The following is a 72,089-nucleotide window of genomic DNA, read 5'->3' as shown; positions in this document are numbered from 1 at the left end:
CTTTAAACATATATTTGTATGTTAATGGTTGTCAGAATGTGTCACATATCTACAAATGCTCATGCAAACATAAGAAAAAACTACACATAAACAATGTAATCAATATGGGCTCGTTATAAAATTATACCAGATGTGGTAGATTGATAGAAAATACATGATTCTAGACTCCACAACAGGTGCATACTGTATATTTGTTTATTAATAATTATATGCATACTGACAAAACAAAACTCTTGCTTATTGCATATGTAGTAGATAATGTGGATGGATGCTTAAACACCTAAACACACTCTTCATAATGTAATGAGATAGAAAATTGATATGCATTGTAACGTTACATAACCACAATCAAATGTTTTTATGGGGTTGGCAGGGCTTACAACTCAAACAAATGAAGAAAAAAAGACTGGGGGAATGAAAAATGAATATATAATGAACCAATATTTAAGATATAAGATACAGTATATCATATACTATAATACATTCACATATGCATGAAAAAAGACTCTGCCAGACACTAGCAGCTGTGCTCTGTAGCAGTGAGGACAAAACGCTTCAAAGGAGGCAGTGTGACCTTGACTTGTGTTAGGACGGCGTAAAACAGAGGTGTCATGGGGCCCACGCCAACCCATGGTGCTCTGACTATTATTACCATGCTATTAATACACAGGGAGTCATAGTGGAAGCAACCCATGAGATAACAACTCTTGCTACATGTGCACACAGTACATACAGGCATGCACTGCACAAGCTTGGTAAATCAAACAAACATATGGGGCAATTTGAGAATCATCAGAATGTATCAGAAACATGGTGTTGCATGCTACTATACATTTTAGTAAGCAAGCCGCTGTGACTTTACCATGAATAGATGTTCAGGCAGGTCTTACTTAACTACAATCATTTGCTATAGCTGGTCGGCAAGATATGCACGTACAGTGCCTTGCGAAAGTATTCGGCCCCCTTGAACGTTTCGACCTTTTGCCACATTTCAGGCCTCAAACATAAAGATATAAAACTGTAATTTTTTGTGAAGAATCAACAACAAGTGGGTCCCAATTATGAAGTGGAACGAAATTCATTGGCTATTTCAAACTTTTTTAACAAATAAAAAACTGAAAAAGTGGGCGTGCAAAATTATTCAGCCCCTTTACTTTCAGTGCAGCAAACTCTCTCCAGAAGTTCAGTGAGGATCTCTGAATGATCCAATGTTGACCTAAATGACTAATGATGATAAATAGAATCCAGCTGTGTGTAATCAAGTCTCCGTATAAATGCACCTGCTCTGTGATAGTCTCAGAGGTCCGTTTAAAGCGCAGAGAGCATCATGAAGAACAAGGAACACACCAGGCAGGTCCGAGATACTGGTGTGGAGAAGTTTAAAGCCGGATTTGAGCAAAAAGATTTCCCAAGCTTTAAACATCCCAAGGAGCACTGTGCAAGCGATAATATTGAAATGGAAGGAGTATCAGACCACTACAAATCTACGAAGACCCGGCCGTCCCTCTAAACTTTCAGCTCATACAATGAGAAGACTGATCAGAGATGCAGTCAAGAGGCCCATGATCACTCTGGATGAACTGCAGAGATCTACAGCTGAGGTGGGAGACTCTGTCCATAGGACAACAATCAGTCGTATACTGCACAAATCTGGCCTTTATGGAAGAGTGGCAAGAAGAAAGCCATTTCTTAAAGATATCCATAAAAAGTGTCGTTTAAAGTTTGCCAAAAGCCACCTGGGAGACACACCAAACATGTGGAAGAAGGTGCTGTGGTCAGATGAAACCAAAATCGAACTTTTTGGCAACAATGCAAAACGTTATGTTTGGCGTAAAGAAAGCACACAGCTCATCACCCTGAACGCATCCATCCCCACTGTCAAACATGGTGGTGGCAGCATCATGGTTTGGGCCTGCTTTTCTTCAGCAGGGACAGGGAAGATGGTTAAAATTGATGGGAAGATGGATGGAGCCAAATACAGGACCATTCTGGAAGAAAACCTGATGGAGTCTGCAAAAGACCTGAGACTGGGACGGAGATTTGTCTTCCAACAAGACAATGATCCAAAACATAAAGCAAAATCTACAATGGAATGGTTCACAAATAAACATATCCAGGTGTTAGAATGGCCAAGTCAAAGTCCAGACCTGAATCCAATCGAGAATCTGTGGAAAGAACTGAAAACTGCTGTTCACAAACGCTCTCCATCCAACCTCACTGAGCTCGAGCTGTTTTGCAAGGAGGAATGGGCAAAAATGTCAGTCTCGATGTGCAAAACTGATAGAGACATACCCCAAGCGACTTACAGCTGTAATCGCGCGCAAAAGGTGGCGCTACAAAGTATTAACTTAAGGGGGCTGAATAATTTTGCACGCCCAATATTTCAGTTTTTTATTTGTTTAAAAGGTTTGAAATATCCAATGAATTTCGTTCCACTTCATGATTGTGTCCCACTTGTTGTTGATTCTTCACAAAAAATTACAGTTTTATATCTTTATGTTTGAGGCCTGAAATGTGGCAAAAGGTCGAAAAGTTCAAGGGGGCCGAATACTTTCGCAAGGCACTGTATATGCCCAATATTAACCGTACAAATTACAACATTATATTACATTTACTTACAATTTACCTTTTTCTACTCTGATCAATCCAACAAAGGATTTGCTATTTAAATGACTGTAACACAACAGTCACTGTCTCAACATGCGTCATGCACATGCATTTTTTCCACATAACAATATAAACAAATTTAGATAAGGTGCAACATATTAAAAGCATCCCCTAATACGTTACATCCCCATTCAGATTAGCAGTGTAAAGACAAAGGTACAAATAGGTATGGGCCGGTTACCGGTTTCAAGGTATACCAGCGTTTGAAAAAGTCAAGGTTTCAAAACCACTACAATTTTCTGTCATTACATTCCTAAGGTATAAGCTGTTTTTTATGAGTGGCCAAGGACATAAAGTGCAGTTTAGTAATCCGTATCCCTGCCAGTGTGCAGTGTGTTTAAAAATAAAATACATTGTGTTCAATTTTTTTTAAATATATATTTTAAAGCTGTAATTGCAATACCGTGAAACCGTGATATATTTGCTGAAGGTTATCATACCGTCAGAATCGTATACCGGCCCATGCCTAGGTACAAACACACAATCATGCAAACAATATACACAGACACACACACTGCCACTCTCCAACCGATCACATGTATGCCTCCTCCTCATTAGGAGACAACACATTATGTCCATTTTGTTAGTTGACTTTAACACTCTTTGTTGGAGGAATGAGACTGCTGACTTCAGACCTTTTAAAGCATTAAAGATTTAAGAGCCACAGAGGTCAAGCCTGATACAAATACAGTTTATCCCAGCCATTATGTATCCTAAACCTTCAGCTTTGACATTAGCTGGCAGTTTTTGCCTTTGTGTGTGTGTGTGTGTGTGTGTGTGTGTGTGTGTATGTGTGTGTGTCTGTGTCCAAAGTAATTCCACTCAGACTTTGAGCTTCAGAGGCTTCATTAAAGTTTCAAGTGATCTTTTGTTTGCTGCTGATCCTGATGAATATCCTACATTTGAAATTACATGGACCTCTGCAGTCAGTCACCTGGTTTTCGTTCTTCAATTTTATGTCACTGTTATGACTTTACTCCCTGTAATTTATTGATCTCCAAACGTTATTATATACTGATATACAAGACTGCACTGTACAATACTAAGACTTAACCGAATACTGTTTAAACAATATACCATGGTGTTAAACTGTGATGCAAATTAGCAGAAAGCTTCCACTGATGAAGCTGTTTAAATTTGACATAAATAATAAACTAACCAAAAATGGTCTCCTTCAAATGACCGTTCACTTTCCTCATCACAAACTGAGTCAAAATTTCACCACACTTTACTGAATAATATTCATTATCACAAGAATAAATCTGCAGTGTGCCAGATGTTTGCAGCTGAGCACAGATGGTGATTCTGTTAAGTGCGCTCACACAGTGCAAAGGCATCAGGGTTAACTTTTCAGTCTGTGTAAAGATTTACCGCAGGAGGAATTCTTACTTTCAACAAGGCACAAGGTAAAGTAAATACAGTATGGTTGACATTGTACGTTGGACCTTTTGTTATGTCCCTGTGATGTGACGGGGGGTCTCTGGCAGTGTAAGGCCATTGGTTGGTAGAGCTATTTTTGGACCAGTTTTGACCCTATTAAGCAGATTAATGCAGGCTGGGCAGCTCAGTGCTATAAGCCAAGGGATCACTTCTGTCATATCAACAGAGATACTAGCGAGCCATCACAGATAGGCACACACAAAAAAAGTAACATACACATACATACATACACACACAGATGCACACAGATAAAGAACCATAAGGCTGCCCGGATCACATAATTCTACCTCTATCCCCATATTTCTACATCTATAAGCCAGAACATACAGAGCAAAATCTTTTAACACCTTACGATTGAGCTTTATACATAATTTGCAGAATACTGAAATTTCAACAACTTTAACTTAATAAACAATGGATTTGATGAATCTCGATATTGACTTCTACTGATGATTCTTAAGGCTCTTTTTGTAAAATGAAAACTGAGTGAGTGTTTTACAAGCACTTCCCCAGACTTCAACACAATAGGTCAGATACCGGTATGTTCAATGTTTAATTATCTAATGAGTCCTTTACTGTAATTCATATGTGATTTCCAATTCAGATTCTCATCTATCATGACACCTAAAAACTTAGTTTCCTTTACTCATGAATTTCAACACCATCTATATGTATTGTTGCATCAATATTTTAGCTACAGAGTGAGACCTCTTTTCATCTTCTTCTTCTGTACTATCTTTGATTGCACTCGCACATGTGCAGTAGCTCAGATGTAGAGCATGTCAGCTAGCTAACTCTAGAGACAGTAAAAGAAAGCCTGTTTCTCCAACTTTGGTCAGTTACAAGGCAGGATTAGCTGGGAGACTTCTAAATGAGGGCGCACATGTAAGTAGTTCTTTTGTAGATTATGGTGAACTTGTGTGTGTTGTAACAGTGCTTTGCTATTGAGAACGACGTAGCATGCTAGCGTTAGCGTTAGCCGGCTAACGCTAGCATTAGCCGGCTAACGCTAACGCTACGAGCTAACCGTTGTGGTTAGCCAGCTCATTTCGGACTGTGACGTCACAGTCCGAGGCCGATTTTGACCAGCTCACTAGGAGACTGAAAGCAGGACACATTCAGAAACCGTATCTCACTCAAAACAGCATGGATGGATTTTTTTCAAAGTTTGTATGTGTGTGGAAGCACCAGAGACACAAAAGAACACCCCAAATCCCAGAAAAAGTGTTTTTTTCATAATATGGGCACTTTAAGCTGCATTTTTTGGGGGGAGGACTAGTCTATATCCAGGACGTTCCACTTCCGGAATTGCTCTCATTCTGCCGTAAATTCTGCCGTATGTCACTTTTTGCGGATGTCCCTTTACCTTCCGCTTTCTTTGTGTTGTAATTTTAAACTCTGGTCCATTTATGAGGACTATGGTTAACTGCTCCTCAGATCTCTGCAGAGTAAATCCAGACAGCTAGCTAGACTATCTGTCCAATCGGAGTTTTCTGTTGCACGACTAAAAAAACTTTTGAACGTACACACGTTCCACCAAAACGTAGTGGCACCGCGGCTCCGCTCGGCACTTAGCACCGCCCAAAACGATTGTGATTGGTTTAAAGAAATGCCAATAAACGGGAGCCTGTTTTTCTCCCATCCTGGATTACTGTGTGGACCTACGACGGAGCATTAGGGCCACATCAAGGGGAAAAAAATTAAGGAGGAAGATTTATTTATTTATTTAGCATTTCGAGAATAAATTCGAAATGTCGAGAATAAAGTCAACATGACGAGAAAAAAGTTGAAATACTTTTTCGAGAATAAAGTTGAAATACTTTTTCGAGAATAAAGTTGAAATACTTTTTCGAGAATAAAGTCGAAAGGTGAGAATAAAGTCAACATGACGAGAATAAAGTTGAACTACCATTTCGAGAATAATGTCGAAATGTCGAGATTAAAGTTGAAATGACGAGAATAAATTCAACTCCTTTATCACTTAATCACATTAGAGCGACTGTCCGCCACGCCAGCTGTCATGTAGGCAACATCATAGATATGGGTTACATCCTTGGAGTGCCGCGCTCTCCTGAGCCCCACTCCTTCAGGATCAAACAATTTGATCAATTGTCTTATTGTGTCTTGTGATACAACATATGTGTAGGTGTAACCATCGATACCCTTGCATCTGTCCATTACAAGCTATTTCACTTTGCAGGAATACGGCCACCTCTTTCAAGTTTGTGTGGTTTCTCCTTCTGAACAGACGCAATGTTTGGCACAATCTCTTGAAAGTCCTAATACTTATCACCATACTGTGTTTATGCACTTAAAGAGAAAGAATTTCTTTGTTATTAAAACCGATTCTGAAGTATAATTTCATATAGGCCTTCACAATGCATTTTGTAGAAGACTATAGGTAAAGCTATAGTTTGGTTTATTCTCAAAAGTCCAACTTGATGTCGACTTTATTCTCGAAAAGGTATTTTCAACTTTATTCTCGTCATGTTGACTTTATTCTCGAAAAAGTATTTCAACTTTTTTCTTGTCATGTTGACTTTATTCTCGACATTTCAACTTCATTCTCGAAATACAAAATAAATAAAAAATAAAAAAATCTTCCTCCTTAATTTTTTTTCCCTTGATGTGGCCCTAATGCTCCATCGTAGTGGACCAGCAGCGCTCATAGGAGACAAATGCTTTGTTCTCCATTGCCTTTATGAGCCTATAAACATTTTGAGATAGTAATACAGATGGCAATTGAGAATATATTTTTATTATATTGTCTGACGTACAAAGCCATTAACTGTATACAGTAAGCCGACTGCTGTGCAGTTACATTGCTTTTTCTAGATATGGGCAATGAACGCTGCTAGATGGTGTGTTTGGGTAAAAATATATAAACAAATAAATAAAGACATGTCAGCCAAGTCTACTCTTTCTGCTTTGACAGGGCATCCTCAATTACTAGCACAGAGATTGATGTGCCAGCATGGGTCTGTCTGTACTTGAAGATGAAACTGTGAAACACACCCACCACACACGCACAGCAAGAGGATGGATACCCGACCCGAGCCCGACGGGACCCGACGGGACCCGACGGCCCGAGTTCGGACAGATATTTAGAAATGATGTTAAGGTTCGGGTCGGGCTCGGTCACATCAGCGCAATAAGACATTGAACATTTTAAATTTAAAACAGCTTATTATGTAGGTAGCCGTGTGCGCTGATGCGCTCATCTGTTGACATTTCCGAATGCCTTCCTATAGTTTCTTAATAAAAGCGGGCTTTTCACACAAACAAACGTACATGTTTCATTAGTATGAGAAAAAAAAGAGATTTTAACTGTGTCGGACTCGGGTCAGGTTCGGTTATTGCTCTGTCAGACGCGGGCCGGGTTCGGACAGAAAAATGCGGCCCGATGCACAGCAGCCAAGCCACAAGCATGGCTGTACAAAAACAACACATGCTACAACCCTTTCTTCATGATATAGACAGGATCAGATTAATAGCACATCAGGTCATACACAGAGATAAAAAGTAGGATCTCATAGTTTTCAAAGCCTTTAAGTTTGTTTTTTTTCATTAGTGATCTGCCTATTGAGATCCTCTCTGCATTTTGAGGATTTTGTCTTTGAGATGAAATAACATGTTGCAATGAACATTTTTGTGCCAGAGGAAACACATCATCCATTGTTGTATTTTGTCTATCGCCCAGGAAGCAAAACACAATTGTAAAACTCTAAACCGATGTGAGTCAGTCCTCTATGTCTCTGTTCCACCGGCAATTTTGTGCTATACTGTATCTTCACCTACCTTCCTCACAAATGTATTGTCAAATGTTCTCAAATGTCTCTTCATGTTACTGAACATCTTCATTGAACTCTTCATGACTTTTGCCTATCATCATGTAGTAAAAGGTTATTTGTTCATGAAGCCAAAAGGTTAAATATTGTCATTTCGTTTTACCTCAAAAGCAATGAAACACACACACGCTCTTATTACTCCCAACGTGTACCCACCCCACCCTGACCCCACCCACCTCATTCACAGAAATAATATGTTTGTTTTTTTAGAAGCCTTTTTTGTGCCAGATCCATTCTGGGAAAATATGGCCATCTGGTCTGACTCTCTCTTTCATATCACTAATGTTAGGTGGCATACAAACAAATAACACATGTGCACCACACGCACGCACGCACACACACACACACACACACACACACACACACACACACACACACACACACACACACACACACACACACACACACACACACACACACACAGCATATTTAGTGTATCTCCAAATGTGCTTATAGAATAACCATATTACACATACTGTACCACTTTTGATCCTTTTTTTCTCTCAGTTTACTAACTTGGACAGTGTAGACAGACTCATACTGTAGCAACTAGTCAACTGATGCATGTTTACCAGCTTATGAGAATGTAACCACTGATGGTCAATTATGGCTTTTCGGTTGGTGATCATCACAAGGTAATAAATTACCTCCATTAGCAAAAAATAGACCAAACATTTGTATGCACACTTACTGACACTTTCCACCACAACACCAAGAAAAACATATATTTCTTATTCCTTAAACCATTTACTCCACCTAGTGTGTTACACAGGTGTTAATGGACCACAACATTTTGTGTGTGTGTGTGTGTGTGTGTGTGTGTGTGTGTGTGTTGTGTGTGTGTGTGTGTGTGTGTGTGCCATGACAAGTGGGTGGAGGATGGAGGGTCAGTGGAGTTTTGAGGGGTTCTGGAGAAAATGAGGGAGTGAATGAGATGCTCAGTTCAGAAAGTTTGCTTACAGTTGAATCACAGTTTGAACTTTAATCAAAGAGGGGATGCGTGGAGATGGCTGCATGTAAACCTACGGAGGTACATAAAAGATAAACTCTTACGTCAAACTGCTGTTGAATTATTTCACAGAGGGATATCTTTATTTCAGTGTTTTTGACATACACGGGAGAAACAGCACATTGACCAAAGAGCAGTAACTACCCTCTGCACGTCATCTCCTCAGGACAGTAAAAAGGGCTCTTCACCGGAGGGTTACTATTTCATATGTATTTATTATAAATATATAATTAAAGTTAGCTTCCTTTAAAAAAAAAAAAGTCTTACATTTTTGTGACAGCTGTATCAACCACTTTGCAGATGAAGATTTCACATGAAACCCACATGATGCACTCATTAAACACCATAGTAGCTGTTTAAAGTCATAACAAGAGGCCTGTTTCCAGTGTAAGGAAAACCAAGCCGATGTGCTGGCTTTCTTCAGTCCTGAACATCTTAAAAAACAATTTAGATGGAAAAGACAAAAACTATTGCAACATCACAGAAAATTATGCTGTAAAAGAGTCCTAATGTGACCTCAGTGCAAGTATAAACTCCTAAATGCAAGCTGTGATTTTGGGAATGATGGACATAAGAACTGAGAATAAGACAGTTGTCCAAATATAGCCTAGGGAAGAATTAGCCTTGATATAAAGATTAAGCCATTGCCATTTCCCTCTATTCTGTTTGCATAAATGTTTTTCTACAATTTCTTCAGAAACGAAGCTAAAAGTATTAAGCTGTTTTCTGTTGTTCCGGCGGCAGACAGCAGCACCGCTCATGCAGCGCGATTGTGCAACAGCTGGTTGAATAAAAATAAAAAAACGCTCCATCACACAGTAACCTGTAGCACTTGTTGTAACAGGCTGTACAGGAGAAAGAAGCGGCCTACCTTCAGATCGATCCGACAAACTTCCGGGCGTAATTGGTGAAAGTTTGGCGCTCCGGGCAGTGCCGGACTCATGGTTAGCGCGCACTGGATCGACTGACCACAACGCGCGTCCTGTCAGCCCCGGGCTGACCGCACCGACAGCAGGCACGTCGGAGGTGCCCCGGCCAATCACCCTCGGGCCAGATGCGAGAGTGATATAACAACATGATTACGTTTAATTTGGCCAATTCCCCGGTTGCAAAATCCCTGTTTTTCTTCGTACTTCAACTAAAGCTGTGCTGCAGAGAGAGAGAGCGAGAGAGAGAGAGAGAGAGAGAGAGAGAGAGAGAGAGAGAGAGAGAGATTAAAAGGATCGTTTCCTAACCTCTGCTGGACGGCCCCTTAATTATGCTCTCTTGACCACCATCAGCCATGATAACTTTCTCTTCTCATTTCTAATCAGAATGCTGAAGCAAGGAGTATTCGATTCTTTTGTCACAACAAAATGGCTTTAAATTATAGGTTCACAATTTTCTCCACATGTGCAGCTATATGCCTCAAGACCTGTAAACAGATGTGTGGAGTTCCCCTTTGAAAGACTGTATACCCACTTGATTTGACAGCTGAACTGTACAGAACGGGGATTGTGGATTTTGTCCCCCATCACTAAGATTGAAATTGCTTTAAGAAGAGATATTTTCAGAGCCAGTAAGTCCGGGATTGTTTCGTTGCCACCAGAAATTCTGCCGGATGCATGTCTTTTCAGCCGATGTCCGTTTCCTTCCGCTTTCTTTGTGTTGGAATTTTAAACTACGGTCGATTTATGAGGACTATGGTTAACTGCTCCTCAGATCTCTGCAGGGTAAACTGAGACAGCGAGCTAGACTATCTGTCCAATCTGAGTTTTCTGTTGCACGACTAAAACAACTTTTGAACATGTTCAACCAAAAAAAGTTCCTTCCCGAGGCTATTTTGCAGCTGCGGAGCTTAGCGATTGTGATTTAAAGAAATGCCAATAAACAAGAGCAAGTGTTTCTTCCATCCCGAAATGCTGTGTGGACTAGCCAGACCCTCCTCCAGAGCGCTGTAGAGGAAGGTCTGGCAAAGCGAGACTAGAAGCATAAATCACGCTTAAGCATGATTTGGCTTGGTAGCGTTGCATTTCCCCCAACTCATTTCCTGGTTCTCCTTCTCCATAAACAACATGAAATCAAGGAAAGGGTTAACTTTTCCTGCTAAAGATCCCCCCCCCCCCGTGGTCAGAAAGCACAGAGGAGACACTTTGTTTCTCTCACTTTGCCTCTAGAGTCGGTATTTGCTCCGAAGCTAATCACCGTCACTCTTTCACTCTTTCTACCACACTCTCCCCACACACACACACATGCCGGCCCTGCTGAGATCGACGCACACACCAATGATCAAGTAGGCTATAAACTTCAGGCCACTTACGTAGGCTACGGCGAAAGTTCTCCGTGGAGCCTCTGCAGGACCCTAAATCACGCTTAAGGTGAACCTAATGCTTTCTAGTCCTGCATTCCATATAGGCATTTTACTTTTTTCAATTCCACCTGCACCACTTTACCTATTGCATACCAATTAGTAAGTACCTACATTGCATTTCATATGAGCTATGCAGGTCAAAAGGATAAACTCCCCATGGTTGAATAAGAGTAATTCACTACATTGCTGTCAGATTAATCTCCCAACATACTGTTTAAATGGATGCGTATGGCACAGATGCTTCCACTGGCTGATCCCTGGACCTGCCTGCAGCCTCAGGCTGGGGAGAAGATGCCACTAGCTGGCTTCTGTCTGACTGAGCATGGGTCATACAGAGTCACATGTGGAGTAAGGCACAGTATGGATAGGCTTCCCTCTGCAGGCTTCTGGTGGCACTGCACTAAGTTTTTGGTTAGATTGGATTTATTTGCATTCATTTGTAAATTTGACCCATCAGTTTTAAACGTGCACTATTCCCAATAAAACTCTCTTCTCATCTAATTTTGTTCAGTGCCCAGATACACTACCGGTCAAAAGTTTTAGAACACCCCAATTGTTTTAGTTTTTTATTTAAATTTTAGCAGTTCAAGTCCAATGAATAGCTTGAGGTACAAAGATAAGTGGTGAACTGCCTGAGGTTAAAAAAAAGGTTACCCAAAACTAAAAAATAATGTACATTTCAGAATTTTACAAAAAGGCCTTTTTCAGGGAACAAGAAATGGGTTAACAACGTAAAGCTGTTCTGCAGCAATGGAGGTTGATCAAGCTTTGAGAGTTGGTGCTACCAATTCCCACAAGTGTTCCAACTTGTCTGGATTACTTACCACCCCCTCTGTTTGTATAAAAGTATTGTTGGAACACACTGTGGTACCATACCCTCGTGAGCATTATTTGAACAGTATTGTACTGCAGAAAGTAGTGTGTTGCCATAAAAATGGCGGGAAAAAGGCAATTAACAATGGAAGAGAGACAGACCATCATAACATTTAAGAATGTTGGTCTTTCCTACAGAGAAATTGCGAAGAAAGTCAAGGTGTCAGTGAGTACAGTATTCTTCACCATCAAAAGGCACTTAGAAACTGGGGGAAACTCTGACAGGACGAGGTCTGGCAGACAGCTTGCGTGATAGGCGGCTCACAGGACAACAGCTTCAAGCACAGCTTAATAGTGGTCGTAATAAGCAAGTCTCAGTTTCAACTGTAAAGAGAAGACTTCAAGCTGCAGGTTTGATAGGTCGAGTAGCAGCAAGAAAGCCATTACGTCAGAATAAGAAAAAGAGGCTTGCCTGGGCCAAGAAGCACTGCCAATGGACTACTGAAGACTGGAAGAAGGTGCTATGGACTGATGAATCAAAATTTGAAATCTTTGGTTCATCATGCAGGATTTTTGTACGCCGTCGAGTAGGCGAAAGGTTCCTCAGTGTGTGACATCAACTGTCAAACATGGAGGAGGAAGCGTGATGGTCTGGGGCTGTTTTGCTGGATCCAGGGTCGGTGATTTGTACAGAGTGAAAGGCACCCTGAACCAAAACGGCTACCACAGCATTGCAGCGCCATGCAGTACCCTCTGGTATGTGCCTAGTTGGTCAGGGGTTCATCCTACAGCAAGATAATGACCCAAAACATAAGTCCAAGCTATGCCAGAACTACCTTAGGAAAAAAGAACAGGATTGTGAGCTTAAAAACATGGAGTGGCCAGCACAGTCACCAGACTTAAACCCCACTGAGCTGGTTTGGGATGAACTGGACAGAAAAGTGAAAGCAAAGCAACCTACAAGTGCCACACATTTATGGGAACTTCTGCAACAGAGTTGGGAAGAACTTTCTGAAGAATATTTGATTTCCATTGTAGAAAGAATGCCACAAGTGTGTTTAGCTGTTATATCTGCCAAAGGGGGCTACTTTGATGAGTCAAAAATTTAGAATACATTTTTGTTTATAAATTGATTCCATGATTTATTTTTTAACTTAAATTGTTCATTTGTTCTATTCTTTCATTTCAGATTACAATAAGACATTGAACTGCATGAATTTCAATAAAAACGTGGAAAAATTGGGGTGTTCTAAAACTTTTGACCGGTAGTGTATATCCCACATCTTGCAATTTACAAATGTTTTCTTGATTTTTCAAGTCCCCTATTTATTGATCAGACATACTCCATGACATTAGCTTTGCAGACTACATAGTCACACAAGTCAGGATAATTCTGCCTGTTTATATGCGTTTCGACCAGCTTAATCCATATTCATGAGTAGCACTGTCTTCTTTCATGGTGTGTCCCAAAAGGCCTGATCTTTTGCTCTTCTCTCACTCACGTGTGCGTGTGTGTGTGTGTCCAGCGGGCCAGTGTGACCACATCTGCAAATCTGTGTTTTACAGTGTTCTTACAGGTAGAAAATAATAAAACACACCTGGAAAGAAAGATAGACAATACAAAAAGGGACCAAAGAGCGAGGGAGAAACAGACAAGCAAAATGGAGACCAGGAGGAATTGTAGAGTAGAATGTGGTTTTTGAGTTCATGAATTATTTATGCAGGTGAAATTTTAAGCCCCCCATATCATGTCTGTGAACAATGAGTGGGTGGAGTTGCAGAGAGAAGAGGAAGAGGGTTTCATTTGTTTCCTCACTGTGGTGTCTATTATTGCACTTATCTTACACACACACAGACACACACAGACACACAGAAAAAAAAACACACACACACACATATACACACTATAAATGACTGAAACTATGGTCTTTTTCTACAAAAATGAAAATAAAAAGAAAATAGGTGTCATTCCTTTCTTTACTTATTTCAATCCTAATTTCTTTATTTTTGAAACCAAAAATGATGGAATGATAAATATATTTTCTTTTCTTTTTTTATTTGTTTATGCAATGTATACAACAATAGAAGTAGAGGATGGTTTGGGTTGATTTACAGTATTAAAGATGTTAAACATGCTGCACAGCTCACCAGTAATGCACACAGTGAGAATAAGTTATACACAGACATGTGCATTCCTGCTCATGGACACTAGGGGGAAGATGGGAGAACACTTGGAGAGTAAATGAAGGAGTATGTTTATTTGTGAGTTACTAGGTGAAATCACGTGGTCCATAAAGACAAAAGTGTATAAAAGCAGGCAATTATGAAGGAGGCATGGAATCCCCTCCATCCTCTGTCCACTCAGCAATAGAAATCCACATGTAGCTGACTGATGAGGGAATCTGTTTGTTGAATTGTCTCAAAACTACAGTTAAGTTATAAACAATCCTGATGTATGTGTCCTTACTGTGATGCAAGTTCACCTCTCAGGTCATTCATGAAAGCAGCGGGTTTAGCAGCAGTGCTGTTTGACAGTCTAGAGACACAGTGAGTTTTGAAAATTATTCATTTCGCTCACTGTAGGTAAAAGAGAGGATTTGTTTTATATAATTGTCTCAAGTGTAACTAGTCAAGTGTCTCTGCAGACAAATCTGGTTGTCTCTTATTATGCAGCACTGTTTATGCTAAAATAGGAGCATATATTCCTTTAATCCTTCATTTTATCATTCCTAATTCTTTTTCTTTTAAGGTCACTCTTGTGCTTGGTAGGCTATATGCTGAATAGCTTGATGTGCCTCTGAGCACGGTATTCTCTGCCTTTTGTTTGTTTTCCTTCCACATGCTTAATTTAGTTGCCGACTGAGATAAAGACAGATGGAATACAATGAAGGGAACAGCATGATGAAAAATGTAAATAGCAGTAGATTTCCTTTCTGTATATATGGAATGCATATGTCATATATGGATGTATTCATGAGTTGCTGTCCTTATCAACTGGACTGACTGCAAATTAACTGCAGAAACAAGATTAAATAAAGGATTTAAATGATTTACATTTACTGTTGAATTGTCTTGAAAATCCTTGCTCTATTTTATTTAATGTAAGTATAGTTTAAGTATACATCTTCAAATATGAGAATGTCACCTTGTTAAACACAGCTCTTAAACACAACTCACAGCTATTCCATACCATGAATAAATCTAAGTCTTCAAGATAATATTGAAGACTCTTGCTGTGCTGTGCTGTATTTGGCTGTATGTAAAGGTACAGAATGTAGGCCAAACTCGTTAACCAATTCAGCTCATTACACATTGACAGGCTGAAGCCCCCCAGTGGTGTCCTTTTCTCATACATTCACCTAAAGTCTAACCCCGCTCTCACTCCACCATCCATCATCCCTACATCTGATTTTTTTGTTTTAGTTTTACATTGAAGTTAGCTTTCTTTAAAAAAAATATACATCTTTTTTAAATTTCCCTTTTTTCCTTAGTGTTCAACAAAAACTAAATGATCCAACAAAATGACTATGAACTATGCCATACACACAGTCCTCTTGCTGTTTAACTATCCAAAGCAAGGAGGATATAATTCATATGAACAGAAAGGAAACCTGCTGTAATAGAGGAGTTATAAGGGGCTTCTACCACTGGGACAGAAGTGATGAAAAAAGGGCTTCCCGGCACTCTCTCTCTCTCACACACACACACACACACACACACACACACACACACACACACACACACACACACACACACACACACACACACGTTTCCCCTATGGAACCTGGTGTGCTATAAAGAAAGCTCAGGTTGACAGGCCATTAACTAGACTGTATATTAGGTTATAAATCAGCTCATACTGCAACAATCATATGTTCATAGCATGTAAGGCAATCACTTGGTCAATTGGGTATTGCCTCTTTCAACATACAAACACAAGTGTACTTGTGTCCATCAAAATGACAGGCCACAGGCGAGAAACTGGTCAGGAAACGTATTGGTAATATTTTAATTTTATTATTTTCTCCTGGACACTTTAAATCATTAAATAAACATTGCCTACAATATAAAAGCGCAAGTCAGGACAAAAGCAGGGAACAACATTACGTACATTGTAAGATGGGATAACCGACCGATGTGTGATATAGTTGGAATATTGGCTGTCTGGCTGGCTTAAAGAGAACTTAAACCAGGCTTCTGTTTAATACATAGCTAATCAAACAGTACCATATTGACCATTGGATCAATACCCATCTGTTATCTGGCTATTGTCCTTAGCCGACATACCGGAAGCAACTGAGGTGGCCTAGAGGGAGCATTATACTCCTGCTAATATATGTCTGAGAGGATAATCAGAACACCGACTGTGCATTACTTTGGTGCTTAGCACTGGTGGAGAGGCACAGATGGAGAGAAATGAACACAAGAGAAAATGTGTGGTAAATGAAATATGAGAGGGGCAAATAACGTGGAGGGCAAACCAGATCAAACTCAAGCAGCAGCAATAGGAGTGGAAGGAAAAGACAACGAGAGGGGAGACAAACCTTTCCAGCTGCGAGGCAAAGTGTTAGACTCTACGAAATGCCACTGATATAGACAATGTTTGTACTTGTCCCACTCTACGTTGAACCAGGAGTCAAGGGCGTTTTTTTCCCCCTTCCTGGTTCTATAAATAGACCACTTTGCTTTCTCAGTAAAACACAGGGAGCATAAGATTCACTTAAGGAGAGAAGCGGGACACAATACTATTGAGGAGTTCAGGGTTGATTCAAATATTCCTTCTGTAATGGACATGAGAGCAGCAGCTCCAGTGATGCTTTCGTCAATTTATATGGTATATATGGAACTTTTTGGTTTTCTTTCTCAAGGCTTTATTTTGCTATAAGAGCAGCAACGAAGAATTGGATATGTTACAAACTGTATGCTTCAGTGACTTTGCTATGTTTTCACACAGGACCTACAGTAAGTTGTTGGATTTGAGGTAAACATTCACCAATTAAGAGTTTGAGTAATCATTTTCTCCTCGATTCTGTGCATTCTGGACATACAAAGTATATTGCTATGGTGAAAACCATAATAGATAAAATCATAATATATCATTATGAGAAAAACCTTTCTGAATCCACTATAAGAATTGCAAATCTATTTGTCTTTTTGCCTAATCTTCACAAAAGGTCCTTTACATCAAATGAAAAAGACAACAGTAGCTTGACGTTATCATAAACATGTTGTTTTTGATACTATCATGAAGACCATTATTATAGGTTTATCATTTACAATTATTTTGAATGACGAAAGTATCTATCAATATTCTCTTTGAATCAGTTTATATTCACTGGAAGTCCTTGTCAAGGGCATGGCAAGTGTTCAGATCCATATTTCCTTTGTATGTAATGGACAATTTACTTGACTTTTTCCTTAAAATGGTAGAAAAAACTGACTTTTTACAGATGGCTGAATAGAGACCACAAAAGCTAAAGAAAGCTAGTGAAGAAGCTGAGGGTTAAATTCCATACACATTCAGTATTTATGACGGGAAGGTCAGGGAAATAGAGTTACAGTAGAGGAGGTGGTTGTTTGGGGGTAAATATGTTTTAACAGTACAGTTTACAGTACAGACAGAATCTGTTTTACCAAGGCCTGCATGTGCATTTTAGTCAAACCTCAGCCCCTGCACAGTATGAGGCTCAAAGGTGAGCCAACAATAACATTCAAATAGAAAAACATAGTGAAAAAAACAAACAACAGTTATTTATACAGTGTCTGATGACACAAATAAGTTAAAGTTCTCATAGAAATGCTATTTCCTTTTTGATTTCTTAATATACTTCCATTCTTAGTCCCTGAAACATATCAAACCTAAGAGATAATTTACCTACTATACAACTTTAGTTTCTTGGATTAATTCAGCAAGCATACACTTTGATTCCCTGCTACAGGAATCTTTACATGGCAGAAGCTTGTTTTGAAGCTGAAGCTTTAGGCATTTTAAGACATCATTGAAAGCAGCTGTAACTCCTAAATACATTGTTTACATGGCTACTGTACGTGTGTTCACCACCAGCGGTGGATTTAATTCCATTCACTTTGTGGCCTTGAAGTTTGATAGAACCACAGGAGTCCGTCCTGGCAGCAGACGTGGCCATCACAGGCAGTGTGTGTACACCATCTGTATGTGTTCAATTGTCCGGCATGTGTGTATGTGTGTCAAGTGTCCTCCTTCCTGTAGAGGACAGCAAGGATGTGTTTTCCTTGGTTCCGATGATCCTGATGTGTCTGTTTCTCCAAGAGTGTTTTTGTCTTGACAGAGTGTCACTTCAGTAGTGTGCTTGGTAACAAGAGTGGAAACGACAGAAGTCCAGACGAAGCTTTCATGCCACATAAATTCACATACGGTAGGTGTTCCGGTAAACAAGAACAGTTGAGAAAAATACAGTTTAAACAGCAAAAGAGGGTGTGGGCAGTGTTTATCTTACTTCCATTATTGTATTTTCCTTCCCAACCTTTCCTCTCTTTCCTTCTATTTCCTTTAACCCCCAGTAATTGGCTGATACTGCAGCTTATCTCATAAGTCAACACATGCTCACAGATCTCATCTCTACAGTAATGAGTGTGGCAGGACATTCCTTTCGGTTGTCTTTGTTTATTAACTATATGCATGTGCTGAACATATACACAGGCTGTAAACACTGTGCTATGATGGAATAGAATATACAGAGCACCATAGTAGCCTGGAGTCAAGAAGAGCAGTGTTTTAGATAACTGCTACCACATTGTCTCTGAGCTTCACACTCAGCTTGTGTGCATCTAAAAGCTCTATTTGTCACAATCTCTTTGTCTCTCTGTCTGTTTCTCTCTCATTTACACACACACACACACACACACCACACACACACACACACAACACTACACACTGAGTGTGATGGACCTATATATCAGAGATAAGCCCACTCAGACAGTCCCCGGGAGCATTATGATAAACTTGGCTGGGCAGAAAAACTCTGAGCGACTGACTGTCTGTGCATCTACTGGGCTGGCAGCATATAGTAGCTGTTGTTGTGCTTTCACTATGAGACACGGTTCTGGGTTGTGTCTGCAACTGACGATAAAGAAGAAGCAAGCGGGACATTAGTTAATGTCGGAACTGTTTTTGTTGAAATTGTTTTTTAGCTATCCCTATTCTGAATTCAGTGTGGATTTGGACTCTCCTCTCAAACCTTCCCTGCGTCCTCTCATGAATAAACCTGCTGTTACTTTTTTACTTACATTTGTGGACACACAGCACTCTCTGGGTAAATACTTCACATGGATTTGCGACTCAACAATATTTCAGTTAGTAATGGCAAGAAGACGCAAATGCAAAGCATGACACATACTTCTAAGGCAAGACAATTGTCTTTCATACAGTATATTGCACATAGCGGCAGTAGAGATATAGGAATATATTGATGTCAATTTGCTTTTTAAGTATTATTCATACTAATTCATGCTACAATGAATACTATAAAGGACATGCAGCACTACAATAGCAGAATAGCATCTGTTTAATAAAAAGCTTATGAAGGACACATATGTCCTGCATTATGTGGGCAAAATGAGCCAATGGAATGATTGTTTAAACTGTATGAGAGAAAAACAAATACTGAGAACCAAATGAATCTCTTTTATAACCCAAGATACGTTACAGGTGGCAGCACATTTGTCTTGGGTGATCTAATAATTGTGCTAGTAACACTTTTAACTTGTTCCAGAGGCAAGCAAAGTTTACTAATTTTGATCAGTTGTTAAATGTGGGAGATATATGGGAAAGAGGGCATGACAGACTGAAATGATTTATCTTTTGATTAGGTAAGATCAATTAGGTAATCAATAAATACATTGTACCTGTATTGCAAATACGCTTCTGAATAAGCAAGCTTACAGTAGACTTACAGTAAACACTGAGACTGCCTCTTGCCACTCATCCAGCAAGGCTGAATAATACAAAGCAGGCAGTGCTAGCATGACAAAAGATGGACCTTGAAGGTGTCATAGATTCATTTTACTTGATCACTGAGCTCTTTCTTTGATTGTGGGCCTTTAGAGAAAACTGCCATTTAAAGTTAATACCATAAAAAGCCTTATACATAAAACTAGTTAACTCTGCTGCCATTAACTTGGTTGCAATTAGCTTCTGACAAAAACAACAAACTAAAATCTCACCCTAGTTTGCTCCTTAATCTCATTTGATTGGAATGCTATGAAGTCAAGAATCAATTTATAACACTTCTTACTGTACGTCTGTTACAGTAGACCAGGGCAGCTGAAGAGACACTTAAAGGTAAAGTCAAGAGGATGGAAAAATAGGCACTCACTCAGAACGCTGCAGAGAAAATATTCACTATCTTTCTACATCACGTATCTTAACCATAAAAAATGTAGGTGAGAGGCACACATTCATCATATTACTAAAAAAGCATACATTACAACACATCAATAAATAAACATTCACTCTGTTTAGCGAGACATTTCTTCTGTCCACCTGCTAGCCTGCATTGGCTAAAAACAAAAAGTCTTGGCGATGGTGTACATACTGTAAATCCACTTGAGCTTCATTGAAGAAAAATGGCAGGAAAAAGAGGTGTGCTATGTGGTCCAGAATTACAGCACTGTCATCTACTGTATTTGTTGGTCTCTACCGAAGCCACTAGCTAGAACTAGAGAATATCTAGTGAGGATCCGGGGAGGAATGCAAGTGCACTCAGGCTTTTGTCTCTGACAGGGAAAGCAACAAATGACCATTTGGCCAGAGAGCATATTGTATCACTCTCTCTCGCTCTTAGTTGTGCACTTCAGTTTTCCCCTGACAGAACAACTGTGGTCTTGGTGATTTCTTTTTTCTCTGAGTCAGGACCTTGGCAGTTAGAGCAGCAGATTAAAGTTGCTCATGATGCTGATAGTATGACCTGTTTTTAATCACAATAAGTTAAGTTACATTTAATAATAAATGTTAGGCTGATCTAAATTGTTATCGTGCATCTTCTCCCAGCGGCAGTTTGAGCAAGAAGGTAGAAACTAGTGGTCCCTTTATGCTGTTAATATTAGTTATTACTGGTTAGGCTACTATTTGGCTACTGTTGCGAGCAGGATGACTACAGTCACATAGATGAGACCAAAAAAAATAAAAAATAAAAAAAATAAAAACTCATGCAGACACCAATGTCCTAAATAAGACGGGTGGCAATTCTATGATATGCGCTGATAGCTTCATAGGATGTGCTTGAACATGAGGTCCTCTCAACTGATCTTTTCTCCAAGGTAATTCCACTCATCTGCTCTGGACTCTCATACTGGGTGCCATACGTTGGTCAATACATGGAGTCACACCTTCATCCTGCCGTTACAGACCCCGGCTGAAGTTAACCATCTACAGTAGCTTACATTATACATCTGTACGCATCTTTGTGATGTTAACATAGTTAGTGTTGGTCAGGGTGCAGTTTCCTGTTTTCATGCCCTCTGGTCTGAAGTCCTCAGTGCTGTGGTTCACAGCCTCCTGGATCTCCACATAGTCAGATTTACTGAGAGTGGACCCACTGCCGCTCCGACCGCTCTTCTTCAGATCGTCAGCTGAGCTCACTTTAGGCACACTTGGGACATTCAGATACTGTGCCTGTTCCTCGCCCTCCGTCTCTCGGTGGTAGAAGTAGTTGAAGTTTGACACAATGACAGGCACAGGCAGGGCAATAGTCAGCACACCGGCAATGGCGCAGAGAGACCCCACAATCTTTCCTCCAATGGTTGTTGGGACCATGTCTCCATAGCCCACGGTGGTCATGGAAACCACGGCCCACCAAAAGGCCTCCGGGATGCTGCTGAACTGGGACTGTGGCTCGTCTGCTTCTGCAAAGTAGACAGCACTGGAGAAGAGGATCACCCCGATAAACAGGAAGAAGATGAGGAGGCCCAGCTCACGCATACTAGCCTTCAGAGTCTGGCCCAAGATCTGGAGCCCCTTGGAGTGACGTGAGAGTTTAAAGATACGAAACACCCTGACTAGACGAATAACACGGAGAATAGCCAAAGACATAGCCTGCTGGCCTGCCTGGCCGTCCTCTGGCCTCTCTGCTAGCTCTGTTCCCAGGGTGATGAAGTAGGGGATGATTGCCACAATATCAATGATGTTCATGATGTTGCCAAAAAATCCTGCTTTACTGGGACAGGCAAAGAACCTAACTAGGAACTCAAAAGAAAACCAGATGATACAGAGGGTCTCCACAATGAAGAAAGGGTCTTTAAAATACGCCGAGCTGTCATAGGTAGAGGTGGCGTTGGACATTGACTGGAATGGAAAATTGTACATCTCCTCATCATCATTTCGGAAAACTGGCAACGTCTCCAGACAGAAGCTGACAATAGAGATAAGAATCACCATGACAGAGATGATGGCGATGATGCGCGCAGGACCTGAGCTTTCTGGATACTCAAACAGCAACCATACTTGTCTCTGAAACTCATTCTCTGGCAGAGGCCGCTCCTCTTCCTTTATGAAACCTTCATCCTCCCTAAAGATTTCCATAGCCTCTTCACCCAATTCATAAAACCGGATCTCCTCAGAAAAAATGTCCAGGGTCACATTAACAGGCCGGCGCAGCCTCCCTCCTGATTGGTAATAATACAGAATAGCATCAAAACTTGGTCGATTTCGATCAAAAAAGTACTCATTCCGGAGAGGATCAAAATACCTCATCCTTTTCTTGGGATCCCCCAGCAGCGTCTCTGGAAACTGGGAGAGGGTCTTGAGCTGTGTCTCAAAGCGCAAGCCTGATATGTTGATAACGACCCTCTCGCAGCACTCATGGTCCAGCTCTGGGTCGTACTGGTCCTGAGGCTGACCCGGATGTGCTGCGGCTTCATCCGCAGGGTCGCTGGTAGCAACCGTCATGCTGGAGGAAGATGGGACCTGCAGGTTTCAGACAGGGTGGGGCCACGATGGGCCACAAGGAGATAAAGGCTCCACACACTTGTGGGTTCAGGCAGATCTGCCTGCGAAGAGCTACAGGACAGAACAGAAAGCAGAGAAAGACTGCAATATTAATATGATAACCATGTGTTTCGAATGCAATGCAGTGAGAAAACTCGTGCTTTTCAATCGATTTATTAATTTAGATTTGGAGCATGCATTTTCCAAAACTTGTATCCACTGGTATATATTTCTGAACCATTCATTTCTAAATTGTAACATCTTTCCCCAACTAAAATATGAATTCCCAGAAATGCTATGTTATTTCAAGGCCTTCCTACAAACTGAAAATAACAAGCAGGGGGTGGGGGCAGAACCATTTTAGCACATTGGCTCCATCGTGTCTATGTGTATTAGGTTATGACTTCTCCCTCATATGAGTACACTGCAGGATCAATATGCCAGCCAGTAATACTGTATCAGCTCTCACAGGGTGCAATTACAACCAACAAATCTGATTATATGTTGAGTGCTCCATACAATCTCTGAGATGAATTTCCTCTCTCTGTATGTGTAAGGTGACCAACATTCCCTCCCAAAGCTGAGAAAAACTCAAGTCTCTGATCAAAGTAATAGTTTATCAGTAAAATGTATTTAAGCATATTTGTCATAGCCAATAGTTGACATAGCCCACTGCATTACTGCAGAGCTGTTTAAACAGTTTACAATGTTACTAACTGCAAAGGCCACTGCATAAAAGTCATGTATGTATGTAGCCTACAGTAGGCCTATTAGATACTGACCACACTATCTTAATTCAAAGACACAACCACAGATGTGTAATTTGGTAGTTAAAGCAACAACGTCTGAATAAAAATCAAAACGTCCTACCTATGTGCACTAGTGCTTGTAAGGCTTGTATACAGTGTGTCCTCTGGTGGTAATGCGTAACGGGCCCAGCGTGTTCAGTCAAAAGTCAGCTCCCACGGTCAAAGCAGCTCCTCTCTGCCAGCCATATATCACCCAAAGCTCCGGCTCTTCAGCGGCGCGGGAGTGGAGGTGTATGTGAGAGAGGGGACAAGGCGTGAGAATGCAGGAGTTACCTCCCTCGCCTTAGTGACCAGCAGGTACATGCTTTGATGCAACTACAGTAGGCTACAGGTTGAATATGGTGGTTGTGGTGGGTGGGGGGCTTTGTTGTGGTGAGAATAAAGTGAGCACATCTTAAAATGGTTGGCATCAGCAAAATATGACACCCCCACTTCATAACAATACGCCGCCGCTTGCAACAGCAGCAAAGGTAATCCTCTAGGCCGATATTTGCAGAGACTTGGGGAAGGGAGGTTTGCGGGAGGCGCTGCTGTCGGTGTTTCTACTCGGTGGCACCCCTGCTTTGGCAGATTTCATCTTAAGCGATATCACCTGTTTGAGCTCCAAACAGGTCCTTACTACGCATTAAGGTTTTTGCATAGCCTATCTGTTCTCGTAAACATGTTATTCTATTAATTTATCTCCGCGTAAACCCCACCATCTTTTTTCTGATTGGGGATACCCATTATGAATACACCAATGATGCACATTATAACCATTTTTTTTCAGAGATTTGAGACAAAGGCAAAGCAGCCAAGTTCATGCACTGGGATGTTTAAACATGAAATGACAGTGTTGCAGTTGATTGGCAAGCGCGTGTTAGTTTGGATTGGCAGGTGCCAGACATGCTCAAAACATTTGCAGCCCTTCTGTGTGGATCATGGACAGCCAAAAGAGCCCATGCACTAAACAATACAGCATAGCGTTATCCGTCGGACTACAGCATCAATTTAGAATATGGCATGCCGGAATTCACCCTGGTTCTTGGTGCGCAGACGCATGTATTTTGTATCCAGTTTGTCTCCTCTTAAAAGGTGTCTTGGAGTCGTGAGTCCATTCCTTCATATCTTTACTTAATCCCTTTTTTGACTTATCTGTCCAGCGAAGGTGTCATCTTATCACGACAAACTGTTTTTGAGCTGACGGCTCTTCCCACGTCTCTCATATTTCACCATAATTCACCATAGTTGAGATGCGTGGGCTGCAGTCTGGCATCGCAGCGCATACTAAGCTCCTTGTGCGCCTCGCCCCATCCCTCTGCGCTCCCCCTTCCCGACAATCCCGCTCCCTCACTGCTCCACATTAAAGGAGAAGCATCGCCCACCACAGGGAAACGGTTTTCACCAAAAACATGCGCGTCTCAGGAGAGAACAAAGCATAAAGCAACATGTAAAGGTAGAAACTGACAATAAGATGAGGTTCTAGATTATGCTGAAATGTTTTTGACATCGCTTACTTCGTGTCTCTGATGTATCTACAACTTACTTGACAACATAACATGCCCACATAGCAAATCTGATCTGGCACAAAGATAGAAAGAAAATGAAAAGAAAGAATGCAAACAAAAATGTTTTCTTTAATGACTGTCAGAAAAAACAATTTTCTTTAATTTTTTTAATTGTTTAAATTGTTTATTTAGATAGGGACAGTTAGGGCTGGGTGATATAGAGAAAATCAAATATCACGATATTCTTGACCAAATACCTCCATGTCGATATTGCGAAGATATTGTATGGTTGACTATTGGTGCTTTAACAAAATGTTATTTACACAATGAGATTTTTGATAAATAATCACCAGAAATTATGTAATGACTTAGTGGGTAAAGGCAAATAATAGAACAGTTACAACAGTCTGGTAAGTTCAGAAAATGACATCACTTTACAGTAATACAGCCTTTAAAACCAGGAAAAGACAACACTTACCATATTACGATATTACAATATCCAAAATTTAAGACGATATCTAGTCTCATATCACGATATCGATATAACATTCATATATTGCCCAGCCCTAGGGACAGTGCATATTAATGGACATCAGTACAAGTACACAGTGTAAATATGCTAAGAGTTAGCACCATAGCTAATTTTCATCAATTGTCCCTAGGCAGATACATAAAAAGAAAAACATAAAAACAGTAACAAGCATGCAATACCCTCATAGTTTGAGAGGCAAGACAAACGCTAACAACAACAGTCAAGTCAAAATACAACAGAACATGTGATTGTCACTCATAGTGAAATGTGTGAGGCAGTTAAAAGTGAGTGCAGCTTTGGTTTTCTAAAAGCCAGATTTTTTTTTTATTTATGTATGTGGGACAGTCCCTTATTGTTGGGGGGCAGGCTATTCCAATATTTATTTTCCTTTACTGACAAAACACTTTGTCCAAATGTAGTGCGCCTAAAAGGTATTGCACAGTCCACTTTGGTGGAGGCCCTTGTACTACCACCACTCTCAATTCTTTGAAATAAGTCATTCAGTCGGGGAGGGGCACGATGATGCATAGCCTTATATACAAAACAGGCATACTTCAAATTTTTACAATTCTCAAAACTCAATAGTTTGTGTTTTTCCAGTATGCTACAGTGATGAAATGATAACGCTTTTTAATCCAAGATTTTAATGGCTCTCTTGAAGAGTACTTCAATAGGCTTAAGCATTGTCATGTTAGTTAGTGACCAATTTTTAAAACAGTACTCAATGTGTGAGAATATCATTATGTATAGATACATTCTGGCAGCACTTAGACTGAGAAATGGCCTGATTTGTTTGCAATTCTGTAGATTAACCTTGTTTGCCACCCTTTTTACATGACTTTTGAAGGTGAAGTTAACAGTCCAATGTCACCCCCAGATATTTAACCCTTGTGTGGTCCTTCGGGTCCCAGTGACCCGAAGGACCACACAAGGATTATGTACTTCCCTTTACTTTGTTGAGAATTGCTCTCTAAACCCTGTTTCTTGTAAAGTAAGTAAGTAAAGTTTATTTCTAGAACACATTTAAACACAATTTAAGCTGACCAAAATGCTGTACAAACAAGAACTAAGATGCTGTATTAACCCTTGTTTTGAGAGCAATTCTCAACAAAGTAAACGGAAGTACATAATCCTTGTGTTGTCCTTTGGGTCACTGGGACCCGAAGGACAAGCCAAGGGTTAAATTCCTTTACAATTTTTAACTCCTCTCCTCTATAGTAGCAATAATGAGCCAACAGCTGCAGTACCTGTCCATGTCTGTGATTATTGTTTGAACAGAACTAAAAACTGTGTGAACTATTCTAGCAACCTAAATGAGTAATTGTATCATCATTTTCCTATAGCTTACTGCTCAGTTTGACTGGGTGCCCAGGTTTGAATGGCTGCTGGCACTCACCCTATGCCGGATAATCTATATGTGTGCATGTTCGTCTGTGTGCTTTGTTACATTGGTTTGCAGGAAAACACAGTATGCTCAAACATTATGATGGCATAACCCACAAGTTGAACTCTCTGATTAAAATGTTTGTGCTAGCTATGAGGTCCTTAATCAGAATGCAGGAGGCAGGCTCCTGTACAGTTTGTTGTGTCACTGATTATGCTCTGATCATTTACAGATCTGCAGACTGTATGATCAGTCCACTAATTACTGAAGGCACACACTCACTCATACAGAGGGCCGATGCTCTTGATGCAATCACAAAGTAGATGAAATTCAAGTCCAACAATTATACAGTCAAAAAACTAGTCTCGTAAAAGTTTTCCTGCAGAGAGTAAGAATCACACGCACATGAAAGAAAAAGAGACTCCACCGCGCCCTAAAGGAATTCCACATGGTTCCCCCCATGTGTTTTTCTTGCTCTGCCGTTCTCTATTGCCCAAGGACAGGTTGAACATAATATGCAATCCTTCTCCAATCAAATTTTCAATATACTGATTAAGATGATGACATGGTACCACAAAGACTGCGGCAGTAGCCCACTCTGCAAAGAGGATGCTGATTAATGGCAGGGAACTCTAAAAACCTCATTGTCTGTAAATGTAAATGAAGAGGATCCAATTCTAAATGGAGGGAAGCTAAGAGCCCAATTGCCAATATCCAATGCTGGGTGTCAGTAGTGTAATGATTCATTATCCACCACCACATTCACAGCAATCATCTATAACAAAGTTAAACTAGCGGGATGGGGAAGAGGGCACATAGAGTATGGAATTGAGTTTGTTGGGGTTGGGCGAAATGTGAGTCATATCCTCTGATGACTGTAATTTTTCATTTCATTCTTGCAACTACTTTAAATTTGCAATTGGCATACACTAGTTCACTTCACATTTCAGGTTAGAATTCAGTGTTCATAATCCTAACCACAATCCTTTCCTTAATCTCAACATACTTGTTTTAGTAACCATACCGTACCATAAATTAATGATACCTTAACCATATTATAATTGACCCACAATTTAGCTTGAACCATATCTTTAGCTGCCACCCAGATGTTAGGGGGAAAAAAAGACAACAAAACAATAAAAAAACGGGCATTGAATGTTTTTCAGATACTACAGAGAAAATATATGTTAAACATTTAAAAGAAATGTTAGTCCAGGGAAAGTTGTTATTAGTCAGAACATAATAAAAACCCACACCTCACACAATAAAGATGACTGCCACAATTTGCGTAAAAATGTTGGACTACTCCTTCTCTGAGTTTTAACTCAATCAAATCTAAACAACTGAACATTAAACACATATATTTAGATTAAGTGTGACTTACGCTTTCTGATGGTATGGTTATACTAAATAAATCTATTTAGAAATCATAGAAAAAGAAACTCCTTACAACTCCAGAACCTGCCTGAGAATCATTACATTTTCTTCAGTATAAAAATAATCCAGTGATAGTTTACTGTACGGCCATGGGTAAACTGCAAACGAGAATGGCTAACAGCTAAAGTGGCATACTTTTAATGCTTGCAATTTGCCAAAATGTAAACAAGAAAAGGGTAAGAAAAATGGGGCTCAGGTTGTAGCCCACAGCATAACTAACGGAATCCATAACAATATGCTTCCTGTTTACCAAATAAAAGTAACACAAAAATAATAAAAGGAGTGACAGATTCCATTCATATATATCTTAAGTATAAATGGGGTTGTTTGGGGTCCTTAGTATTAGACTTTGAAAAAGTTTAGTATTAGTGAAAATTCTAAGTTTTTATATTACTGGCTAACAGTTAAACCAGAGTTTTTCCAACCATTTTAGATCTTTAATTCTGTCTCCAGTTCCCTCTCACCTTCAGGTTGTGCCAAGTCTCAGCAGAATGGGACCATTGATTCTGTTTTGTGTTCAGCTGAGCAGACCAGATGGAACCTTGTGGAGAAACTTAAGAATGCTTTCCAAATGACCCCCCATTTTATTTGGCAATTTGTGATTGTTTCCTCTCGTGCCAGCTGGTGCACCATAGTGGCTGGACAGGGGCCCTGGCTGAGGTGGAGCCCCAAAATGTCTATACAGAAAGTGAATGAAATAATGACGGTTAGGACAACAGGAAAGTGTGTGCACAGAACCCATTATTCCCATGATATAAGCACATTCAATTAATTTACTCAGAAAATAAATGAGTTTTTGATCCGTTATACATTCAGCCGTTTCCATGCAATCCCACACAAATAGCGTTGAGCTATATTGCGAGATGATCAGCATATTTGTGTGTCATTGTGTGATTCAGCAGACCTGCACACCTAAAATCTCCACCCTTTTCTATGCAGCAGAACATGTGGAAGTGAGAGAGAGAGAGACAGAGGAAGGTGTTCTAACTTATGACAGCAGACTGCAGGGGAGGAGCTCTGTCCTGGATGTCCTCTGCTGGTGCTGCAGCAGGTGATCACTCACTTACAATGCAATGCGGTTGAAAAAAAAAAAAAAATCAAACATCGTATGTATCGTAAGATTCTTTCCCTAGAATTGATATTTTTTTACCAATGATTCACCTGAATATGGTTTGTTATAAAGTAACGCTGACGGTGACTACATCATATCCATTTCCAGCAAAACACAGCAGAAAATGCGGAAAATACATATTATGTACTTCTTTACAAATGACTCAATCAGACTGACTGACTGACTGACATCTGATGTGGCTTATTTTCTGAAAACAATTGCCTATGGTCCCCCAGTGGCTTGAAATGGCGATAGGTGTAAACCGAGCCCTGGGTATCCTGTTTTGCCTTTGAGAAAATGAAAGCCCAGATGGGCCGATCTGGAATCTTGCTCCTTATGAGGTCATAAGGAGCAAGGTTACCTCCCCTTTCTCTGCTTTGCCCGCCCAGAGAATTTGGCCCACCCATGAGAGAGAGACATCATGGCTTTCAAATGAGCAAAGTGGCAGTTGGTCAAGGCCACACCCCCACCCTCCACCTTGCCCCCCCTTCTCCTCCTCAATAGCTACAGACACAGAAATGGCACATCCTAAGGAAAGCTCATTGTGGGACTGGCTCTAGTGGCTGTAATTCTGCACCAAGGCTGAATTTCAGGAAAGAGACTTCAGATACAGTATTAGGGGACCACTAAGGTCTATATAAAAGCATCCAAAGTGCACCATGTCATGGAACCTTTAATTATTGCATGTAGGCATCAACATAACACTCCCCAACAGGCATTCTCCTCTATGACTGGGGTCTCCCTCTATTTAGAGATTGACATTGGAAGTTCTCTACCTGCCAGTTTAGAGCAGCCAGGCTGATGATGATCGCTGCTTTCATGGTGAGGCATGTCCTCACCTTTGGAGTTGAGTACTCAACTATTGATTCTGGATGCGGTTTCACTTTCTGTTGTTCTCAAAGCCTTTGAAAACAAAGAAAGATCAATGAGCTGGGCTGGGGGCTGTTGCACAAAAGTAGAATGAAGAAATCCAGGATAACTGAAAACGCGCAGCTCATCGTGGCTTAATCGGTTATTGCACGTTTGCCGAGCCAGGATGAGAAGGTGATACTACGTCAAGCCAGGTGTACATAGTTGGGATAAGTGCACGTTCACGGCTTTCTTAAATAGACCACGGTATCGATCACAGATTTACTGATGCTAAAATGGAGAATACGCATTGTGTATTCTTTACACAGAGTGAGCAGCAGCTTCATATGGAATTATGATAACGTGAAACACATTTGTAAAAAAGAAACACGGCCGCTGTAATGAAACAGTGAGAGAAAGCGAGGCAGACTATCACGGACCGACTGAATCCGTAAGTAGCCCTAAAAATATACATTTACTGAGCACTGCTCTGAATTGAAACTGCCATACCATTCAAGAAGTTAGGCTAGTTATTTGCACAAATGAGTAGTTGGACTCTGCCTTAAAAGTGAGCAGAAGACTAATGTTACGCAGGAAATGTACCATGAAGATTACAACCACTAATCTACAATGCTGTGAAGCGTACATATCCCTCTCTCTCACTCTGTCTCTCTCTCGTATGGGCTAAAATATAAATTACCTAAGGAATATATTTACTCCCACTGCTTGCTTTTCAGGCAAAGCATACAACAGGTTTTTTTGTGGAAATTACTAGCCTAACTCCTTAAATGGTTTCATTTAAGAGCAGTAGTTCGTAAATGTATATTTTTAGATATATCATTCAGTCGGTCAGCTTCTGCCACGTTTTTCTCACTTTTTTTGTTTTTGTCTTTTACAGAGGCAGGATACAATGGCGGACCCAAATGCACGACTCAGGAATTAAGGATAAAGGTAATTGGTTTATTGCTCCAAGAACAATGCAGGCAACGGTACAGGTCCAACAGGCAGGAAAACATGGTCGATAATACAGGTAAAAGGTCTGGATACACGGGGAAACTAAATAAGGGAACGCTGGAAAGTGAGTCAAAATGGAGCTACAACAATCTGGCAGGGAACAAGTGAACACAGGTGAGTATATATACACGGGGGAGGGGAAGACAACTAGACACAGGTGAATAACATTAGGGCGGTGACAGGTAATCAAAAACGGCGGGAAACAAACAAAGGCAGGAAGACAAGTGAAGTGAATGAAAGCAAACAGTGGATTACAAAATAAAACAGGAAGTCCATGAAAACAAACAGAAAACACAATAAGAGCAGAGGCAGACGTGACAGTACCTCCCCCTCTAGGGCCGAACACCGGACGGCCCATGCACGTCAGGATGCAGTCTGTAAAAGTCCTGGATGGGACCAGGGTCCAAAAATATTGCTGGCCGACACCCAAGACCTCTCTTCCGGACCATACCCCTCCCAGTCCACCAGAAACTGACGACCGCGGCCCCTCTTCCTGACTGCCAACAGCTTGTGGACGGTATAAATAGGGCCCCCGTCAATAAGACGAGGAGGAGGAGGAGGCGGCGTGACCGGAACCAGTGCACTCTCCCAGACTGGTTTAACCCTGCTCACATGGAATGTGGGGTGTACTCTTATAGCACTGGGCAGCTTCAACTGGACAGCCACAGGATTACTCACCTTAGAAACAGGAAACGATCCCACGAACCGAGGGGCCAACTTCCGGCTCTTGGTACGCAGAGGAAGATCCTTCATAGCCAGCCACACCCTCTGGCCCACCTGGTAATGGGTGACGATCAGCTTGTCTCTTGTAGCGGTCCCTGTTGCTCAGTAGAACCTGTCGAGTCCTAGTCCAGGTCGAGAGAGAGAGAGAGAGAAAAAAAAAAAGAAAAGAGAGAGAGAGAGAGCGGAAAACAGCGGCGGTTGGTAACCGTAGGTGCACTGAAAGGGCGACAAGCCGGTGGACGAGCAGGGCAGGGTGTTGTGGGTATTCCACCCACAGAAGCATCTTAGACCAAGATGCAGGACTCCGAGAAACCAGGCAGCAAAGGCCCTTCTCTATCTCTTGGTTGAGCCGCTCAGTCTGTCCATTGGATTCCGGATGATAACCCAAAGATAAGCTGGCCGTGGCCCCAATCAATGTGCAGAAGGCCTTCCAGAACTGGGAGATGAATTGAGTACCACGATCAGAAACCACATCAGTAGGCAAGCCATGGATCCTGAACACATGGGCGAGCAGAACCTCCGCCGTTTCTTTTACGGTAGGCAACTTGGGCAGGGGAATGAAATGTACCATTTTGGAAATCCTGTCCACAGCTGTGAGTACCGCAGTATTACCATCAGAAGGAGGCAATCCGGTAACAAAGTCAATAGAAATGTCCGAACAAGGCCTGGTGAGAGTCCGACCAAGGACTGGTGAGAGTTCAGTCTTCTAGCAGAACGCAGGTATTCCAGATTCTTCTGATCCGTCCAGATGAAAAATGGCTGTTCCGCCCCCTCCAGCCAATGCCGCCACTCCTCCAAAGCTACTTTGACTGCCAACAACTCACTGTTGCCAACATCATAGTTTCTCTCAGCTCCAGACAGCTTACGGGACAAGAAAGCACAAGGAAGGAGTCTCTCATCTTGCGAGGAACGTTGAGACAGGACGGCTCCAACACCCACATCAGACATGTCCACCTCCACCACATACTGGCGTTGTAGATCAGGCAGCACCAACACAGGTGCGGTGGATAAGCTTTGTTTCAAGCGGGAGAACGACCGCTCGGCTGCAGGAGACCACTGGAACGGCGTCTTGATTGAAGTGAGGTCGTGAAGAGGAGCTGCCACCGTACTGAAATTCCTGATGAATTTCCGGTAGAAATTAGCAAAGCCCAGAAACCTCTGGACTTGTTTGCGGTTAGTGGGTGCAGGCCAGTCAGCAACCGCTCTCTTACTTTTTCCGGATCCATCTGCATCACTCCTTCCGACACCACAAAGCCCAGAAAGGACACAGTGGAAAAACACATGAGAAACGCCTTGGTCGGATGAAAGCTCAGATGAAGGATATCAATCCCAAGTAAACAAACACAAAGATATTCAACGTCTCTGAGAATGTCATTAACTAATGCTTGAAAAACAGCTGGAGCGTTAGTAAGTCCAAAGGCATTACAAGATACTCGTAATGACCTGTGGGGGTGTTAAAGGCCGTCTTCCACTCGTCTCCACTCCTCATTCTCACCAAGTGGTAGGCGTTACGAAGATCCAACTTGGTGAAGATTGTGGCCCCCTGCAGCAGTTCAAAGGCGGTGGAAATCAAAGGTAAAGGATAACGGTTCTTTACCGTAATATCATTGAGCCCCCTGTGATCAATACAGGGCTGTAAAGACTTGTCTTTCTTTCCCACGAAGAAGAAACCGGCACCCGCCGGGGACGAGGAAGAACGAATAATCCCCGTGGCTAATGATGCCTCAACATAATCCTTCATAGCCACCATCTCAGGAGGAGACAGAGAAAACAGTCGCCCCTTAGGCGGTGACGTACCAGGCAACAAGTCTATGGCACAGTCATAAGGTCTATGGGGGGGGCAACGATGTAGCCTTTGTCTTGTTAAAAACTTCCTTTAAGTCCAGATAATCCTCGGGTACACCCGAAAGATCAGGAAAGTCAACAGAATCCCTCTCCTGCTGAACGCTAGGGATAACAATGTCATTTCCACCCACCTCAATCTTAGCCGGAAAACAGGTCTGCTCACAATCTCCTCCCCAGCTGAGTATCTTGCCCGAAACCCAGTCCATGTGAGGGTTGTGTAATGTAAGCCACAGAAACCCAAGAACAACCGGGTGCACAGGGGAACTGAACAAATGGAAGGTCAGCCTCTCCGTGTGACCATCTGGAAAAGTCACTGACACAGGAGAGGTACGATGAGTAACTCGCCAGAGTTTTCCATTCAATCCTGTAGCGTCTAAAGGCTTGGGAAGGCAAACAGAGTTCAGCAACAAATCCCTGGCAAGATCCACATCCATAAGACTAATGTCCGCACCAGAATCCACCAAAACAGTCTGAATCCGAGAAACCGATCCATTAACCAGGGTAACCTCCTGCTTGGGTCGAGAGGGACAAACAGGAACATGAGTACGGCTCACCAGCGCCCTCTCTCCTACTGGTGAGCCCCTTCTTTTGCTGGACAGGAAGCAATGAAATGACCCAGCTGAGCACAATAGATGCAGCGGCCCTCTATCCTGCGACGGTGACGCTCCTCCGGCGACAGACGAGTCCGTCCCAGTTGCATCGGCTCATCAGAAGGCGAACCCACAGGACTGCGAGGATCAGATGCCGTAGTTTGAGCACGATGAAACTCTCTTGATGACTCAAATCTCCTCAGCTGTCCAGTAGAGGAACTGCTCTGCAGCTCTGACGTCCCAGGTTGAGTACGCTGGAAGACTCTAGACGACTCTGGCACCCTCGGCTGGTAGGTAGAGAAACTTCTCCCCTGTAGTCTCTCCCTCTCTCTTTCCAAGAGACGTTTATCGATCTTCGCAGTCAGTGCCACCAGCGAATCCAGATCGGTTGGCAAGTCCAAAGAAATCAGTTGATCCTTCATGACAGGTGACAGTCCATGTAAAAAAGCATCAGACAGAGCGGAAGAGTTCCAGCCGCTCTCTGCTGCTAGAATACGGAACTCAATAGCATAGCCTGAAACTCTTCTCTTCCCTTGCTGCAGACCCACCAAGGCTCGAGCAGCTTCCCTCCCGGGAGCAACATTTTGAAAAATCTGAGTGAAAGTCTGAGTGAAACATACGTAGGAATACACATACCACAGATCCTTGGCTCCATTCCACAGCAGCCCAGGATTCATCTCTTCCGGAGAGATGGGAGATAACAAAAGCCACCTTGGCCCGGTCCGTGGGATATGCGGCCGCTTGTAATTCGAAATGCAACTCACATTGCGTCAGGAATGCCCGGCAATCCCCCGACTCTCCTGAAAACCTCTCCGGTCTGGCGAGATGTGGGAACGGTGAAGAAGGGACTCTCTCCCTGACAGAATCACCTCCTGAAACTGTGGGGCTGGAGACGGCTGTGGAACTGCTCCCGGTGCTGGGTACAGCAGTTGAATCCCTCGCTGTCAACCGCTGAACATGGGTGACCAGCTGGCTGATTTGCTCACCCAGTCCGACCACCTGTCTCTTCTGTCGACTAGCCATAGCCAGAAGCTCATTCCGCAGAACGGCAATCTGTTCCTCCTGCTGATGCAGATGCTGACCCTGCGCTCGCAGGGCTGCTCTCACCACCTTGGAGTCGGCTGAGTCCATCTTGGCCAGATTGTACTGTCATGATACAATGGCGGACCCAAATGCATGACTCAGGAATCAAGGATAAAGGTAATTGGTTTATTGCAATAGATACATTTGGTACAGGTCCAACAGGCAGGAAAACTTGGTCGATAATACAGGCAAAAGGTCTGGATACACGGGGAAACTAAACAAGGGAACGCTGGAAAGTGAGTCAACATGGAGCTACAACAATCTGGCAGGGAGCAAGTGAACACAGGTGAGTATATATACACGGGGGAGGGGAAGACAACTAGACACAGGTGAATAACATTAGGGGGGAGACAGGTAATCAAAAACGGCGGGAAACAAACAAAGGCAGGAAGACAAGTGAAGTGAATGAAAGCAAACAGTGGATTACAAAATAAAACAGGAAGTCCATGAAAACAAACAGAAAACACAATAAGAGCGGAGGCAGACGTGTTTCCTTTATTTATTGTATGCTTTGCTTCCCAGTAGGCATATAGCCTATGGACATAGAAAATAAAGACTATGAAGAAATTGGACTCTAAAATCTAGACACTATAAAGATAATTAAGTGATGCATTTAATGCACACTTTAAACATGACTGTAACACAGTGTATTCATCAGTTATTTCCCCCCAGCAAAATATAAGGTCAAAAGCCATTGAGGTGTCCTCTCCCTGTTCTTTCATGAATGTACAGTAGCCTCAACTATATAGTTAGTGGTCCAGTGAACTAAGACTATAATTAGGGAAGATTGTACAATTATAAAAACCTATAAAAATTGTTCAATCCTCCCAAATTACAGTCCCAGTTCACTGGAGAGAACACAAATTGTGCTAAGAATGCCAAATACAGTGCACATGGAAGAACATACATGGTCCTTTGTTAAACAATACTAAAAGAAATAAATCAACTAAAATAGTGTATAAAGGTCTATTTGTCCCTGACCAGTCTGCCGTTGTTATAACCACTGACACATGTATAGCACTTTATATATTATCCTTCATCACTGACTTCATTATTCACATTTGCAACTCAAACAAACAAAAAAACAAAGCTTATCGGCCTTTTCTAATTATCTCAAGAACTGCCGTAATATATTCATCAAACTTCTAACAACAATATGAACAGCAGTTTTCATACAGCAATATAACAGTAACAATGACTGTCAAATGAATAATTATAAAAAATAATGGTCACAACTTTATATAACAGTGCTTTACTGAACAGCAATATGCACCTGTTGTATTTTAATGCAGGCTGATAATAATAATAATAATAAGGTAAAAGCACTGCTGAGTGGACAGAATTAGGATTACTTAATCCTGTCTGTTAGCCTGGTCAGGAGCAGGCTAGCTGCACAGAATACATCTCCATGGTAAGTTAGGTGCCTCTGCTTTTGTGCAACCAAGTCAAGGCTAAATTCATCCAGGATAACTGGAATATTCCGGCTTAATCACTTATCTTGGTTTTGTGCAATAGCCCCCCTGGTCTGGAGGTGTGGCTTAGCTAAGAGAGTAAACCTGGGAGTATATTCATGATTTCTGCATGATTTCTGCACGAGCAGCTGAATATGTGTGCCATACACAGAGATCTCTTTTACAATGAGGCTTGGCAGAAATGTTCATTGAATGTGCAGTGACAGTATGGAATTTTCCCCCAACAAATGTTTTCTTCCCACACTGCAAGAAGCAGTTAAGTGCTGCCTGTCTTGTCAGTTAAATCAAATCAACAGTTAATGTATAAGAGCCACAGTCAGTTACTTTTCTGTCTGTAGTGTGTGTGTGTGTGTGCCTTTCATACGTGACAGTAACTTGTGCTTACACTGTGTTAGATCCAGCATACATCCCTCAAGAAAGGCAGCACTTGACCCCAGAGCAATGATGGTGAAGGGACCAGAGGGTACACGGGAGGAAAAGGTTGGAATGATGTCAGGAGGAAGAGAACATATTTGTCACCAAGTAGAAGATTGGTAGAAGAGCAAGTAAGGAGATGAACATAGTCAGCAGGAAATTAATTTAGGAGTATGCAGAAAATGAAAATGAAGGGTAGGGACAGAATAGAGGTGGAGAGGATAGCCGATAAAGGTCACAGTGACAGAGTGATGAGTCATCCAGTAGAGCACAGCAGCATATCTCTCTCTTTCTCGGTTTCACACTATCACCCTATTCGCCATCTGTCTGTTTTGACAGCAAAAACTGAGATGACTGGCAGCAGATTACCCCTACCAACAGCTAGAGAACAAATCAAATGTGTCTTAACATCTGGGTATGAATATGATAATGCTTTGAATGTTTTTGTATGTGTACATAATCACACTCATGTGTTTTAGTGGGTACATGCGCATGTCTGAGATTGTTTTGTTTTGTGTGTTTGCATAACATAATTGTGTCAGAATAGGGTGTCCCACCTTGTCTTGTGCACTTGTGGCTGGAAACGGAACCTGATCAGCCAATCAGCATCCAGTAATAATCAGACTTTTTTGTGGAAGCACTAGCAACAGCATCATCACCCTTAGCAACCATCCTTCCCATCTGCCAATGGCATGGCTCTGATACTGAACATGGAAATATCACACTAAAAGTCACTAAGACAAATGCACTGTAAGTGACAGGTGGAAGTTTAATATTATGTATTTTATGTCATGTTTTGTACGTTAGAATATTTTATAATCATTAGTGTGCTTATTTCAAAAGGTCTTGTTTAAATATAGGTAATAGATTTAGGTCAAATCAGCTTTAACTTAGAATCAGAAGATTGTCTCAGAGGGCTTTACAACCTGAGCAACATAAGACACCTCTATTATTACACCCTTGGTTTGGATAAGTAAAAACTATCAGTGCATATACCTTTAAAGCAGCTATAATCTATATATATTTAATTTTTTGGGATGTTCCGCCCTTTAATTGATAGGACAGCTAGGTGAGAGAGGGGGAAGACATGCAGGAAATAGTCACAGGTCGGATTTGAACCCTGGACCTCTGCATCGAGGTATAAACCTCTCAGTATATATGCGCCTGCTCTACCCACTGAGCCAACTTGGCCACTGTATTCAATATTTTAACAATAAAAATACATGAAATAATGTATAAAAAATGTGACGATGTGAAAGTCGTCCCTCATACAGTGTGGTCATGAACTTACAGATAATTATCACCCGAATATGCAGCTTCAATTGGCTTTACGGTTTTGGTTCACACTCGTCGCGTTGTTTTTGACTCGGCTCGGCTCAGCACTAATGGCAGACAGTCACAATTAGCAAACAGCTGGTGAACAAAGTGGAGAATTTAGCAGCTAAAGAGCCTGATATTTTTCTAAGCAGTTGGTAGAGACCAAAAACAGACATAAAAGAGAGTGAATATTGCCGTGCATGAGACAAACACTTCAAATAATAAAATTGTTGCTCCTTCCTGGATGTGTAGATTGCTATGGACGAAGTACAAACTGTGATACACTGGTAAGAGCAAATTAAATTTAACCATGTATTCAGGTAATGTAAATAGTTCACGTATTGTATTGTGTGAACAGTTAACGTAATTTAATATTGTATGTGACGTTTGACGTTTGTAGCAGGGTGCAAAACAAGTTCCTTCCCGAGACCATTTTACAGAGCCACCGTCGCTGCGTAAAAAGCTTAGCGCCGTCCAAGACAATTGTGATTGGTTTAAAGAAATACAAACAACCCAGAGCGTTTTTTTCTCCTATCCCAGAATGTATGTGGGATGTAGCCAGACCTTACTTCACAGGGCTGTGGAGATAGGTCTGACAATGCGAGACTTTGAGGTTTAACGTCATTCCATCTTTCTAAAGATGTTGGAATATCCTTTAATCATAGCAGTTGTTGGCATTCAGCCCTGTAATCCTGTAAATTGTTTGTGTGTGCATACAGTCTGATGTTGACTCATGAATGGGTTATGTTGGCATTGTTTTAACTGTCCAAATGGAGTCCCTGCACGTTTTGACCCAATCTGCCTGTGCGGCAAAACAATGATCCTCTGCCAGAGACTCACACTCATATACAGTACCTCAAAACACACACACAGATCCAGGAAATGACACTGCAGCACGGTGGCCCAATGGTTAGCCCTGTGGCCTCACAGCAAGGAGGTACTGGGTTTGAACCCTGGTCATCCTGGGCCTTTCTGTGTGGAGTTTGCATGTTCCCCTCCCTCTCTACCAAGCTGATGTGTGGTGAGTGTCTGGCGTCGTAAGGCTGCCGTGCATCACCCAGGTGGGTGCTACACATTGGTGGTGTTAGAGAGTAGTCCTCCCCCCTTAAGCGCTTTGAGTGTCTATTATAAAGCGCTATATAAATATGGTAATTAATTATTAATTATTACTCTGCCAACTCTCACCCTTCTCAGAACCCATGTCCACATAAACGCAGATGATACTATTACAAACAGCTTAAGAGGATCCCTTCGATGCACCTACTGGGAGCTGAATCTGTTCTATATGGCCTTTCTCTTCATCTTACCAACAACCCTCCCTTGTTGCTATGGAGATTTCCTAGTGTAGCGCCATGGCTGGTGGTGAGCTTTGATGACATCATAGGTATTTCTATGATCTCAAAGGCAGATGTATCTTTCACTAACATTTAAGAAAGCCAGAGAAAGAAAATGAACCAGAAATACAAAGACTTTAAAGGGGATAATAATTGTCAATCATTGTGCTGTACTAATAAACATTGGGAGTATTTAGTCTAGAACTATCACATTTCCAAAATGCAAAGGTAAAAGAAAGGAAAGTGGATACACAATAGCCTCGAGAGATGGCTTGAGGCTATTGAGTTATTTGCGAGCTGGTGGGCTCACAGGAGCAATAAAGCACACTTGCTCATACACAGGATGACAGCATGATGGCTGTAAACCTCTGTTAGAATGTTAATATTTACCTCCTGTGGCACAGAGATTATATGAAGTTTTCCACTGGACTCATACACAGTTCAGTTCTCATTAAGGTTAAGCTGTGCAGTTCAGGGAGCAGCCAAATGTGTGGAAATAAATGTTCTCTTAAAATTGGGAATCACCATCTCTTTTCCAAGCCACATATAAATCCCTGGTGATGTTGAAGTTCTTAAATCTGTCAGACAGAATAGTGTCTTATCCTTCTATTGCATTGATGTTTACAAATAGACACAGTATACTCACATAAAGGATTGGCCCAGTCACCCTGTTACAGAGGGGTTGCCTGTTCTGTCTGTTCGGCACAGCCACATGGAGGCTTCTGTTGTACAAGTCTGTTTTTCTGTAACCAGCCGTCTAAAGGGCTGCGAGCCAAACACTGTTGTTCACTACCTAAAGACTGTCACTAGGGTTGGCTCTGCATAGGAATAAATATTAAACAGTGCCATTTCTTGTGTGTCAACAGCATATTTTTGGATTTTAATGCCCCCATTAATTAATGAAATTAGAGCAGCACTGAATGATTACACCATCAAAAATGTCACTTTTTTTTATCATTCACAGAATCACATTTTTATGTTAACTAATGAAATACAAATTGAATAGGTTGCTAATACTAAACAACACAATATCAGAGTGAATGATAGAAATTGATTAACTGTACAGAAACATCCACACAGTTGTTTCAAATGTCTCTATTCATGACAATCAAAACATACTGTACGCACACATAATAGGTAATAAGGTCTATAATTAGACTGAGATATTGTCTGACATAAATGAGTACCATTCTCTCAGTAATTGAGTGAAAACAGACTGCTGCTCCTCTCAAATAAAGACAGTACAACTCATAATCTCTTTATATGGGTCATGTTTAAGACAGCACAGAATAACACAACACAAATACTGGCATACACAGCCTTCCCCTGACATTATTCTGCCCCATCCCAAAAAACACCAGTGCACTCTGGGATAAAAGAGAGCCAGGCACCATTTACACTGTGTGTGCGTGTCTGTGTTTGTGTTTGTTTGTGTGTATTGTTCTCCATTTGTTGGTCAGGGGAAAGGCTGCAACCAGCACACGTACGTAGGTGTGTGTTTCACATATTAGCAATACAGAGCACACAGAGCTAACCAAAGGCATATGGCTAACAGTCTTTGATTTGTATCACAGTTTCATATCAGCAAATCAGGGTTGGCCTCAGTTTTTGCCACTTTTGACTTTAGGTAAAAGCTGTTTGTTAGTTATTATCCACAATTAATATAATTTCCCAGCAATATGGATACAGAATGTAGAAATCTGTGTAAAGTCCAGGAATTAAATGTGCTTTGCAAAATTGCTGGCTGTTTCCTGAATCTGTCCTTTTGAAGTTGAAAGCAGTATGGAGAAATGTCCATAACAGTTCCAGCTGAATTCTGCTACTGCCAGAATCACTTTATCCTGTAATGGTTCCACTCACAATGTGTTAACTCCAGAAGAGAAGCAGTCATAAAGGCAACTGCAACTACAAAACTGTACTTGGAAAATGTTATACATCTGTTTGTTGTCATTCTTGCGATTGCATTTTGTTGCATTTTGGATTGAGTGGTGTTCCACTGGAGGGGGAGAACTGGTACTTTAGGCACATAGTCCAGGTTTAAGGACACCAGTCAGCAGGAGGAGGGTAAGGAAGAAAAAAATGATCCAGTGGGAGTTCTGTCTCAATTCTTAACTTTGGCCAATCTGACCTAATGGAAAGACCAGAGTTCTTCCGCCCCTGAAAAGAAAAAAGGGTCACTGTGGGTTAATTGGTAATCTATACAGCTCTAAAATAAAAAAAACTTTCCAAGTCATTATCAGTGAATGTTAGTTGAAGTTCACAAATGTCATATTTACTCTTCTTATCAAATGGAGTCTGTTTACCTATGGGAGGCAGTATAATTGGGGTCGTCAGGAGGTCTGTGCAGACAAATTGAACAACTTTCACCTGAGAGAGAGAGAGAGAGAGAGAGAGAGAGAGAGAGAGAGAGAGAGAGAGAAGGAAAAGCAAAATTGTTTAGCCACACAGCGTAGCCCCATCACACAGCTCGGTGGTCTTAATCAAAACGAAAGGCTGCTCCTCTTCTCCCTGCTGTCTCATTACCACTCGTGCAAAACTCAAACTGTAAACACTGTCAGTTGAGAAGAAGAGGATATGAGGAGGAGAGGAGATGAAGAGGAGAGGAGAATGCAACTTTGTGATAAGAGACAGTCCTGTAACAAAAAGGGAAACATTTATCTGAAACTGTCCCCACCAAATTTCTCATTAATCCATCTTTGAATGAAGCCGATATAACTGTTCATTACTGCAATTTAACCTGTATAGCACAGCAGCATCAACTAAATGTCTAAATTGTAGTAAACTTAAATAAAGAGGAGTGGGGGTAAGGACAGGTAATTAGTGTCTGTGACAGAAACACCCGAGCGAGCTGCGGAGATGCACATTAGCAGAGTTGGACAGAATAAGAATTGAAAAGGCGAGCGTGCACGGTACAGTACTTTATTATGTCCGTGTTTTTTTCTCTAACAATCCATCCTGCCCGTGAGAATAGATTCCAGACTGACCAATCCAGTTAAAAAATAAATATTACTGATCAATAGAGCAGTGTTTCTCCTTACTGGAGCTTTTATGTAAACTGAGAAACGAGCCGGCCATTTAAGTGATGACCAATATGGAGGTCTTCACTGAAAATATATGAAGTCAAGGTCAGGGCTCAAAACGGAAAGGAATAATGACTGAAGAGGTCACTCATTCTGTGGGACCTCCTACTTTGCATTTAGGGTAAGCCAGCTGACGAGACTGCCCTAATTATCACTCAACCATGACTGGAGAGGTATACATAGTATTAGTACAACCACACACAAGCACACATTAAAGTGCACACACAGTCACACTAAATATATGCAGAACATGGCTGCTTGATATATTCCCCATCCTGCCTTCTTAAAATTTTATTTCCCTCTCACCCTAGTCTCCGTTTGAGTTAGAGTAATCACAGACAGGGAGGACAGTGGACATAAATCTAGACATAAATCTGCACGGGTAGCAGTGCAGCACTTTTGAAGACAAGAATGTGGTACAGAAAATAAAAGGCAAGGTATGGGCTAATACCGTAGCCACAGTTATTTCCAATAAGCCTTAAAATCCAAATTCACACATTGAGTCTGCAATATAAACCAATTGTTATAAGAATGAAAGTAATAATTTGCTGTAATAGCCCCCCCCCCCTGCACAGGAAAACAATCTCCCAACAGCACAGAATGTATTTAACAATACTGGTGTCAAACCAGCAGCTCTCTTTGCTCTTTGCAGTCTGGTATCTCATGGCTGTTTGGCCTCTGTGTCTCTTTGCTATCAATGGCAAAATAAGACACAAAGCAGGTGAGCCACCTGTTCTGTTAGCAGGACATATTGGCCACCAGGGGACAGCAGTGAGACAGGCTGGGTGGGTATGCTGTTTTGTGCCCATTTCATAGACAAAGTCAGCTGAAGGTTAAAGACAACCTGGACTGCAGGAGCATCACCCCTACTTGACTAAATAGGAAAACCTTCACACTCAGGCTGAAGGTCTAAATGACCTGCAACTTGTGAGACATCAGTATATTGTTAGGCATTAATAAGACCTATGCCTTATTATACCTCTCACTTACATTATGTTGTGTTATTAACAATAAAACTCTGTAAGAATGGTAAGGAACAGTTTACCATTGTCTAGATTGAACTGAACTGTCTATAAAACACAAACAGTAAAAAACAAACACATTGGTTTCATGGCTAGAGGTAAAGGGATAGTTCAGAAAGAGACAGGGGCATGACAGTCCTCAGAACTTACCAGTTTTACCAGTGGGAGAACAGCAGCCTCTGCTGAGGGCACGCAGTAGCGCACTCTGGACAGCCAGACACCATGATGTGCTCCCAGGCCATTCATAATTCCTCACGCGCTGCCTCTCCTTCCGCATCCCTCATCTGGGCACTTCTCTGAGCTGTACCTGGTTAATTTTTTTTTGGAGGCAGTCCATGGTGGCAATTTGTAAACAGACCTTCTTACTCTAATTTGTTTTTGTGTCAATGCTAAAGTCACTAAGTGAGCTTGATGATTGGCGATAGTGGCGCTGCCATGTTTTGTTTGGGCTTGTATTTTAGTCGCGCAAAGCGTGATGACAAAATAGTCTTAGAGACTTCCAATTCATCTGGGGGGTTACTGTGGAAACAAGGATGCCATGGCAACGGTGACTGGGGTTACCGAAGAAACGACCGTCGCCATGGCGACTGGCTATATTTGAGGCATCCAAAGAGAAGCACGTTCCATATTTGATCGCTTTATGTTTGCGTGTTTCTCCGCTTAAACGTGTGTCTTGCACCGATAATGAGACACTGACAGTCGGCGGTCCCCTGGGTTTATATGGTGACGTTTACGCATTAAATAGCCTACTGGGACAATTCACATTAAGGAATTAGGGGATTATTTTAAAGACCGCAGCATTTGGACTAGACTTTAACGCACAATAAAGGCAAATCACAGAACGGTCTAATTGAGATAATATATGCAGAACAGTGTTTTTCAGACATTACATGTGTTTAAACACACACATTTAAATGACTCTGAATAGTATAGGCTACATAGGCTATGACCGACGAATCACGACTCATAACGCATGTTAATACAATGTGAGTGCTTCATCAAGTAGCATACAGTTGTACTTTCACAGTTATAAAGCTTATAATACTACCTGTTGTGATAATATTTTGACTATTGCACAATGCACAATAGATCAATTCCCTTACTCAGAGAAGAATAGTAATCCTAATAGCTACTTTAAGAGCTCTTTGTCTCCAAGCGCGAAAGGAAAACATAGAGAATTATGAATTCAGATCACCCAAATGAAAAATCCGGATTCTTTGAATGGAGCACAAAGCAGCGTCTCTGAACAGACAGGGCTTGCTTTCTTTCTTCATCTGATTTGCTTCCACACGCTGCAGCGCAACGACAGAAGCAGCTGTGTTTACACACCGCCCCTTTCTGTGCTCAGGGCCATGATTCCAAAATTGGCTACACGTCAGTGAAAATCTTTTTGTTTATATTCACGCAATTCTGCGAGTTGTTTTGCGTGGTGGTGGGGAAGTTGGGCTGCTGTTTGAAAGCGCTGTTGATCCCGTGCTCCTCTATCACCATATACTCGCTCTTGCTGATTGAGGAAGAGGAGCGAGTGTTCCTCAGCTCCTCTGTGTCTGCTAGAGGCTGACAGCTGCCCACGTGCAGGTACTGTGCCTGCTCCTCGCCCTCCGTCTCTCTGTGATAGAAGTAGTTGAAATTGGAGACGATGACAGGCACAGGCAGGGCAATGGTCAGCACACCAGCGATGGCGCACAAAGACCCCACAATCTTTCCACCTATTGTCACTGGGTGCATGTCCCCATAGCCCACGGTGGTCATGGTGACAACAGCCCACCAGAATGCGTCCGGGATGCTGGTGAAACCCGAATCTGGATCATCTGCCTCAGCAAAGTAGACAGCACTGGAGAAAAGTATGACACCGATGAACAAAAAGAAGATAAGCAGGCCCAGCTCACGCATACTGGCCTTCAGAGTCTGTCCTAAAATCTGAAGCCCTTTGGAGTGACGCGAGAGTTTGAAGATACGAAATACCCGAACAAGCCTAATTACGCGCAGAATGGCTAATGACATGGCCTGCTGTCCGTTTCCCTGCCTCTCTGCCAGCTCTGTGCCCAAGGTGATGAAATAGGGAATGATGGCCACGATGTCAATAATGTTCATAATGTTTTTGGAGAACGTGGCTTTACTCGGGCATGCAAAGAAGCGCACCAGCAGCTCGAAGGAGAACCAAACGATGCACAACGTCTCCACAACAAAGAACGGGTCAGAGAAGGGGCTGGTGAAATACGGGAGCGTGCCATTAATCACAGGTTCAATTGTGATCGGATCCCTGTTGTCGTCCCTGAACTCCGGCAATGTCTCTAAGCAGAAGATGACAATGGAGATGAGAATGACCAGGACAGATACTATCGCTATGCCCCGTGCGGGACCCGAGCTCTCTGGGTATTCAAAAAGCAGCCACACCTGTCTTTGAAATTCATTCTCTGGCAACGGCCGCTCTTCCTCCTTTATGAAGCCCTCATCCTCCCTGAACTTCTCCATAGCATCCTCACCCAGCTCATAGAATCGGATCTCCTCAGAGAAAATGTCAATGGGCACATTTACGGGTCGTCTGATGCGCCCGCCAGACTGGTAGTAATACAGAATAGCATCAAAGCTGGGTCGGTTTCGATCGAAAAAGTACTCGTTCCTGAGAGGATCAAAGTACCTCATCCTCTTCTTGGGGTCCCCCAGGAGCGTCTCTGGAAACTGGGATAGAGTTTTGAGCTGGGTCTCGAAGCGTAACCCTGAAATGTTGATGACGACCCTCTCGCAGCATTCTTGGTCCGGTTCATATCGGTCCAGGGAGTGGTGGCCCGGGAGAGCCGCCGACTCCTCCAGCATGTTGTCACACGCCACAACCGTCATCACGTCGGCTTCTGTCTCGGTGTATCCGTGGTTCACCAGGTTGTCGCTCCGGGTTTTGGTTGCGCTCGGCGGGGGTGATTGCAGGAGGCTGAGGTGGTCGTCCATGCGCGGTTGAAGAGGCATTCAGGGGCGGCCACCTCGCCCCCTCCGCGAACCCCGGTCAACCACAGCCGCCACCACAGCCTCTTCTCCTCCTCCGTCTCTGTCTCTGTCTCTCTCTCTCTCCCTCTCCCTCTCCCTCTCTCTCTCTCTCTTCCTGAGCTTCACTACTGTTGCTGTTCCCGCCCACGAGGAAAGATCTGGGTTTATAAGCAAGACATCCACCCGCCCACAGCAGGGACGACAGGGAAAGGTACCCAGACCCTGTCCTCCGCCAATCGCAGGACGCAGATATAAACGGGAAGCAACAGACGGGCGTCATTCAACACTATCTTTTGGGCGTGCCCTCCTCCCTCTGTCCCTCTCTCCGTCTTGTAGACACGCGTGCAAACACACAGTCTCCTTTTCAAACAAGGTCAATGCCCACAGATAGGACATTTTCAAATAGGCTACTGATATAATTAAAGCCTATTTTTTTTTTCGGGACATTCTCAAAAAAAAAAAAGAATTACCCTTTGTTAAATCTTCATCCAAGAAACGGGTGTGCCATGGTAAAATGCATCTAGAAACTGATTAATGTACTTAATTCTGCAGTTTTTAAAAACAAGTGCTATGATCTCAAATAATAATGAACATGACATCATGGGACCCACACAATCCTACCACACCTACACTAGCCCCATTTAATATTTAAGGGCTAATATGGTGAATGTCAAAAGGGCAAATACAGTACACAACATCACCGGTCCTGTGACAGATGTGATCAGACATAATCACACAGGAGAGAGAGAGAGTAATCCTTGCCTCTCAAATCTGAAACCTGACAGATTTTTACTCCCCTGGATTATCAGATGCACTGTGCCATTTAGCCTTTACAACTATTGTTTTGAGCCCTAAAAGTGAAAAGTGTCCCTAGATTTTATCATTATAATACATAAAATAGAAAATAGAAGACATGTATTTATAAAAAAATAGTGTAATGACTCCTCACCAGCAGATATTGTAGGTTGGCAAAGTATCAATTAATAAACTGACCACAACATATTTTCTTATCCATTAGTTATTGCTCCAGTTGTCTCCTTCAGTTGTTCCATACAAGTTTGCTTAGCAACATTTTCTTTTTTAGTTGCAGGGACTTTCTGCCCCTGGGGGTTGCTGTCCGAGGTGCTGAATGAGAGTTACCAGGGACCAAAAGTTTTTCTCTTTACAAAAAATATTTCTCACCTGCAGGCATGATTAAGTCAACCAAAGTGGAAGGAGCCATTGCATGCCAGTATCTAAAGAAGCTTGATGACAAAGACAAAAGGTCAGAGAAGTCTGGTATAGCCACTGGCTGCCATCTGTAATCTGGAGCTAGGCTGATCATAACACTGTGGTCATGAATTCATTGCAAAAAAATTAATTGTGGTTTCCATTTTTATTTACCTTTGGACCAGAGTATTCTAGTTTTTCACTACAGCTAAATAGTGCTCAGGTTGGTCGTTTTGGTTATTTATTATGCTTTTTTTCATGCTGAATGACTTATTTTCAAGAAACTTATGAGCACATCTCTGGAAAACACAAGATCTAAAGTGGTGCTTTTGCATAATTATTTTTTGGGAGACTGAGTGTTCAGATTTGTCGATTAAATCAACTAATTAGTCGACAATATCATGTGAGTGTTAGACGATTAACAATTTCTTTAATTAAGGGCAGCCCTAGAAAAAACTCCGACTGTTTTATCGGCGCCGCTTTTTTAAGGATTAACTCAATTATTAACACAGCGACCACTAACAGTGATGTCAAGTCCAGCTGGGGAGCTTTGTTGCATGTCCTTAATCAGGTCTCCAGTGTTTTGGGTTACTAAATCTGCTCAAACCAAGTAATTTGCCCATGGACTAAACAGTTCCATGTCTTTTGTAGAATGGGATCACACTTCACCTCAAATGTTCATTTTCCTCATTGGAACAATGATGATGAAATGATAATTACTGTAAATATGTAGCCTGTTCCTTTATGTACAGATGTCACCACATGTGAACTTAATAACATTCATGGACAGTGTGTGGAGAGTATTTTCCCACACACACAGGGAGGACATTTTGCTGGTCCTCTCTTCTACAAAGAGCTGCTCTGGGTGTGGGGATACATGTAGTCAGTGGAAGGTCTTCATACATTTTACTGCCATTGCCAACACTTGTATGCTCCACTGTGTGTGGGTAGTGGTGGGTATGTGAGCTGAGAATAAAAATGAGAGAGAGAAAAGCATGAAAGTTGACTGGCTTCAAAGCTGACTATGCTCAACAAAGAAAAGAAAAAAAATATTAAGTGTCATTTTTTTTTTAGTCTGCTCTTCTGATGCCTTTAATAGAAGGAGTCACATTCACATTCACACATTTTACCTTCATTCTTTATACACTAAAGAAGTGCATGCTCAGACAACATATCAACAAGTGGAGGGAGCACAATATCAAAGGGATGAGGAAGGGAAGCCTTGAACTAATTGTGAGGGATGACTGTGTGCTGCTCATGAACATCTGCTTCCTCCAGATTAAATTAAATGAGCATCATATGACTGGACTAATCTGAGAAGTCTCCCATCAACATGGGCAATGTGAGCAACACCCAACCTGACACATGCAGCCACATCCTCACACACACCCACAAACTTGTTATACTTGTAAAAATATTGCATCTATTTACATGTATTCCCTGCAGGCATACCCTGACTTAAATCAGCTATTGTTACTAGTTACTATTCAGTAATTTAAGAATTTTCAAAGAAAACAAATTATCAGTTGATGCAATGTTAGATTAAACTACAGAATGGTATAACGTTGGTAAAGTAGCTCCAACTTGACCTGACATGTTTATGCTGCAATAATAACAACACTTTAGTATAATATAAATGATAATATAACTGACAAGGGCCATTCTGCTGCATACTAAATTATTTTACTTTTGATACTTACAGTACAATTAGTTAATTATAACAAATTGCCACCAATTTTATACTTAGTATAAAATTGGCGGCTGTGGCTCAGTGGTAGAGCGGTTGCCTGCCAATTGGAAGGTTGGTGGTTCGATCGCTGGCCCTGCAATCCCATGCAGAAGTGTCCTTGGGCAAGACACTGAACCCCGAGTTGCCCCCGATGCTGCACATCGGAGTATAAATGTGTGAGTGTTTATCTGATGAGCAGGTGGCACCTTGTACGGCAGCCTCGGCCACAGCGTGTGAATGGTGAATGGTTCTTGTACTATGTTAAAGCGCTTTGAGTAGTCGTTAAGACTAGAAAAGCGCTATATAAATGCAGTCTGTTTACTTACGTAAGATTCTGATTGCTGGAAAATGTTATATTGTGGTTTTATAACTTTTACTTAAGTAAATGATTTGAATACTTCTTCCGCCACTGTAAACCACCTCCCTTTTGAAGACTTTTCTGTAACTTTTACATTGACTTTGGTTCCATAAATGCATTGAAATTGAACTAAGGTTTGTTTATCCCAGTACTGGATGTACTATTCTATGGTTGTCATAAAAATAAAAATAATAATTTAACATAAGAAATACAGGAGAGATAAATTAAAATTGTAGTAATAATAAAAAGGTTGCAGTTTCAGATCCGTGCTCTGACAATTCTATAACTATATGCAGAATGACAATGGTTGGTAAGGTCTGTGACTTTGACTGAGTACAGTTTAGTGTAGAGCCTGTTTTCCTATTGAGGCCACATTGAAGCTGTCTTGTATTAAAAGGGCCAGTCGGTCCACAGGGAAAGAGCTCAGGGACAGCCAAAGGGCCTTTTAATGTGGTTTCCACTCTCTGTGTTAAATATAGGACCACCCCAACTCCCTTATTAACTTACAAAATTAGGCTACCTTGCACATTGCACTTGAATGCCTCAAACTGGAATGTGGCTGACTGAAAGGCATTGAAACAGGCCCAAAGAGCATGTGAGGGGGGAAAGGGGGTAATTTTGCAGGAAGAACAGCTCAGCTGGCTGAGGTCATGGACATCTGGTTGCACTTGAGAAAATGGGCTGGTTTGGATCTTCTGCAAGGGATGCACAGCAGCCTCCATTCACACAGTTCCTGGAAAAGGGTGAAGTTGAAGTGTTTAAGAGAAAATCAAGGATGGGGATTATATATCTGGCAAACCTGTCCCAGTGTCTACCGGTCAGCATTTATGTGTGGTTGTAAACTCTGACCTCACAAGTAGACTGCATCATGTTTATCATGTGCATTAGTTTCTCTCAAAAAGTGTTTGCTTTTAGGCCATCGCCACAGGAAATATTAACATTTGCCTCATTATAACCCTCCACACTACACTATAGCTGTAATGGAAAATTTATTTAGCTTGTCGTTTGTCTGATTTGTTTCCCTTGTATCTAATGAGGCTATGCTACTGCCCATCCGGGCGAGCCAATGTTTCATCAATTTCTTTCCTCTTCGGGTGTTTGTGGGAATTTCTTTTTGTCTTCACAATGGGTTGGTGCCATGCCAATTTCCTTGTGCAACAATTGCTGAACAAAGCTGGCTCTAATACCAAAAAACAGCCACAGTCTACAGACATGCTAGAGGCTCTGCAAGGCTATACTTGGATACATACTTTGAGCTAAATGCTCACACATTTTGACCATGTTCACAATCTTAGTTAAGCATGTTAGCATTCTAAGCGTTGGTAATTAGCGACAGTAAAAACGTTGTGCCAATCCATCCTGTATGTTGAAATATTTTACAAGATATGTAAAAACTCTGATGTGCTGGTGGCGCTAGAGGAAAAATTACTGGATCACTAAAGTCAGTAGAATTCAGCCATGAGTGTACAATATTTCATGGCAATTAATCAAACAGTAGTTGAGATTTTCAGTTTGGACCAGAGCGATGAACCGTCTAACAGACCGACATTAGCATGGCTAAAAAAGTAATACTATCATTTCAGATGTTTTGCATTATACTGTAGCTACAAAGATAAAGCAAAAAGGATCAACTGATAATGACATGTCTGAGCATGCGTGAATCTAAAAGATGGGCTTTATTGTATGATGGGAAAACTCTGTGGAGGTTGTGATGGGATGGTGCAGAGACATCCCGGATGTCTGTGTGATTCAGGAAATAAATGTCACTTGATCACATCTCCCTTGAGCTGTGGAGAAATTTTAAGTGCTTCTCTGGTTATCTATCCCCGTGAGAGGCCTTAGGGAATGGCTGGCGAATTTCACAGAGAGAGAGAGAGAGAGAGAGCGACACAGACAGACAGACGGACACAATTCTTTTTATTCACAAGGGAACAGCAATAGTATAATTTATATGACTGAGTCATGCCATGCTGGATTTACATAGAAAATCTACATTTGTAAAGTATACCGTTTACATTTCCCTGCAGTAGTTTTTTTTTCAATGAAAAAAGATAATTTACGTTTAAAAAGTATTTGCACATCACTATTGGTTTTGCTACTTAACTGGCCTAGCTAATGCAATACCGTGCTATTGTTAGATTCAATGACAACCATGAGTCTTTATTATCCCCCAGACAACTCATTCAAATCCCCTCGTAATTTATATGATGAATTTGATCCAGATTCTAATCTGTCCACTATTACAAGCAGTGTCTTCCTGTTAGTCAGCCAGTGACATGCCCTCAGCGATCCCACATCCTCTGCCTATCCACTCACAGACACTAAAAGCACACAGGGGTGCTCTAATCTGAATATTCACAAATGAAGAGGATGTCCATATGGACAAAGCACTTGTGTGTGTGGACTTATTAATTAACTGTTCATATTAGCATAACTATAGATATCAGGGCCAGAGTGCAGCTGCACAGGACAGACACACAGAGGAGGCAGACAGGAGGAGAAGCAGAGAGGGAGAGAGGACAGGCCCATCTGTAGAACAAAGCCTGACTGTTCAGGAGCCGCATCAGGTCCTGCTGTAACCCCAGCAACGGAAAGAGGGATGAGGGGAGAAAGGGTGAGGGGAGAGGGAGCACGACCGAAGCTCGGATGGCTGTGGCACTATGTTGTTGTTTGAGCCTGATGATCATCTCTGCACGCTGAGTGGAGACAAAGAGAGAAACAAATAGCGGGCGTACAGGTAAAGGATGCATGTCGACGTCATCACGTGGAATTTACACACTACAGAATACTTTTTCACTTTCTTGAAACTTTGCCACTTAAAAGCATCTGTTTTTTTAGGTTGTATTGGATCCAGGACAGGTTTCTGGAGAGTTCCAGCATGACTGGAGTGTCACATGTGAAGATGTAGGAGCAGGCGATACATTATACATACAGTCCCACCAGAGCATGTCAGCTGCAGCAGCAAGTTAGGGGGGCTTCCCTGCTTCACACACCATCACTTCCATTTAGATACAGAATGAGGACAGAAATGGAAAATGAAATCCTTCAAATTCGCAGGATGCAAGGCTGAAGTTCATTGAAATGAGAACTCTGTGTTTTCCATATTGAAGCTCTGGAGACTATGCAGGACTTTGATGAATTATAAAGCCTTGTAATTATCTATTAATTAACAGTGTTTGTCTCTGTGTTCTGCCCTACTTAAGACTCAAATCTTTCTCAGACTGGAGAGTAAAAATGAAAGAGTTACAACCATGAGAACAGCTAAATAATTGCATTACACGGCAGATACTTCATAATGTCAGTCTATAAAATACAAACCAGAGTGCATATTGTTTCCTTTGGTGGCAGATTTGTTAGTAAAGAGCTAAGGAAGCCATGTTGGTGGGAGTCTCAGGATTGAAAAAGCATGTGAGAGCCCCAATCACACTTTAATTTCTCACATCATCTTCTCTCCCTCCATGTCTCTCACCTTCACTCATTCCTTTCCACACCTTATAATCTTTTTCTCATCTGCCTAACTTTTTTAACATTTTGGCCATCTCATTGGAGGCATCTCCTTTTTTTTCTTCTTCTCCCTGATGATGTCTGCATCCCTTTATTTTTATTTCCTTACTTTCATGAGAAGGGTAGAAATGCACAATATTTCCCCTGTATATTAGGCTTTGTAATACAAACTATATTACTTAACTGCAGTATGTCACTATTTGTCACTGATTTAAAAAAAGTAGGCACGTTTAAAACCAAGACAGAACGGTTTCTTGGGAAAATATATTAAAATGTATTGACTTCATGTTATGCTATATCTTTTTACTTGTTTTGATATTGCCAAATTAGCTCAGTTACTATTATTTAAAAAAAAATTAGAATAGGTTGGTTGTTGCTTGATTATATATTTTGAGGGACATCTTTATACGGACGGTATCTGGCCCATCTGTTTTTACAGTTTCCCTTTTTGACATATTCTTCTCTGCACTGGCTTTCCACTAAGGCTCTGCTCAGGAAAGCCACCGTGTCCCCAGTTGGTGGTTGGTGGTTGATGGTTGTTGGTACACACAGCGTAATATGCTCTAGTGCATTCACAGAGGCCGTCTGTCCTCCACATTACACAGTACATTTTTTCACTCTATTATTTCAGACACAAATTAATAAAAAAAAAATGTCTTGGCATATATGATATGGTACACATATGATTATGATGTTACAATAAAATATAACAAGAATATACATTCATTATATAGTAAAGCAGCTAATAAATAAACAGCTGTTTTTTTATGACCAAATAACAGATTGGGTTTAAAACAGAGGCAAGCAGCCTCCAGTAATGGAGATACTGCACATTCACCATTCAGTTTTTCAAAATGAATAGTGTGAAGCTGAAACAGAGTGAAACATAACAACTGTTTCCTAAACATCAGTGAGTCTGCACTCCACTGAAAGCTAGATTTACCACCGCAAACAGCAAGGTCCACAGTTTCATCAATTTATATTGAATGACCACCTTTACTGCCACATGAAACCATGAAGTTGCACAGTGCAGCTTAAACAATACTTGTTGAATACAGCGTTAGACAAAGACGTGTGCTGCATGTAACAACGTGCTAGTGCTATACTGCTTCTCTACTCCGACAGACCCTCATGTATAATCTCTAGCTTTTGTTCCCTTTCTGGAGATAGCAATAAGTTAAAAAATTGCAGATCCAAAAATGTTTGTGCATACACGCTCAAGAAAGCAGTTTAGTCAAGATGCATAAACAAGAGTTAGACAAGATATCTAGTTAGCAGATGTAAGCCTGCACAGCAGTGCCTGAGGCTAAATGCTAACATTTGTCCATATACTTCCATATCCTTGCATGTAAGTACCACATTTCATGTTAATCCATCAAACAGTTGTGCCATTTCACTCAAAACCACAAATGTGAACCTCGTGGGGGTGTGAAAAGTCAGGGCATCACCAAAGTCAGTATAGGCTTCATCCTCTGGGGACCATGAATGTATGAATGAATGAATCCGTTTGGTAAATACAGTATTGAAATATTTCACGGACAAGAGAAGATTTTGATCTGCTGGATTTATCCTATGGGAACCATGAAGATACAATGCATTCAACAGCTGTTGAGACATTTAAGTCTGGACTTAAGTGGTGGACCGACAGATGACTGGCAGACAGACATTGCCTTCCATAAAAAAATAAAAATCTGACAAAAATCTGCTACTTCCAATGCAACAACTGTCAGACTAATCGGTGGACCTCGTCTTTTCCCACTTAGCCTTTTTTGTGCATTGATGGCATCAGTAGGTGGAAGGGTTACCTAATGCAATATGAATATAAGCAAGCTTCAGGAAAGGATGGCATCAACGGTAGGGCACCTACCCGCCCCATTTCCATATTCCCCCTCTGTGGCTTTATCCCGCTGTGATTTTACAGATAGATGAAAATGGAAAAGGAAGGTGTTGGAGCCCCGTGTGTGTGTGTGTGTGTGTGTGTGTGTGTGTGTGTGTGTGTGTGTGTGTGTGTGTGTGTGTGTGTGTGTGTGTGTGTGTGTGTGTGTGTGTGTGTGTGTGTTTGAGTGATGTTACCATGGGAGGACCCATGCCTTTTCAAAGCCTGCCTGGTTTTAGCAGAGACAAAAAGTCATTAATAGAACTAAGCTCACGAACACACACACACGCACGCTGGAGCTCCTTGGTGGCCTTTCTGGCCTCCACGTACACTCTCTCTCAGGCTGTATATCATGGTTAAGTGGGCCAGCCTGTCTTTGCCAACAGCAACTGTACGAACCTGCACTTTTCTCCTCTAGTTTATTTTTCTTTTGCTTCCTTCACCTCCGATCACACTCTTCACCTCTCAACATCATGGTATATTAATCATGTGTCTATTTTTACATTCACCATCTACTCCTGAATTATGAGACCTCTGCAGTACATCTTGAGTCCATGCACGTTAATGTGTGTAGAGGAAATCTAAGTAATCCATGAAGTAATTTGTTAATCCCCTTGAGCAAAAGGCCACACAGACAACATTATTGTGTAGATTCAGCAGTCTTGTTTAATGACAGTTTACTTTCATTAACATATTACAACACACAGTTCTCTCCCCCATAAATCACTGTGATCTAAACCGCAAAAACCCACTCTTATTATCATGTTCATGCAAATGATGGTTTAACTTAAAATGTTCATCACATTCCCTTTAATGATTGACACAATCAAGGTTAAGTTTGAATGATGAGGGTTTAGAAAAGGAAAGTATTGGCACAGGCTAACGATGAGTCACTACATTTGCATGTAATTTTTCTTACTATGACAAAACAGAATAATGGTAATATTTACTAAAGCTTCTTCGATATTCACTGTATCTTAGTGTACCCAGAAATCTGGCCTCATTACATTTCAAGATTTGGGGCTTTTTATGGCCACAAAATAAGTAATCGTAGAGAAAATAGAAACTTTGATTTGATTTTTAATGTCTACACATGCCAAAGTGATTCAAAATGTACACACAATCTCAATGTGTTAATCTGGTTATGCATACTCGATGACAACTGAAATGTAATTAGAATACTGAAGCAACATTAACATGACATTTGCTAGAATTTACAATTTTCATAAGCCAAGCGGCCTGCTTAGTCTGCACTTTTTCCATATTCGTTTATGATTTTTTTTCCACATTTCTTGCTGCATAATAATCATATTTGTTTGTTAAAGTTTTGAACCTCAGCTCTCTCAGTATTTTGCAGTTGTTACCCTGCACACCCTTTGAGGATTCCCTCATGCTGCCAGGCACTTTCTGGGAGGAAAGTTTCCTGTTTTCTAAAATAACGAAATAACATTACAGGATTCAGGAAGGTGATTTTTCCAGCTCGTTAAGTGGCTTACTGTTTGACTCAGTATCACTATTACAGGTCAGACGTCACACAAATCTAGTCTACTGCTTCCCTGCAGAAACATCTAGCTGAACTCACACAAGGACCACTGTGTTCCACATTACGCATTTGTTCTCATGGCCGATGTGTAGGTAGAAGCTTGAAGTCGTCATGTTCATAATTTGGATATTACTAGTCCATATCAAGAGTATTTTCAATACCACCAATAGGGCAGGATGTAGCAAATAGAATATTGCATGGGGCCAACTTAAGAAAACACATGAACTCAGTTCAGGTATCACATTGCTACATACCCTACAGCTTTGATTGCAAATGATTGTTAATCCTTTTGTTTAGTACTGGACTTCTGGTTCACAATAACAATACAATACCATCGTATAACAAGAAATTGTCTTTATAAATAAATAAAAAATGGTTAGAAATAGTGAAAGGTGGTACTGCTGTATGTCTTTGACCAGTGAGTGCCTTTCAACGACTGTGTATTAACACGCATGTCAGGATTGACAGGAGCCACTCCAAATACCAGCTTTTCTCCTGAGCTGTCAATACAATGTGAAGATCCCCCCAACACACACACACACACAACTCATTTATCAGACTGATCTTCATTCCATCTGTCTTCATCCCCCCCCCCACATCACTGGCCTCTCTGAAAGGTGTTGCCTTGATAAATTATTCAGTTTTGGCATTTAGAAATCTCTGCCCTAGTGATCAGAGAACACACATATAAATGTGTGCGTCATATACACCTCAGCATGTGTTACATCCTCTTCCCACTGCTACATGCTATATAATATAAAATACACTTTTTCACTGACACAGACTTTGTGACAGTGTTGTGGTTTTTCTAAATGAGAGGCATGTTGTTTCTTTCAAAACAGATTTGAAACAGTGATTTACAAACTGAGAGACTACAAATTTACAATTGAGGTCAAATTGATAACAGCTGAATAATTACAAACAGAGGATAACAAAACATCAACGATCACACACAAATACGTTTAGTAGAGAAATAAATGAAGCATTAGCATTTAGATCTACATTTGTATGTACAGTAAAACACTTCATAAAAAAAACAGCTTGCCCAGCAGCCTGATCAGTGGTCCTGAAAGCAGTGACAACATTGTAATTGATAGGACACAATAATAGCTGAGTGCTCCTGCCAAACATCAAACAACTAAATGCCAGTAAGGAACAGAAAGTCTTTTATAGAAACAGTGCTGAAAAAGTAACAAAAGAGGCACATCTACGGGGCGACCTCTAGCTCACCCGGTAGAGTGTGTGCCCCATGTAGGCCAAGTCCTTGGCAGCGGCCTCGGGTTAGAACCCGACCCATGGCCCTTTGCTGCATGTCATCCCCCCTTATCTCTCCCCTTTCCTGTCTTCAAGCTGTCCTGTCAATAAAGGCCATAAAAGCCCAATAAAAAATCTTTAGAAAAAGAAGCAGATCTATTAGGCTATCACAGCCATTTTCCAAAGCGATTCCTTCTGTATGCAGTGGAAATAAGAGGAGAGGAAGGCCTGGCACTAATTACAGTAAAACGGGAATATTGGAGGAAATCATATTTCCAAATGGATTGTTTAAAAGGGGAAATTTTGACAGTAAATCCCACCTCACATAGTTGTCATGCAACTTGAGACTAAACTAATCTCTTATTCCGCGGAACGTCTCTCTAGCTTGTTCACTAGGCTATATAACTTAATCAACAGAAAGCCTAATAACTGTAAAATCATTCACTGCTTTGTTAGTTTTTCTTAAAAATAAAAAAAAAAATAAAGACAGACATGTTTTTAATTCTCTTGTCAATGTTTTTTTAAACTCTTTGTCATTTGGTACATTTTGAGCCTGTGATTCTATGCTCTTAATTAAACACACACAAGCTTTCTGTTCCTTGTTGAGAGAGAGGATAATGTGATGAAAGAACTAAGATAATTTCTTACAGCTTCCAATAAAAGGCTGACAGATATGATTATACCAAGCTTGACACACACATTTACACATGCACACATACATAAACACACACATGATTAGTGTTAGCTCTTGCAGTTTCATGATTTATCTATCTATATGAAAAGATTAAAAAATCTCCCAGGATAGACCCATGCTGCACTAATGACAAGACTGTTTTTATGAGCCCAGTTACTTGAATCATTCAGAGACCTGGTCAATTCTATAAAATAGAAAACACTTTCAAAACAGTCTAAAGAACTTACTGTAAGATAATTAGTCCAGCATACCATTTTAGTGGCATCATTCAGAGATGACAGAGTCAGTACATCAGTACTTATAACTCACCTCTGGTGAACTAAAGGCTGATTTCCTGAGACCCAATGCTATTTCTATTCAGAGAAAAAAGGAGGAGACAAGAGAAGAGAAGACAGAGAAAAGAAGAAAAGAGAAGAGGTAAAAATTAAAGTACAGAGGGTATTTTTGTTCCGTCTTCCCCTTCAGATCAGGGCACAGGGCTAATAGCACTGAGACTGCAGAAGGCCTGAGCAACTGGAGGAATCAGAGCAAAAACAAATTGCACAAAGACCCACGGAGACACACACAGACATACATGGAGAGACACATACCCACTCACCACAGACCTCCCCAGCTACCCACATTGACAGATGACTTCCTTGGGCATCTAGGGAGTGCGAGACAGTGTGAATTGAATTTAAAAAATAAATAAATAAAAAAAAAGAACTATTCACACACACTAATGCAGAGCACACTCACCCACACAGCCCATAAACAGAATGACATTGGCACAGTTAAGTCCCAATTACATTGCAGCTATGGTGCCCTCAATCTCTATAAGACCGAGTGTCATTTTGTCCTCCATTATGCCTCTCCATACTTCCCCCATTTCTCACCCTTTGTCTCCCCCATCTTTCAATTCACTCACAACTCATCCACTCTCCTCCCATTTCAGGCTTATCCTGGATGTATCTTGTGTGTGCTCTTTTGGATGTGTGTGATTTTTGTGCATCCATACATATTCATATGGGTGTATGTCCTGACGGAAGTCATTTGTAATATTTAAAATAAGCAATCTGGGGCGCAGGGGAACAGAAGCTGCAGAAACCATGATTGTTCTCAGGGAAGTAATTTCAGACGCATGAGGCGGAACAGAGGCCTCAGAGTTGTAACTGTTACTGTCATATCTCTGCCTGACCTCATTTACATAATCACACTGTGGCTAAAGGGCTCCATCGGTTAGCACGTGGGTTACATTGAGGGGGTACACCTGGGAGAAAGAAGCCCAACAGGTTTAAAGTGCCTGAGCTGAATCCTTTTTTTGTTAAATCTTTTAGGCTAGTGTGATATTGTATTCTGCACCCAGTGTAATTTCTTTATTTGCTTTTAAAAAAGTTTTGGTTGACTGTAAAAAAAAATGTATCTACAGCTATTCATTTTTAAACCTGCATTTTCATTTTTTTTGGCACTTAGGGACAGTGGAAACAAGCAAAACACAGCACTGCCATATCACCTTTTAAGTTGATATGGCAAACGTGTTAGCAAACATTTGCCTATTTACATCCAGCAGACTTTGAACATGAGCATTCATTTAGAGTTGTGTTTCTAACAATCTGGCCAACATTCACTCAACTTTTAGCTCTGTTTTGGTCTCGATTTATTTCTGAAGGAAATAGCTGGCTCTTTAGTTGCTAAAAGTTGCACTATGTTCACCAGCTATTCAATAAATTTGTCTGTCTGTCATTTGGTCCTGGGCTGGTAAGGTACAGTAGGGTTTTTGGAGATTTTACACACAAAACAGCTGCCTGCTGAAGCCAAAAATGTGAACCAAAACAGTAACGGTGCCGTCCGTAAAACCCAAACATGAGCTGAAAGGCACTATGAAGCTGCTTAAAGCAGAGGTGAACTGCAGAGTCGGGTGATAAGTCTCTGTGGGTTTGGGTTGTAAAAGTATTGATTATAGCTGCTTTAATATACAGTGCCAGTCTGTTTGGACATACTTTCCCACTCAAATGAATGAGAAAGTGTGTCCAAACTGGAACTGTATTTTTCTCTTGTAGCGAGTAATTAGGGCCCGAGCACGAAAGTGCGAGAAACCTATTGTTTCTGTAAGGATTATTATTTTTCCGAGTCCTTCGTCACATTTTTGAAGGGGTTAGAATGCATGAAAACTCACAAAAATTTGCACACATAGACCTGGCGAAAATTGTAAATTTCTGTAGTGATTGGGCTCGTGCATTGCCAGGGGGCTCCATAGCGGCCCTAAAGTTAAATTTTGAGGGAACATAGGTCTCATTTTGATGTCCATGTAGCATTTTTTTGAGATTTTTCCACCTCACAGGAATTCGGCCATCTTGGTTTTCGTGCAGAATTTTTCATTTTACGAACAGGTGTTTTAGGACTTTAGGATACACTAAAACGCCCAAAATTGTGCAGCCATGTACAGAATACTAAATTCTTTGATCTTGAGTTCACATTTAGGCTTGGGAGTGGTATGGTTGCTCTGTAGCGCCCCCTAATTGGTTTTAGCCCTTGGGCACATTTTTGACGGCCTCAGTATATACGAAAACTCACAAAAATTGGCACCCACATAAACACCTGGGAGCTTTGTGAGACTGTACAGCAATTTGGCTCATACCTATAAGCGGGCTCCATAGCGCCCCCTAATGTGTGGAAGGCCTTAACTTGGAGATAGTTGAGCCGATATTCACCAGATTTACTACACTTATTGCCCTAATCATTGCGGGCATATTTCCAATTTACCTTCATTAGCTCTGCCCAACCTGAAGGTGGGCATTTTTAATTTATTCATTTTTCATGCGTTTTACATTCTTTCGAACTCCTAGAGACTATCTGTGGAACCTCACGGCAAAAACATATCAAAAGAATTTTGATAGTTGAAAAAATGCGAAAGTTAGGGGGGACCAACTTCCTGTAGGTGGCTGTCAAAACAGAAAGTTGTGTATCTTTGCCACAGTTATTTCGATGATCACGAAACTTGACACAGTTGTTCCTCAGAGAGGGGTGAGCATCCATGCCCAATTGAATGAATCTGCCAGTACATGGCGCCGTTTAATAATTTTTTTTACTAATTAGCAACTAGGGCTGGGCACCGAACGTCGATACTTTTATGGCACCGAAAAGAAATAAAAATCGAAAAATTATTAATCTTTCGGTGCCAAATTTCGGGTCTGAACGCGTAAGCGCAAGCTTATCTGTCCTCTCTGCATACTGACTGAGAGCAGAGCTCCGACCGACACACACACACACACACACACACACACACACACACAGAGGTGGGGACCGAGTAAACTAGCCTACGTCGTCGGCTCTGTAGTTTTGTTGAAGTCACAGCAATGCCGATAAAGGGGTTTCAAGTGTGGTTACAGTTTTTCAAAACTTCACGCAGACAACGTTTGCTGCGATATGATATTAACATAGACAGTATATAATGGACCAACGGATCCCGTTGCTCTGGACGGAGAACAGTGAAGGATATTAGAAGCACTTTTCCGGTGATGGCCAGCTTTACTGCGCAGCCTCCAACTGAGAGAGACAACGTAAATGTGACGTGAGCAACGTGTCTGAAAGTTGTAAGTCTTCTGGTAGCTGTGCCAAGAGAAATCTCAATCATTCCCAATCTTACAGAGACAGAGAGCGTAGGTATATGTAAGGAGATAATATGGGCACAGGCTAATTATTGCTAACTAAAATGCTAGTTAACATTAGTAATTAAACCTAAAAAGTCGAAACTGCCTGCAAGCTTATCCTGTTCTATTCTAATTCCTCTACTATGTGACACAATCGTTAGCCTATTTTTACAAAAACGCCTGCTACAGAGCCATAACGTGAGATACAAGGTAATGGAGCCTTTTATACATTATCGTGTTTCTTTAGAACTAAACAATGGACAAATAGAGTCTTTAAACGCTTCAGATGTAAAGTTATTCACTGTCAAGTGACGTCAAAATGAATGCTAGTCAGTGGAATGCTAATGGGAGGTGATGGCTAGGTAGCATCAAAATGGCGCCATAGGAGGTTCGAGTTCTGAAGCAAAGCTTACCCCCTTGGATATTAATGGCGAGCCGAAAGCGGTCGCGGTGCTGTTGACGTTACACTTCCTCTTACACAAGCAGGCACAACGGTGGTTTCTCTGCCCTGATGACTGACTGTCAGGCTGAGCTTGCAAGGCTTGCAAGGCAACTTTATTAATGTTACTCTGAGTGAGCAGTGTTACCAGAATTTTTACATTTTGATAACTGTTTTGATTCACAATTAAGTTGGAAAATAAAAGCTTTGTGTTTAATGTATTTTTGTTGATGTTGAAATGGATTTTAAAACATATGGTACCGGAAAAAGTATTGTTAGGAACCGGCATCGAAACTGAGGTATCGAAATTTGCACCGGATCGAAAGATTTTGAATGATGCCCAGCCCTATTAGCCACAATGCCATAAATGGGTAACCTACTTTGTCTAACTCCTCCTTGGCCGTGAGTCCAATCTGCACGAAAACTTGCATATAGACTCGGTGGACCCTCATGACAAAAAGTTATAAAAAAAAAATTTTAATAGCTAAAACAATGCGCAAGTTATAGAGGACCAACAATTGTATCTTGGAAAAGGTTATTCCAATTGACACAAAACTTAACACAGTTGTTCCTCATGGGCCAATGAGGCTGTGTGCCAAATTTGGCATCAATCGGCCTTTAGATGGCGCTGTTTAGAGTTTTTTCAATTAGCAAAATCGCTATAGGTGAGAAACCTACTTTTTGTAACTCCTCCTAGAGCATGAGTCCCATCTGCACCAACATGTGCATTTAGACTCAGTGGACCCTCATACAAAAAGATATCAAAATAATTTTGATAGTTGAAAAAATGGGGAAGTTATAGAGGACCGACTTTCTGTGAGTGGCAGTCAAAACAGGAAGAGTTGTATATCTTGGCAACAGTAATTCTGAATCTGAGGAAACTTGGCACAGCTGTTCCCCATGCTCCGCTGAGGACGTGCGCAACATTTGAAGTAAATCGCCCGTGCGTCCCGCAGGTACCCTCCACGTGCTGGGAGGGGCGAGGACCCATTCATCACTACTTGCAGTTTTAATTATTCCATTATTTTTACACAATGTATGTGTCCAGAGTCCAGACTGAACAACAAAGGGACTATATATACTTAACATCTATGTCTATTAGTATAGCCATCAGACTAACTAAATACACATCAAAAGGCCACCTGAAACCCATCTGTTCATCCCTATGTGCCACTACCAAGCAATAATCTTCAGGAGGACCAACCAAACAGGGAAAGGATACATGGAATCAAGGATGGGGGGTAGAAGGAAAAAAAGATTAAGGGTGTATGCTTTTTTTTGGCGGGGCGGGGAGGGGGTCATTCCATTAAACTGCTGACTCTCTTCTGGCCTGTAATGGCCTTTACCATAGCAACAATGCCCAATAGAGGTGTTTTAATAATGTAACAGACAGGAGAATAAGGCTGCCAATCAAAGAGCTTCGGTCCCACTGCACTGAGTGAATTATTCACCACAGGCACTGATTAGAACAGGGAAAGAGAGCGAGAAAAAGAGGCTGAAAAGGTGTGGAGAGCGTGACAAAGGAGAGTGATGTGACTCGGAGGGGAGGAGAAGAGAGACAGAACAGATGAGAGGAAGAAAAAAGGTAGTCTCCTGTTATGTAACTCAGGGGTTGAAAGGGGAGAGCAGTGGGTTGTGGCACATTTCAAACAGCTCAAGACGAAATAACAGTCTTGTTGAAAAAGAGGGTGGCAACCTCATAATGTGCGGCCCCTTTTATGTCTCCCTCTCTGTAAAAGTCTGTTCTGTGCTAAAAATGTAATGCCAGGTTTTACATGCTGATTTACCTCTTTTAACCTTTTCTTGACTGCTTCCATCTGTCCCCCATGCCTCTTTCTTCCTTTGGCCATTCCCTTTGCATGCTCTGGAAGCTGTGAGTAAATGCTGATAATTCAAAGGTGGCAATGCACACTCTCACACAAAGTAAGCATATGTAAACATCCTATCTTGTTATCTTAAGTATATACAAGTGCAAAGGATGGTTGATCACTTTTCATTTGATTTTAACACAAATTCCACAAGATTGTCTTTCTTGTTCTGTTGATTTGTGGGTCTCCCTCCTTCACTCACAACACCACATCCTGCCCTTTCAATTATAGCAATGCTTGAAACACATAAGGTTCCTGGCAAACCTTTAGTCATTAGAATGCAATTAGCAACTTAAACACATTGAGCTCATGTATAAATATAGCCTTTATATGATCACTTTATACTAGCAAAAGGCAACGCAGGGGATGGAAAGAAGCTGGTAATTAGAAGCCTGTGGCACAAAAGGAAATGTGCCACGTAACCATTTACAGGTGTATGCACAAAAGACAGACATGCAGGGAGGTTTTTCCATAAGCAGAGGTGAATTTATGCTCAAGTTCATCAATTCTTTTTGATTTGTCAGATTGTCAGGTTTGAAACAATGGAGATGAGATGTATCTCTCAGGAAAAAAAATGTAAAACATTGTGCCTATATGTATATTTCTGACTTCTTTAGGGTTACATTTGGTTTTGCATTGATTTTGATTTACTTAAAAGTATTTTTTAATACGGTCAATCGAAATGTGGGATTATGAAAGCAGTAATTAGTTCATTCGTTTTGACATCTCTGATTAGCTCTGCACTTTAAATCTAACACAGCATGTGTGTGTGAAAACACACCAGTCCACATGTGCAGCTGTGGTAAACCAACTCACCAGTCTTTCCTTCATGACCGAGTTTACTGTTTTTCAGGATTGTAGGTGACCATAGAGCACTGTTGGATGAAACATCCTCTTTCCACGTGTCGTGTGTGCGTGCATGCAAGTGGGAGATAGAGAGTTTGCATGTGTGTGTGTTGAGGGTGGTAAGACATAGCTCAGCTTTGTTTTTGCCATGATTACACATGGTGGAATAATGCTTCAGGCAACCAGCTGGAGTCACTCTGTAAGAGAGCTACACAATCAAGTTCTTTCAGTCCACCCTTTATTATGGACATAAAGCAGTGAAACTGACGATGAAGCAGCCCTTCTTTAAATAAATAAGTCAATTGTCTGACAGGAAAAGCTTTGCAAAACCATATTGTCACTATTATTATTTGATAGGAAGAGAAAGCAAACATTATTAACTGCTTGATAAGGGAGTAAAGAAATCCCAAACAACTTGAAGTTTTTAACAAGTTCTAGAAGTTTTAGTCAGCAAAGTTATCTGGTTAATTTAACATAATCTTCATAATGGACATATTCACTATGTACAGTACCAAACCTCAGGTACAATTTATAGCTGGGAACCGGAATGCAAAAAAGATAACACAATGATGGGAGATTTACATTGAACACAGAGCAATTGCCTGAAACTGAAGTTTTATCCTTTCAACTTCCCTTTTAACCCTTAATAAAGCCCCAAAGGCTTCAGTGTATAAAGACGAGAAGATACATATATTTAATCCTTTGCTAAACAGTATTTTGGGATCATGCATAAACTGACATAAAATCCTTTGCACTTTATGGAGCACATCATAATAAAAAATTATTGCAAGTGCAATATGACCAGTGCAACCTAGCTTACATTCATAGTCTTTCAACAGACATATTTAGCAGTTCATCTTACTCTCTCAGTCCTTGGATGGGTTTTGCCTTCAGCCTTTCTCATACTTTTTTGTTGTTGTGTACATCTGATATCCATTTAAAAAAAATGCACTTTGCCTTTATGACTGCAGTCTGGAAACCAGCATGTTCCATCATCTCCTGATCCATGACTTATAATGCACCATTAGGCTATGTTCACACTTGGCATCTTTTTTGACAAGAAAAAGTTGACTAGGGCTCTTTTGTAGTGAAAACACAAAAAAAAATGTTATTCCAAAAAGCAGCCGAGAGCATCCTTTGTTGCTATAACAACAGCTGCTGCTACAGTATCCTAGCTAGAGCACTATGTGGAGCGGTGCTAATGTTGGATAAAACAAAGCAGTGGAGCGAGCTAGAGAAAGAACAGAGAGAGAGTGGTGCTGCTAACATTAGATAAAACAAAGCGAGTTCCCTGTACAGGGAGCACCCGGTCATACCATATAAGCGTATAAGTCGCTGTGCTCAGAGTCCATTTTATCTTGTTGTTATGGAAAAGACAGGTCTGGCTACTCCGCTTGTCATTGGTCGGCTGTCAAAAAAGCACTTGACGTAGGACGTTTTTTTCAGAAATGTTGAACTTTTTTCAAAAGTTGAAATTGCTGAATTTTTTTTGTCAAAAAGACTCTCCGAGCTGCAAAAAAGAAGTCGGTGGTGGCGTTTCAAAAAGCGCTCAGGACTTTTTTGAAAACGCGGTTTACTCCATACGATTATAATGTAAAACGCTGGCAGCTTAAACAAAGACACCGTGTGTGAACATAGCCTTAGTCATTTGCCTCTAAGCCAAGGAGCCGGTACTTAAAGGTGCAATATTTAATACTGACAGCTAGTGTTTAAAATAGTTACTGCAGTACAAATTCAAAATACTGGAGAGGGTCTTCTCCCCGGCTCCCTCCTCCCCAGACTTGAAGTTCACGTTGGTTGCCAGGCTGAGACTGGAGCATCCATCAATGTTGCTGGACGCTTGTCTCACATAGCCAGACATTACTCCACAGCATAGCGGAGTAGCTAACGTTAGATGCTGGCTATATTGACATAAAAGCCCATGCTCACGCGGAGCTCTGTACCCAAACTGATGGCTTAGAATTACGTTAGGAACCGCTAAAAAACATACAACCTCACCATCCTCTCCACATGCCAGACAAACACATTTACTCGTCTTAGAATAATGATAGGAACCGCTAAAAATACCACTACTTTGCCGTCCTTTTCGACCCGACTGAAATACACACTTTATTGGCTTAGAATTACGGCAACAATCGCTGAACACACTGCAAACTCACGGTCCTCTCTTTCCGATATACAGCACCCCCTCTCTTGGCTTAAAATAACTCACCGTTGTTGGCTACGGCCGCTGAACACAGGGATTAAAGTGAAAACAAATCTTTTGACTGAACTTTTTTTGAGGCCATAAGCTGTTCACTACGGAGCCCCCCTGGTCCCACTTTGTAAAAAAAAATTAATTATAACTATCTCGTGGCCACAAGATACTATGGTCACAAGATACGTGGCCATCAAGATACTATCTCGTGGCCACAAGATACTATCTTGAGGCCTCAAGATAGTATCTTGTGGCCACGAGATAGTATCTTGAGGCCACAAGATACTATCTTGAGGCCTAATACATTAAATTACAGCTGTAGCGCGCTGGGTTTACGTTTTTACAGGTATATCTGGCAACCCGGCCTGGCTGTCAAACTGGGCAGTTGATAACAATACAAACAGAAATTCCGTCACGGAATGGAAATTTCAAAAGGAGAAAATACTGGCATTAGCATTGTTGTCAGAAAAGATTAGTATTTCAACTCAGCATGTTTCCTTAATATCTGATGACGCATTAGGGTAATTTCTGGATTTATTACAGTAAATATATTACATATTGGACCTTTAAGATAAAAATACATTAATGTGGACGAGCTCCACATAAGGGACAAAAACTTCAGTTTTCATACGTGAAGGAGATTTAAAACAAACAAGATTCTTTACTGTTTTTTTCTTTCCCTTCCCTGTTAAATGTGGACATCTACAAAATGTGGCAATTCACATGTTTATAGAAATGTGAGGTGTGGGTTTGTGTACGCATTATTGTATTAAACTTGTACATCTAGAGTTTTTTTTCGGACATTGACAATAAGGTGACAATTTTACTTGCAGTTAATTACTGAGGTTGTAGTGGGTGTTGGCGGTGTACAGTTTTAATGTACAAATGTTTTAGTATTATGATTGTCTACCTACATGAGAATATTAGGAACAGAATGTAAACAAAAACTGAAAGTATCTAAGTATAGTTAAAGAGAAAATCTATAGCAGAGCTGTTGGATTGCATTAGATTGCCCTACCTAATAAAGTGCTTGGTCAGTGTTTATTAAATAATGTAAATGATAAAAAATGATCTCTAGTTTGTTACAACCACCCAGCATTACTTCATCTCATTATTTATACACATACTGTTTAAGGTGTGATGCTATTAAAATTATTATATAGAGGAAATCTGAATTGCGTAGGTAAAACATTTTCTAATATAATTGTTTTTCTCCTTGCTCTTTCTCCTCTGTAAAGGAAGCCAATGGTACAGATGTTGAGAGGGAGCTTGAGAAGTAACCTTTGGTATCTACAGCATCATTGTTAAGGGAGGTGATACCACCACTCCTCCAGCCGATGTTGGAATTGTGATTGAGGGTGTTGAAGTTCTGCACGACTTCTGCATTTGCCCTCAGTTATCCTAACAGACTGAAAGCCTTCTTTGAAGTACTTCAAAAGCTCTTCCTTCAAATGGATTCTTGCAGACTTTCAACCAAGGTACAGCTGCTCAAGAAATAACTGTACGAATGAGACAATCACTGATTTGGATGCTGAATGTTCCATAGAACAGGAGAAATATTTTGGGCCGAAACTGAATAAAATGATTACCTGTTTGAAAATAGCAGAGAAACTACCGTTGAGGAAAACAACCAATTTTTTTTGCAAACTTTCGAAAAACTTTTACCATACATGAAAAGTGGTAGTTGAGTGGCATTACTAGAGAAGTGATGTAGAATTGAGAGTCCATGCTGCGCAAAAAAGGTTGATATATAACTATAGATATTTTGTGGATGTTTTAACACTAAGATGCATCAATAACAACTGCAAGGAATTTCAATCATCACACCATCTTTCATATACCCGTTAAAGAAATACTACTTTAACAGAGAGTAGATGTTTGTTAAAGTGTTAACATCTAAAATAAAGTTTTCAGTGGCAAGGCTGTTAGATGGAGAGACTATTATTTTGTTGTAAACAAATTAGAAAACTGTAAAAAGTATTAATTATTTATGAAACCATAAAAAGTATGAGTTATTTATTAAAAAGTGTGAATTATTTATTAATTTGCTTTCTATCAATCAATCAAATCATATTTGCAGCTGTAATTCCATGTGTTACAAATGTCTATATGCATTTAAATGTTACTTTATTGTATACAATGTTACTGTAGTGTATAGAATTGCACCAAAATATTACTGAATCACTGCTGTGTTGGTGAATAAAGGAAATAAGAAAACTATGTTGGGTGTACCAAATTCATTTGTGTGGAACCTGTTGACAAACTTGAATTATGTCAAAGTAAATAGTAAAACTTATAGTAGATAGTAATGTTTTCATTAACTGAACTTAAATGTATTATTTAATGACTACAAATAAGATATGTGCTGAATTGACAAATGTAAAATATGTAGCCTGTACATATTTAGGTTAATATAACATAACTGACTTAATTTGGTTAAGCTTAAATATCTCTTGTTGATCAGAAGTAAAAATTTTAATTAGCTGAATTTACAATCATTGCTACTGTAACATAAGTTAGTTAAATTAAACAACCTTAATATTTTTGCTTTTAAGTATTAAGAATAAAAACACGTGGAACCTGTTGAAATAATAAATTTAATTAAAGTCAATGATTACATTTTTTCAGTGCATGGTGGGGCCTGAGTGTCCCACATGGAGATAGACTGACACAATGATGAACATGGTGAGTGGAGTGTGTGTGTACATTTACTGTATTGTTGAGACAGTAACCCTCTCACTGAACTTTGAAAACCTTGTCCCGCTGTGAGCTAGATGGAGCTCCGTCACGACCGGCAGCCCGCAGTGTTCGATAACCGCGCAAACTCACCGTTTCTGGGTTACTGGACTAGCAAACGCTGCTGCCTTGACAGAGCTCTAGGGCCTGCAGCTCCCCTCTTCCTGCTAAATGGCCGGTGTGTGTGAGTGAGAGCGTGGTCAGGAGGGCTTGTTAGGCCGCATAATCTCTTTACACACCTTGAAGTCTCATTGATAGAGCCCGCAGCTGGATGGAGCTCTTATCAATGAGAGCTAGCTAGCCTCCTCCTAGACCTCTGAAATTCACAAAAATGCATTAAATTGAAATCAGACACAACTGTTAGCTTTGTAAGACCTTGGGGTAGCTGTAATATGAGTGGCGTGACGAAATTCAAACTGTAAATATACTATAGTTATGCCAGCAGCCAGCAGCCGTCAGCCGACCAGCTCCGCAAAGCCCTGGTAGTCCAGTTACACAGAAACAGTGACTTTCCCCTGGGTATGGAGCCAAGAAGGCTCCCGCTTTCTCGTCAGACTGTCTGGAGCTTATGAAGTCCGACACGTCTTACCAAATTTGCAATTAGCCATCAATTTTCATAAAACGGCCCATAT

General features: G+C 41.1%; 2 protein-coding genes across 4 annotated transcripts; both read right to left on the bottom strand.

Moving 5' to 3' along the window:
- Nucleotides 1–16,157: 16,157 nt before the first annotated feature.
- kcna2b (potassium voltage-gated channel, shaker-related subfamily, member 2b) lies at nucleotides 16,158–25,155 on the bottom strand. 3 transcript variants are annotated; one of them, XM_039800223.1, is made up of 3 exons: nucleotides 24,916–25,155; nucleotides 23,961–24,106; nucleotides 16,158–23,162 (listed from the first exon to the last, which is right to left on the bottom strand). In XM_039800223.1, the coding sequence occupies exon 3, from the start codon at nucleotides 23,049–23,051 to the stop codon at nucleotides 21,549–21,551; it is 1,503 nt and encodes a 500-aa protein (XP_039656157.1). In that variant the 5' UTR covers nucleotides 23,052–23,162; nucleotides 23,961–24,106; nucleotides 24,916–25,155; the 3' UTR covers nucleotides 16,158–21,548. The 3 variants fall into 3 exon arrangements, with proteins under 3 accessions (XP_039656157.1, XP_039656159.1, XP_039656158.1); XM_039800225.1 differs by lacking the exon at nucleotides 23,961–24,106; XM_039800224.1 differs by lacking the exon at nucleotides 24,916–25,155 and having other exon boundaries at nucleotides 23,961–24,895.
- A 16,587-nt stretch (nucleotides 25,156–41,742) lies between these two features.
- LOC120558889 (potassium voltage-gated channel subfamily A member 3) lies at nucleotides 41,743–47,785 on the bottom strand. The gene is made up of 3 exons (XM_039800220.1): nucleotides 44,744–47,785; nucleotides 42,795–42,858; nucleotides 41,743–42,648 (listed from the first exon to the last, which is right to left on the bottom strand). The coding sequence occupies exon 1, from the start codon at nucleotides 47,555–47,557 to the stop codon at nucleotides 45,962–45,964; it is 1,596 nt and encodes a 531-aa protein (XP_039656154.1). The 5' UTR covers nucleotides 47,558–47,785; the 3' UTR covers nucleotides 41,743–42,648; nucleotides 42,795–42,858; nucleotides 44,744–45,961.
- Between the last annotated feature and the right edge of the window lie 24,304 nt (nucleotides 47,786–72,089).

This window comes from Perca fluviatilis, chromosome 5 (genome assembly GCF_010015445.1).
Source record: "Perca fluviatilis chromosome 5, GENO_Pfluv_1.0, whole genome shotgun sequence".
Taxonomy (NCBI): domain Eukaryota; kingdom Metazoa; phylum Chordata; class Actinopteri; order Perciformes; family Percidae; genus Perca; species Perca fluviatilis.
This window is presented reverse-complemented; position numbering and strand designations above follow the sequence as displayed.

Coding starts and splice junctions, on each gene's coding strand:
- kcna2b (XM_039800223.1), bottom strand. CDS start 23,051: ATGACGGTTGCTACCAGCGACCCTGCGGATGAAGCCGCAGCACATCCG.
- LOC120558889 (XM_039800220.1), bottom strand. CDS start 47,557: ATGCCTCTTCAACCGCGCATGGACGACCACCTCAGCCTCCTGCAATCA.